Source organism: Ochlerotatus camptorhynchus, unplaced genomic scaffold (genome assembly GCF_037179485.1).
Source record: "Ochlerotatus camptorhynchus isolate MF236.1 unplaced genomic scaffold, CSIRO-AGI_Acam_v1.1 ptg000525l, whole genome shotgun sequence".
Lineage (NCBI taxonomy): Eukaryota > Metazoa > Arthropoda > Insecta > Diptera > Culicidae > Ochlerotatus > Ochlerotatus camptorhynchus.
The window spans coordinates 87,191-148,138 of NW_027041009.1; the positions used below are offsets into that span (position 1 = coordinate 87,191).

At 39.1% G+C, this 60,948-nt stretch overlaps 4 protein-coding genes across 6 annotated transcripts; 1 reads left to right on the forward strand and 3 right to left on the reverse strand.

Annotated features, from left to right (window-relative positions):
• Positions 1-16,575: 16,575 nt before the first annotated feature.
• Positions 16,576-20,061, reverse strand: eIF3c (eukaryotic translation initiation factor 3 subunit c). Its single transcript, XM_065236069.1, has 4 exons — positions 19,975-20,061; positions 19,588-19,712; positions 17,540-19,523; positions 16,576-17,467 (listed from the first exon to the last, which is right to left on the reverse strand). The coding sequence occupies exons 2-4, from the start codon at positions 19,681-19,683 to the stop codon at positions 16,827-16,829; spliced, it is 2,721 nt and encodes a 906-aa protein (XP_065092141.1). The 5' UTR covers positions 19,684-19,712; positions 19,975-20,061; the 3' UTR covers positions 16,576-16,826.
• Positions 20,062-27,429: 7,368 nt separating this feature from the next.
• On the reverse strand, positions 27,430-46,236 carry LOC135712965 (chromobox protein homolog 1-like). 3 transcript variants are annotated; one of them, XM_065236072.1, is made up of 5 exons: positions 46,092-46,236; positions 32,002-32,121; positions 31,812-31,938; positions 28,652-28,813; positions 27,430-28,212 (listed from the first exon to the last, which is right to left on the reverse strand). In XM_065236072.1, the coding sequence occupies exons 2-5, from the start codon at positions 32,098-32,100 to the stop codon at positions 28,028-28,030; spliced, it is 573 nt and encodes a 190-aa protein (XP_065092144.1). In that variant the 5' UTR covers positions 32,101-32,121; positions 46,092-46,236; the 3' UTR covers positions 27,430-28,027. The 3 variants fall into 3 exon arrangements, with proteins under 3 accessions (XP_065092144.1, XP_065092145.1, XP_065092146.1); XM_065236073.1 differs by having other exon boundaries at positions 32,002-32,134; XM_065236074.1 differs by having other exon boundaries at positions 28,652-28,795; positions 46,092-46,235.
• Positions 46,237-48,229: 1,993 nt separating this feature from the next.
• LOC135712963 (N-acetylglucosamine-6-sulfatase-like) lies at positions 48,230-50,363 on the reverse strand. Its single transcript, XM_065236070.1, has 7 exons — positions 50,129-50,363; positions 50,010-50,069; positions 49,603-49,941; positions 49,364-49,538; positions 48,797-49,308; positions 48,614-48,730; positions 48,230-48,552 (listed from the first exon to the last, which is right to left on the reverse strand). Exons 1-7 carry the CDS (start codon positions 50,249-50,251, stop codon positions 48,403-48,405), a joined length of 1,476 nt encoding a protein of 491 aa, XP_065092142.1. The 5' UTR covers positions 50,252-50,363; the 3' UTR covers positions 48,230-48,402.
• Positions 50,364-58,212: 7,849 nt separating this feature from the next.
• On the forward strand, positions 58,213-59,033 carry Hsc20 (iron-sulfur cluster co-chaperone protein HscB-like protein, mitochondrial). The gene is made up of 2 exons (XM_065236075.1): positions 58,213-58,469; positions 58,527-59,033. The coding sequence occupies exons 1-2, from the start codon at positions 58,290-58,292 to the stop codon at positions 59,025-59,027; spliced, it is 681 nt and encodes a 226-aa protein (XP_065092147.1). The 5' UTR covers positions 58,213-58,289; the 3' UTR covers positions 59,028-59,033.
• The last annotated feature ends 1,915 nt before the right edge of the window (positions 59,034-60,948 follow it).

Consider the following 60,948-nt stretch of genomic DNA (forward strand, 5'->3'; position numbering starts at 1 on the left):
TACGTAAACTTAAACATTCTGCGTCATACGGTTCGGATGGTATTCCTGCATGCATTCTTAAGAATTGCTCAAGTGTCTTATTGATGCCGCTAGTGAAATTGTTTAATATTTCATTACAGCGAATGACATTCCCATCCGCGTGGAAGACTTCGGTCATGATTCCTATTCACAAAAAGGGGGACAAGTGTGATATTTCCAATTACCGCGGGATAACGTCGTTGAATGCTTGCTCCAAACTCTTTGAGATAATCGTGAACGATGCCTTGTTCGAAGCTAGCAAGAATTACATCTCTAGTGCCCAGCATGGATTTTTTCCAAAAAGATCTGTGACAACGAACCTCACTCAATTCACTTCATTGTGCATTCGATCGATGGACGCTGGCATGCAAGTAGATGCTATATACACTGATTTCAAAGCTGCATTCGACCGAGTGAACCATGCTATTCTGCTTCGAAAACTCGAGAAATTTGGAGTATCCGTCGCCTTTGTTCGTTGGTTCGAATCATACCTGTCAGGACGGTCTATGAAAGTTAAATTAGGCTCCTCACATTCAACCGCCTTCCCGATTGTATCCGGAGTTCCACAAGGGAGCAACCTAGGCCCCCTATTGTTTTCGCTTTTCATTAATGATGCATCGTTTGTTTTACCATCTGGAAATCGTGTTTTCTACGCCGATGATGTTAAGATTTACATGGTAATCACATGCATCGAGGACTGTGCCTACCTGCAGAGTTTGTTGGAGTCATTTGAGGATTGGAGCAAACGGAACTTACTGGAACTGTGTGTAACGAAATGCAACACTATTTCGTTTTCCAGAAAACGTCATCCGATCATCTTCCATTATCGTCTTGCTGGTCATGATCTAGAACGGCTGAATCAGGTTAGAGACCTTGGTGTGATATTGGACTCTGAACTTAACCTCCGGACACATTATGCTGATGTGATTTCAAAAGCGAATAGGCAGCTTGGATTTATCTTTAAACTTGCCGATGGATTCCGTGACCCTCTGTGTCTGAAATCACTGTACTGCGCCTTGGTTCGCTCGATCCTTGAATCTGCTGTAATAGTTTGGTGTCCGTACAGCAGTATATGGGTTGACCGTATAGAATCGGTTCAAAGAAAATTTGTGCGCCTAGCTCTTCGTTATCTACCTTGGCGTGAACATCTAAATCTACCTCCCTACGAACATCGATGCATGCTGTTAGGAATTGAAACACTGGAGAAACGAAGGTCTGACATGCAAGCGGTTTTTGTCGCCAAAGTATTAATTAGTGAGGTGGATGCACCTGCCATTCTTGCCGATATCAACGTTTATGTACCTGAACGCCCCCTTCGTCGGCGTAACTTCCTGCATTTGGCATCCCGCAACAGTCGATACGGGCAACACGACCCAATACGGTTCATGGCCTCTCGCTTCAATGATGTATCTGAGCTTTTCGACTTTGAAGCTTCTGCAGCTACTTTTCAACGCCGCCTAAGTAATCGATTGTAAAGCTGTTATGTGCATGGATTGATTATGAGCAGGTGAGTGACTGTCCATCCCCTGATGACTGTATGAATTGTGCTACCTGTTTTCATTTATGTTTCCGGTTGCTTTCGACCCTTCCACGAGGACTTGACAATCAATGACGATGCTGCACTGTTGCTGACACACTTTTATGACACTGACCGCATTTTAACGTTTTTAATTTACACTGTAGTAATTATTGTATTTTGCATTGTTTTTGCTGTGAACTGTGTAATTGTTAATGTTTAGTTTCTGTTTCTATGTACTTAATTTAAGAAAAGAAACAGGGTTTTTATGCCAATTTGAGTTCACCATGACTCAATTTGGCTTTTCCCTGTCCAACTTCATTAAGACAACCTTGTCAGATGGAGGAATACAAATAAACAAATAAACAAATAAACCATGGTGGACAGTGAATTGGTGAGAACGTTGGGTGCCGATGGACCAGTGGAACCACTGCAGATGACTTGGACAAACGGCGTACACAGCAAAAAAAAAATGTAATATCGATCAACGTAATTCTAGCTGATGTATGAAATAATGATGTAATAGCAAAAAGCAGATACAATATTACATCAATGGATGTAATTTTGTTCGCAAAATCGATGTACATCGTACAATGTGATATTACACAACCGATGGATTGACCTGGTTGCAGCAGTTTCGATGTAATATTCAACAACTTTTTTTGCTGTGTACAGCGCACGGAGTATCAGTCGAAGAAAGTGGTGCTTGAGATATCTGCCAGAGACTCGTCGAGTAGGTACGATCTGCTGGAAGCTCATACGGTGCACAGGTTAAACCTCCCTGCACAGAAGCTGGATTCAGCGAAGTTGGTCCAGGAGTTTAAGCACCTTGAAGACATCGACATTCCCAGTTATGAGAGAACTACACCGAAGGTGCTGCTGGGGATCGATAATCTTCACTTGATCGCCCCGCTGGACTCACGAATCGGAGAATCTGGTAAACCAGTTGCCATTTTGTGCAAGCTCGGCTAGACGGCTTATGGTCCACAACCAAACGTCGTAGGAAAGGTGCATTTTCTGGGACACCATCGGTGCTCGTGTGAGGAGTGCAGCAAAGCGGATAAGGATCTGGACGAGGCGATGAAGAAACATTATCAACTTGAAGACGTCGGAGTGTCACCTATTCGTTTAGAATCGAAGGAAGATCGTAGAGCACGCGAGATTTTGGAGAAGACCACTCGAAGAGTGGGTAGCAGGTTCGAGACAGGATTACTCTGGAAAGAAGATGATGTTCGATTTCCGGAGAGTTTAGACATGGCCATGAAGCGGTTGCGATGTTTGGAGGCTCGGATGAACCGGAATCCTGGAGTGCAGGAATGTTTGCAGAAGCAGTTGGAAGAATATCTTGCCAAGGGCTACGCGCATCGTATCACCGAGCAGGAGTTAAAGGAGACGCCGAAGAGTAAAGCTTGGTACCTACCGCTGAACTACGTGGTACATCCGAAGAAACCTGGCAAGGTGCGGTTGGTCTGGGATGCGGCAGCGAGGGCTCATGGAGTGTCGCTTAACGATAAGCTGTTGAAGGGTCCAGACATGATAACGTTGCTACCAACTGTTATAAGTGGATTCCGCGAGAGAAACGTGGCGTTTGGAGGTGACATTAGGGAAATGTTTCATCAAGCATGGGTTCGTGCAGAAGACCGTCAGGCACAACGGTTCCTATTCGTGGGTCCGAACGGAGCGGTGGAAACGTACGTGATGGATGTGGTTATCTTTGGCTCGACCTGTTCGCCTTGCTCCGCACAGTACGTGAAAAACTTGAACGCGCGGGAACATGGCGAGCAGTATCCGGAGGCTGCCGAAGCTATCGTCCGAAAGCACTATGTCGACGACTATTTCGACAGTGCCGATACAGTAGAGGAAGCGGTGAGACTAGCGATGGATGTGCAACGTGTACACGCCAACGGTGGGTTCGAGATTCGGAACTGGGTTTCCAACTCACAGGAAGTGTTACGTCAGCTCGGACTCGGAGAGGAGAAGTCTGTGGTGAAACCACTAGAAGTAGACAAGCATTGCGCTACGGAGAGAGTCCTGGGAGTGCTGTGGGACCCGGAAGGTGATCACTTCGTTTTCTCATCGGAGATTCGCCAAGACCTTCAGCCTTACATTCGGGAAGGTGCTTGGTCAACAAAGAGGATTGTGTTACGGTGCATTGCCAGCATGTTCGATCCGAAGCAGTTCCTGGCTCCGCTGTTGATACACGGACGGATCATAATGCAGGATTTATGGCGTAGCGGCATAGGTTGGGACGAGAAGCTCACGGAAGCTCACTACAAGCGGTGGGTGCAGTGGACACAGCTATTCCATCTAATCGATGAGATTCGTGTTCCACGGTGTTACCTCGGTGGATTGGACTCGAAGGTCTATGAAACGGTGCAGTTACACGTTTTCACTGACGCTGGAGATGCGGCATATGGATGCGTGGCCTACTTCAGATTCGAGGACGGCGAAGTCGTTCACTGCGCATTCATCGAGGCCAAAGCGAATGTGGCGCCATTACAGTACACGCAGAAAAAAATATTTTAAAAGTAATAATATTTGACGTAAAATCAATAAAAATTTCATTTTGTTTTGGCTGCAAAAAGAAATCATTATTGTTTCAACAATCCAGTATTTTTGTTCCTCAAAACCCATGGATTGTTAAATCAAAAAGAAAATCTTTTCGAATTTACAAGAGCTTTCATGGTTTTGACGTAAGCTGTCAAATTTGGCAGCTGGGTCAACAATAAAAATATGTTTGTTTTTAAAAGAGATTTCTTGTTGATTCAATCATATTTATTTTATGAAGTCTGAAAATTCACGCAGTAGAAATAAAAATATGTTTATTGATTAAAAAATCCGGGGTGATTTGAGATTTGGGTGTAATTGCTTTTGAAACAAACACGTCAATCACTGATTTCTTTTGAATAAAAGCTCAATCTCACAAACAAACTATACCAAATGATAGAGGAATCATTCCTCTACCGCATAGTGTTAATACTTTTCGAGATTGAGCTTTTATTCGCGAGAAATCGGTGATTGACGTATTTGTTTACAAATGCAATTACGCCCAAATCTCAAATCACTCCGGAAATAATATGGCATTTTTTTATGTTTTGTTATCTTTTTCACTGATCATCCTTCGGAAGGGAAGTAAAGCCGTTGGTCCCCGGTTAATTAGTTGATGGGTCGATATGTACGGTCCAGGTGTGGGAGCTGCCTTCCTGGCGTCAGGAGCATTGGTACTCAGTACGGAAAACAAGATCCATGAAAAAAAAAATCAAGGAAAAAACAGAAAATTGATTATATTTAGCAACTGCAGCTTGAACTGCAGCATACTTAAATACTTAGCTCAAGTCTCAAGATTTTCGGAAATTTTGCACTTATTTCCCGAAATTCACAAGTTTTGTTATTGTTTACACTTTTGTCCGGGTGAAAACGAGGGAATGGTTGGTAGTTATTTTTGCATTCATGACCCGGGGAATGGACACAGCAAATAAATGCTAAATTAAAATGAACTGTTGTTGGATTAATAATAGAATATAGTTATTTTTACAATAGTTGCAGTTGAAAAGTGGCTTATTAAAACAAAAAGAATCCTACTTTGAATTTATATGAATAAGTATTATTGAAACAACAAAATGCAATATAATTTCAACCGGAATTGTTTGTTTAAATACAACTAAAGTTTTGTTTGGTTCAATGCAAACAATTTTCTGTCCGTGTACCTGTCTACACCACGGTTGGAGCTAGAAGCGGCTGTTCTCGGTGCGCGATTGACAAAGTCGATCTGCGATGCCCATTCCTTTCCGGTAGCGAAGCGGTTCCTGTGGTGTGACTCGGATACGGTAGTATCATGGGTGAAATCGGACCAACGAAGGTATAAGCCGTTCGTTGCCTATCGTATTGGCGAGATCCTCAGCATCACGAATCCAGAAGATTGGCGTTGGGTAGGAACGAAGGACAATCCAGCGGACGATTTGACGAAGTGGGGCAAAGGAACGGAGATCAAGTCGGGAAGCCGATGGTTCCATGGACCGGATTTTCTGTATCACGGAGTGGAAGAATGGCCGAAGCAAAAGCGTCCAAAGGTGGAAGTTGCCGAAGAGCTCCGGGCGAGCGTGCTGCTGCATCACATCGTGTTACCCGAGGGGTTTACGGAGAGGTTGCAGCATATTTCGCGTTGGACAGTAATGGTGCGGACCCTAGCAACAGTGTTCCGATTCGCGTCCAACTGCCGGCGACGCGTCAAGAAGCTGCCGATCGAAGCCGTTAGGAAAGGTGTCAAGCAAGGATCAACGTTCCCCGCCGTGGATGTGCCGTTGCGACAGGAGGAGTACCAGGCTGCAGAAACAGTTTTGTGGAAGGTAATTCAGGCACACGAGCTTGCCGACGAAGTGAGGACCCTGGTGAAGAACAAGGATTCGACAGTACATGAAATGTCACTAGAGAGGTCGAGTAAGCTGTATCGTCTTGCGCCGTTCCTGGATGAGGATGGTGTCGTGCGGATGGAAGGTCGTACAGAAGCGGTGGAATATGCGGCATTTGATGCGAGGTTTCCGATCATTCTGCCGAAGGACCAACAGAGAAACCGTTGTAAACGAAGTTCGGCAGCGATTCTACATTCCGTGTCTCCGAGCGCTAGTAGATCAAGTGATGCGAGCCTGTGTGTGGTGCAAGATTCAGAAGGCGAAGCCAATTGTTCCGAGAATGGCACCCTTACCAGGGCAGCGTTTGGCGGCGAGGGTCGATCCGTTTTCGTACGTCGGCATAGACTATTTTGGTCCACTGGAAGTGTCTATTGGCCGAAGGGAGGAAAAGCGATGGGTGGCACTTTTCACGTGCCTAACTGTCCGAGCGGTACATTTGGAGGTGGCGTACAACTTGACGACTGGGTCGTGCAAAATGGCGATCAGGAGGTTCGTAAAGCGGCGTGGCAGTCCGATCGAGATCCTTTCGGATAACGGCACGAACTTTGTCGGTGCCAGTCGAGATCTGCTGAAGGAAATAAATCTAGCATGTGCGGATACCTTTATCGGTGCGAGGACTCGTTGGACAACCCACCGGCTGCCCCACACATGGGAGGTGCGTGGGAGAGAATGGTGCGCTCGGTGAAAGAGGCGCTAAAAACGTTCACAGATGGTCGGAAGCTGACGGACGAGATCCTGCAGACGGCACTGATCGAGGCGGAGAACCTGATCAACTCTCGTCCACTCACCTACGTGTCCACCAACGTGAAGGAAGACAAGGAAGCGTTGACGCCGAACCACTTTTTGCGTGGTCGTTCATCGGTCGAGTGTCTGCCGTCGAGGAATCCCATTGACCTGGCCAACACGTTGCGTAGTAGCTACCATCGCGCACAGTTCTTGGCGGATGGATTCTGGGATCGTTGGCAGAGGGAATACCTGCCGATGTTAAACAAGAGGTCTAAGTGGTTCGTGGATCAGCGACAAGTAGCGGTTGGAGATTTGGTGTACGTGGCAGATGGAGAGAAGCGAAACGTCTGGGAGCGAGGCGTGGTGAAGAAGGTGTTCGTTGGGAGTGACGGAAGAGTCCGTTCAGACAAGCAGAGGCGAGAAGGTCAGACCGGTAGCGAAGCTAGCCGTTCTGGAGGTCACTTCGAAGGAGTAATCCCCGTACTGTTCCTGATGGAACCAGCCACAGGGTTTACGGGCGGGGGAATGTTGCCGTTGCAGTCAGGCCTAAAAGGGTTGCGGTAGCATAACTACCGTGAACGCGCCCCTTTGATGCGCCCGTTTTTGACGTTTCTTGCCGTCGCTGTAGCATTGAGGCGCATAGATGAATGTATTCACAAAGAGGTGCGATAGTGAGTGGGATAAGCTGAACACGGCCATCGCTTTCGCACTACTTTGTTTGTTTACCCCAGCAGCTGGCTTGGAAAGAGGAGAGTATAGACTCCATCTCGATAGATGTGTTTTTGTTGTTGCGAATTATGTTTTGTGCTGATTATTGTACCTAGTAAGTTGTGTAATTTGTAGTTTATTAGTTTATTTGTAGCTTTTTAAATATTGTGAAATCATAGATTGTTCGCCACTGTTGTACCGCGGGAAGCAGATATGTTTGCATTTAGTGTATTACTGTTCAATTACCGTAAGTTAAATATTATGTAAAGGTGACATGTTGTTCAGTGTCTTTTATTTAATTAATTGATAGGACCTCGCTAAGCCCGCCGAAGGTAGATTGGTATTGAGGAGTTGCAGGCGTTGAAAAACTAAATTGTAAGTTGTCGATTGTAAGTTTGTTTAATGTAAATAGTTTGTTAATTTTGAATATATTTTAGTTGAGTTTGTCCGTCAAAAGACCTACTTTTGAAAATCGTTTTTCATTCGTGCGAACAGCCTTCATAACACGATAGGTCCGAGGGGGGCGACTCTATCTACGTTGCAGGGAAAATCGTATGTTGCTGTGGTTAGCTGCGAGCACGCTGAGTAGATAGAAAGAAGATTGATGGCGATTCTGAAGATTTCCTGCAAAAAGATGATATGCGATGCAAGTAGATGCGAGATATGAAAGAAGATTTTTCGAAGATTGATTCGCTAGTGTGAGATTTGTTGAGCATCTAGAATTGAGATTTAGATGTGTCGCCCCCCTCGGATAGGTCACACATTGCTTCGACACTTGGCGTATCACGTTTCGCAATCCTGGTATGTAGAACCGTTGACGCATCTCGTTGTGAGCGGTCTCTCCGTTGCCGTCGCCGATGATAGTCCTCCACGAGAAGAAGGATCGCAGCGTGCTTCTTCGGTAACATGATCTGTCGAGACGGCTCCCGCCGCGGTGAGCCTACTATTAATTCGAACGACGTAACTCTCATCTACGAACGGTGACAGCCGGTATAGCGGGCTGGACTTCGGAATTGACCCTGGATTGCTGGGATTCGTATGGTTACGTTGCAAAATTGCGTACTCGTCAGAATACATTACCGCTTGTACCTGCCGCCAGAGCAAGTCTTCTGCATCACGCAGCTCCTTATACGCCAAGAGATCCGGTTTGGACACCTTTTCTCCTCTCAATCTGCGCACTGCACGTAGAACGTAGGCTGTTGTCCTCAGAAGTCGATTCCGGTTCGAGAATCTGGATACGGCGATCAACGGTTGGTAGATCCATGGAACAAGAATTCAGCTCACAGCTCGATGTCCGTTTCCTTCTGCTCCTGAGACGGTTCCTGTGGCCACTGCTCCTTTGGCTTATACAGAAACTTCGGTGCACTATACCAAGGGTTCTTCGAATCGAAGCTGGGTCCGTCTTTCCATTTCGTGGCCTCGTCAGCAATGTTCAGTTTGGAAGGCACGTGGTGCCACTCATCCACGCTAGTAGATGTGAGAATCTCTCCCAATCGAAAGGCCACTAATTGGTGATTCCATCGGCTATCGGATCGTAAACAACACAGGACGGTTGATTAATCTGACCAAAGGAAGCGTTTATTAACCTGGATATCCAGCGAAGTCAACACTGAGTCGAGCAGTCTTGTTCCGATCATCGCCGCTTGTAGCTCCAGACGTGGCACGAAAAGGGGTTTCAGCGGAGCGAATTGTGTTTTAGCCACCACCAGCGTGCATCGAGGAGAACCGTTGTCCACAAAGCGAAGATACACGACTGCTGCACAAGCCACTGCACTCGCATCTACGAATAGATGCACCTCGACGTTCTTGAGTGCCGAGCTGTTCACTCTCTTGAAGAAGCATCGCGGTACTGCCACCTCTTCCAAGCACTGCATGTACTGACACCAACACCACCACTTATCCTGCAATTCCTCCGGAATAGGTTCGTCCCAATTGGTACCGGATCTTCAGATCTGCTGCATTAAGATTTTCCCGTGCACAACAAAATGCGAAACCAGCCCCAGCGGGTCAAATAACGACATGATAGTGCGCAGAACCTGCCGTTTGGTTGGGACCGTTGAGCTGGTGATCAACGTTTTGATCTCTTCCTTGAGACTGCTCATATCGAAGGTGAAGAAATCCTCTTTTGGCCTCCAGACCAGACCCAGTATACGCTCCGAGTCTGCGATTTCTCTTTCCTTTGGTGTTCCGCATTCCCCAATGCTTGCCAGTACTTCGGCCGAATTGGAGCAGAAGTTTCGGATTTCAAACCCTGCTTGCGAGTGGATGTATTTCACCTCGTTGATCAATGCCACGGCTTCCTCCTACGTGTCCACACTATTCAAGCAGCCGTCAATGTAGTGGTTATCCATTATTGCATTCGCCGCCCTGGGAAATGTATTGGCAAATTCCTTCGCGTTCACGTTCTTCATGAACTACGCCAGACTAGGCGAGCAGGTCGCACCGAAAGTGGCGACATCCATTACGTAGATTTTTGGACTCGATCCTGGTTCGAGGCAGAATAGGGAACACTGTGATTGTTTGTCTTCGTCCCGGATGCGGAGCTGGTGAAACATCTCCTTTATGTCACCGACGATGACAATGTCCCTAGTACCATAGAGGTAACTCTAAGACAAGTAGGTCCCGAAGAAACGTGCTCAACTTTTTGGCTCACCTCTGGTACTATCTTCGGTCCCAAGCTTGTCGAATCACCCCTCGAAACATAGGAAAAACCCGAGGGGGACGACTCTATCTACGATGCAAAAAAGATTGTGTTTTGCTGTGGCTAGCTGCGCGCACGCTGAGTAGATAGAAAGAAGATTGATGACGATTCTGAAGATTTCCTGCAAAAAAATGATGAACGATGCAAGTAGATGCGACAAATGAAAGAAAATTGTTCGAAGATTGATTCGCTAGTGTGAGATTTGTTGACCATCTAAACTTGAGATTTAGATGTGTCGCCCCCCTCGGAAAAACCTATAACCCCTCATTTTATCTGTCAAACTTTCATAGCGAATCAAAACAAACATTGCGTAGTATTATTATTATTTATCTTTATTAGGGAGGCTTTCAGCCTTGGGCTGGTTCGCCTCCTCGTTGCGTAGTACTAGAATTTCGACTAGAATAGGGTACGTTAATCGTTTGCTTGGGACCAATAGGCTACTAAAGTGGTGAGCCAATTTAAAATCGTTAGTTTCGTATTGATTGTTGCTAGTAGTGCTACCAGTGCCACCAAAAGATCCGGACCCTTCATCAACGAATGATACTCCTCCAGCTCGAGCCTTCGCATCCCAGATCAGCCGTAACTTGGCCGGTTTCTTCGGGTTCTGGACAATACCCAGAAGTACATACCAGACCTTACTAGAATCCATAGACTGCAGCTCGTCTGCCGTGAAACGATGTGCATACCCCTTCCCTTCGTACTCTGCAATCTGCTACCTCACCTTCTCTTCGAGGATTGGTTCCTTTTGCAATCGCTTGTCCAGTGCGTTCAGCCGACGTAGCGCCATTGGGTAGCTAAGAGGGAAGCAGATGTGATCGTACTTCCATAAAAGTCCCGTCTCGAAAGCGCCATTCACCCTTCAGGTCGTAGGTTCCATTATCTTCCGAGCTCGCTTATTTTCTGCAGATTCCGGTTTTATGGTGACGCTGGACTCTTCGACTGTGAAGAATTGTTTCATCCATAGACGTAGTTCTCGATTATCGGGATCACCATCAAGGTACAGATTCAGTTGTTCCAGCACGCTTCGTTGTCTTTACCTTCTCGTACTCGCAACGAAGTTAGAAGTCGAACGTGTTGTAGTTCGATAGTGATCCCCAGCGCAGCTTCCATATAACCATAGAGGTAACTCTAAGACTAGTAGGTCTCAAAGAAAATCATTATTATTTTTGGCTCACTCAGTACCAGAACAACGGTCCCAAGCAGTCCCAAGCTATTTCACTCACCCGTGAATGTTCTCCATGAATCCACACACCCCTGATGTTATCTGTCAAACTTTCATAGCGAATCAAAACAAACATAGTGTAGTAATAGAATTTCAACTAGAATAGGGTACGTTAATCGTTTGCTTGGGACCAATAGGCTACTAAAGTGGTGAGCCAATTTAAAATCGTTAGTTTCGTATTGATTGTTGATATAACTGCGAACTGACAGACTGAAGGGTCGGTGCGGGTAGGTCTGCTGCAACTCTTCATACTGCATTGTTTGACTTGGAAGTTGAAGCTCTTGCATTGTCCGAACGTTGCTGAGTTTGAACTTCTCTCTAACTCCAGACATAACCACGGTCACACGTTGAGATCCTTCCTCCTCCCTCGAAATATTATCGGTCCAACTCAAACAAAAGTTGTCGGTTGGCCCCGTGATACTCAGCGCCGATGCAATGCTGGATTCGAGGAGAATAAACGACGAACCATCATCCAGAAAAGCATAGGTGTTGATTTGCTGACCATTGCCATGGATAGTTATGGGTAAATATCAAAACAAAGAATATGCGACCGAAGAGTGGAGATTTTGGTGCACAACGTTATTCGCAGACTGCAACGAGCTTCTTGCTTCCATTCTGTTTTGCGCATATGGGATTAGAGCTATTTGGGGGACAAACACTTATTGTAGGGTTATTTGAAGGCATAAATTGCTGGTGTCTTCTGAAAAGTTATTAACAAGATAGATGACCTCCTTTTAGGATAATGTTGCATCCGGAAAGTCAGAAGTCTGGTCCTCCGGAAGACCCGGAACATCCGTAAAAATGGTCAGTTCATGAAAATGATCCTAGAGCTCCGTGTTGTTTCAAAACCACTCATAAACGTCTTATTACAATTAATTCGGAGTTTTGACTGGAATTTGGCCTCTGCGGACTACAGGATGATCCACCGGAAGATCCGAAACATCCGTAAAATTGGTAAATTCATGAAACTGATCCTAGAGTTTCATGTTTTTTTTCGAAACCGCTCATAGAAATTTTTTCAGAATGAAATCGGAGTTGTGACCGGAATATGGACGCTGGGGACTACGGGATCAACAATCAATACGAAACTAACGATTTTATATTGGCTCACTACTTGACTAGCCTATTGGTCCCAAGCAAACGATTAACGTATCCCATTTTAGTCGAAATTTTAGTACTACGCAATGTTTGTTTTGATTCGCTATGAAAGTTTGACAGATAAAATGAGGGGTTATTGGTTTTTCCTATGTTTCGAGGGGTGAATCGATTAGCTTGGGACCGAAGATAGTACCAGAGCTGAGCCAAAAAGTTGAACTCGTTTATTCGGGACCTTCTGGTCTTAGAGTTACCTCTATGACGGGATGGTCCACTAGAAGATCCGAAGCATCCAAAAAGTGGTCAATTTATGAACCAAATCCTAGAGCTCTACGTTTTTTTCAAAACCACTCATCAGAATTAATTCAAAGTCGTGACCAGAATATAGACCCTGATGACCACGGTTCACCGGAAGATCCGGAACAGCTCTACTTTTTTAATTTTTTTATTTCAAAACTATTGATTGACATCTTATCAATATAAATTCGGAGTTGTGATCGGCAAATTGACCCTTGTGTCCACGAAATGGCCCTCCAGAGGGTCCAAATCATCTCTAGAAGAGATAAATTCACGAGGGCGACACATCTAAATCTCAAGTTTAGATGCTCAACAAATCTCACACTAGCGAATCAATCTTCGAAAAATCTTCTTTCATTTGTCGCATCTACTTGCACCGCGCATCATTAACCTTTTTGCAGTAAATCTTCAGAATAGTCATCAATCTTCTTTCTATCTACTCAGCGTGCGCGTAGCTAGCCACAGCAAAACACAACCTTTTCTGCATCGTAGATAGGGTCACTCCCTCGTAAATTCATGAAACTGATCCTACACTGCACTGATAAAATGTCAAAGATTGTTTTTATGTGTCCCGCACATTAATTTTTGCAATGTGATCAACAAATGATAACTATGTGTCGAACACACACTTATTATATGTACACATAAAAGCCATGTGTAACCACACATACTATTCATTTGATTCATAAATTTCATGTGTGCTTCTGGGTGGATTCTGTTTATGTCTGGTCACATGAAAATCATGTGGAATTTCACATGGAAATTCGTCAATAAAAATGTGTGGAATTTTATTAGTGTAGAGCTCTTCTGATTTTTCGAAATCACTCACAGATGTCTCATCAGAATAAAATGGGAGTTGTGACCGGAAAATGGACCCTTGAGACCACGAGATGGTTCACCATGGTTTCTAAAAAACCACGGTGCTCTATGATCAGTTTCATAAATTAACCACTTTTAAGGATGTTCCGGATCTTTTAGTGGACCATCCCGTGATCCCCAGTGTGAATTTGCTGGTCGTTCTCCCCGAGCTTATTGTGATAAGACGCCTATGAGTGGTTTCGAAAAACCCATGGAACTCTAGGATCAGCTCCATGAATTAACTACTTTTACAAATGTTCCGGAGCTTCCACAGGAGCAGACTTGTATCTTACCGGAAACTGACTCTTCCCAAAAGGTGGCCAACTATCTGCTTAACAACTTCTCCAAAGACATCATGAAGTTATCTCTTCGAATTGCCGTACAATCAGTGTTTGGTCCCAATTAGCTCAAATCCCATATGGCACGTGTATTCGTTAACCAAACCAATGCTATCTATCTGAATTTCACATAACATTCATGTGATCACATTAGTTCTTTATGATAAATCACTTAAATTTCATTTGACATTTTGTGGTGCAATTCCCAATTATGATATCACATGAAAGTTATGTGAAATTCTAATGGATATTTTCCATTGGATATGTGATTTATTCTTTGAGTGTAGGAATCTGGCAAGAACGAATCCGCACTATAGGAATCTTGACTGTATTTGCAAAAGGATATTAATGGCGGTAAGCTCTAACTCGACTTAACTTTTAATTCCAAGCCGGTTTGGGTCTGCTAAATGTTTGCTTAGAGACGTGTTGGTTAAATCTGATGTCGACCATCAAAGCTACCGGACATTCTTGCCGAGGATAATGCCGGTTGGAGCTTACCACCATAAACGAATACAGGAAGGAAATGAATTAGATAGCAGTAAAACTTGTATCTAGTGGTATTGTACCTTGAAATATAATTGCGCGTAATCGCCAAATAAGCGCACAGAGCATTTTATTCTGAGGCACTTATACAAAATCCACATGAGCTTGCGATGGTAACACAACCGCATGATACCCGCACATCCATACCGGAACCGGTAGTATATATCGTGTCTGTGGGGTTCTGCAAGTGGAAATGCTCCACACGAATAAAATCTGTCTCAGGATGACCGTGACCCAATGCAATTCCAGTACATCGCCTCCAATAGAACGCGACGATGATGAGCGTGGTTTCGAGGATACACTCAATGGTCGATAGGAACACTTCAGCTTAGCTTAGACTGAATGCACATATCAAATGGTTACTACACCGTGATTGATCAGAACTAGTGACTAACCTTCCAATCTCATTGTTCATGTTTCAGTGACTCCAAATTTAAAAGATCAATAACGGCGCCAGCCACGTCCTTGCAATCAGGTGGGAGTAGGGAACCCTAATAAAAGGGTACCATACACTAACGATATCATAGATGATACTACCATACTACATAAAGTTCGGATGTGTTGAATACGCGTCCGTGATCTTATCCACGTAATAAAATACGAACGCGAATCAAACTATTAAAACACTAATTAACTTTACAAAAGAAACATACTTCATCATGATAGAGCGAAATTCAAGAAGACAGTTCGTGCTGACGTGGCATCTGGCATGTCGCTCCACAAATATACGTATGCTGCCCATAAAAGCATATCTGTCCCATCTGTGCTTGATTTCCTATTCATATGGGACAGTTATGCTTTTATGGGCAGTATGGGTATGTCACAATAGAAGCACGCCACAGTGGAAATCCCGAGCCATAATTCAAACACTAATCCCAAATCAAAATGAAGCACATCTATATATCAATATCAACATGTGAAAAGGGCATACAAGCTTTTTGTAAACAAACATTCTTATGCCCTTTTCTCGCCACCCATATGACACCAACGCAAACCATCAACATCGCCGGATAGGGGAAGGTTTCCCCTTCCCGATGATGTTGTTAGTTTACGTGGGCGACCCTCGGTTGGCGAGAAGAGGACCTACAAAGGTTTGTTTACAAAAAGCTTGAATGCCCTTTTCACATGTGGCTCTTGATATATAAAAATTAATTTCTGTCTGTGTCTGTCTGTCTGACCCTTATAGACTCGGAAACTACTGAACCGATCTTCGTGAAAATTTGTATGCATGGATTTTTGGGGCCGAGAAAGGTTCTTATGATGTTTTGAGACCCCTCCCCTTCTGTAAGGGGGGGGGGCTCCCATACAAATGAAACAAAAATTTCTGCATTACTCGAGAACTAATCAAGTAAATGGAACCCTATTTGGCATGTGGAGGTCATAGGGGGTATCCCCTTAGATAAGAGGGGGGAGGGGGCTACGTACAATATATCATGCTTTTATTTTAATCGGCGCATACGCTCAAGCTAACATTGAATCCTGTGCAAGGCTGGGCACACTCAGATAGTATAAGATATTAAGTTACAATCTGAAATATTTCAATAGTATAATTCCCTTGCAAACCCAAATAAATCTATCTGCGTAAAAATAAATAAGAGTGATTTGCGGAAAAACCTGCCAGTATCGCACCCAACGTCAGTGCCTATACTGCCGTTATACGCATAAGAGTCCCACGGTGCATAAGGATTGCATAGAACATGGGACAGTTATGCGTATAACGGCAGTATACGTAAACGTACTACAACGCAGCTCTCAAACAAAGGAGTAACAAGTGTGATACTATCACTGCTAGACTAAATCTTTGGTTTTCTCATCCAGTGGATCATCAGAGAGGGGAAGCTTAGTAATCCCCATTGCCTGCCAATGGCGCCATTCAATCGCAACACCGGCCATAAACCTACTGTCTCCAACACTCTCCACTATAAAGCATGAAATTAAGCCCGCCGACCAGCAGCAAGGCGCAAAAACTAGCTAAGGGGAGGGGACATTATCAATGTATTACTAATTAAACTAATAACAAAACTGCACATGTTCGTGGATTGTCACTGACAATTTCCCTTGAAGATGTTTTGTGAATATCACCGTGTATGGTCGAGTCTCTAGAGTCAAGAGGTTGTGTCATCAGAAAGAAACTAAGACGACTCTTTCCCCTTTATCTCTGCATTGATACTCCCGACCTGAAAGCCATTCACTCAATCGAGACGAAAGCTTTCAGATCGGGAAACCAACACCTGTATATTTCTGTATTCATTATATAGCTGAATATTTATACTTTAGCAAAATTAGATTAGATTGCTATGTTTATGCAAATGTTGTCTTCAAATGTACGATCTTGTTTGTAATACCTTTTCCCCCTTTTTAACGTCGGGATGTGAACCCCGTTAATTTCAATCGTTTACTCAGCCTTCTCTTCGAATTCAACACGATGCTGTTTACGATGGTCGCGATTCTGGTTACGGTTGCCGCGATTTTCACGGTTATCCTGACGACGGTTGCTGCTCCAATTCTGGTTTTGATTTTGGTTGCGGTAGTTCTGGCGATCACGGTTGTAACCCTGGTTTCCACCACGTTGGAAGAAGTTGCCTTGCTTCATCTCGAAGACACGCTCGTTCGAATCAACCAAATTGGTGACCTTATCGGAGAGTTGCATCGACAGAGCTTGAAGACGTGAAGGCTCTGAACGATGTAACACGACTGTTTCAGTTGGATCGTCCAACGAGGCCATCAATTCTTCGTTAATTATCATTTTGCTGATCAACGAATGGACCTTGCTCTTGGGCAGTTCGAACATTTCCGCCAAGTAAGGGACACTAATCGAAGCATACACATTTGAATAGGTAAACAGATACGTACGCAACGATTCCTCCTTGATGAATTTCACCAACATTTCGCGGACACGATCGGCTTCGTAGAACAGATCCCAAACCTTAACATTCATTTTCTTGTTGACGATGAAGTTGGAACAAGCATTCCAATTTCCATGACGCATCGCCTTCGCGGCTGCAACCACATGTTCACGCATAGATTCGGGAGGGCCTGCAAAGAAAGGATGCATATTAAAAAATGAATCAAATCAAATACTACTAGAATTTTACGATTTCAGCTTACCGACTAGAGACTGCCTTTCCGAGGATCTCAACTGCTGGTAGAACGTCTTGCTAATCATACGACGACGGGCATCAAACTCATGCGCAGCCATGTAAGGAATCTCGAGGAGCATAGCGGAAACCAAATAAACACACTCAAGCAGCTCCAGATTAATGTGCATATGGAATGGCATCTGCCGTTGCTTTTCCACTTTCTCCTGTTCCAAGGAACGTTCGTTCTGACGTTGAGGAACCAGACCTTGTGCTAGCAATTCTTTTGGCTTTCCAGTCATCATCAGGTCTACCAGACACTGATGAGCGTCCTTAACGTTTCCGTGGCGGAATGCACACAGGCCCAAATTAGCCATGGTACGATTGTAAAGAATTTGAGTAGGAGGATCCGAATGGTGAATGGTTTCCTGCAAGTGGGACATCAGGACCAAGTCACGTGCTTGGAACCAGTTATCATGCAGAGCATGGTGGAAGATGTGCGAAAGGATAGCACGGGTTCGCAGACGATCAGTTTGATCCTTGGCATACACAAACCGACACAAACGATCCATCTCATCCACCGAAGTCAACGTGGTGGCAGGTAGTTGACCCTTTTTCTTCTTCAGCACATTCGGATCAAACTTGTAGTAAAGATGATCTATCTTGCGCAAGTAGACACGACATGTTTCCATATCATTATCCAACCGTTCGACATATGTAACCACTTGTTCAATTACGCTGCTTACGGTTACTTCATCCTTCAGACGATCTACATAGTCGTTACTGTGAGGATCACATTCCTTCAACAGTTTGGTAAATTCGTCATCCAGACGTTCCACAGCAGTAAGAATACATCCACGAATCTTGAAGGGGGCCGTTTCGTATTCTTCGTTTTCCTCCAAAATAGTTTCCGATAAAACGATTTCATCATTGGCCAGCAGCAACTTAATAAGTGCGTTGATTTCCTCCAGCAACTTGGACCAATGTTCCAACTTCATTGGCTCCGAAACCTTCGGATTGTAGTCGAAAATTGCCGAAACAATGTTGAAACGAATTTTAGCGGCAACTGCGTCTCCAAGATTGTGAGCATCGGCAATGGTACGTAATTCTCTCAAGAATTCAATTTGTAGTTTTCGGTCGGTTCTCTTTTTACCACGAGCAGCCATCACCTCATTTAGTTTGTTAATTACAACATTGACGTCAATCTCAGCATCTTTTGCAAACATCTTCGGCTGCTCGGCACTGGTCGATCGATTTCCATTAACAACTTCCCAACCTTCATCATCATCCTCAGGACGCTTCTTCTTGACTCTGTCCTTAGTATCCTTGAGCTTTTTCTTCTCCTTCTTGGCATCGCCATCGTCTCCGTCATCCTTTTCACTGCGCTTCAAGAAACGCTCTCGAATGCTTGTGTACTGGGTTTCCTCATCCGAAGAGCTTTCATCCGATTCAGATCCCATATCCCAATCAATGGAATCATCCGAGTCATCGTCATCCTTCTCTACCTTTGCGGTTTTCACCTCCTTTTTGAAAGAAACTGCCTTTGCCTTTGGAACAACATCCTCTTCGTCCTCTGACTCGGATTCATCCTTTTTCTCCTCTTCCTCCTCGTCATCGTCAGCGGCATCCGGAGACTCACGGAACTTTTTCAAGTCGCTGTCAAAGTCCTTAATGTATTTCCGGAACTTTTGACGCAACGTTCCGAGAGATTTGGAATTATTCTTGGATAGATTCTTGCGTCCATCCCTATCATCCCAAACCATATTGATGAAGTCCTCCAACTCGGCCAGCGCACGAATAATAAACCTTGGAGTGACTCCATTTTCAACCTTCGTTATCACTGGTAGAGCCTTCGCATAAGCCCTCGTCAAATCTTCAAAGCTGCTTAGCATACTAGCCATATCTTTGATCTTTTTGTAGTTACGAATGCTCTTGATTATGTTGGATAAATCTTCGTAACGCTTTTCCTTCGTCGATCGGACGACACGCTTGACATCTTCCTCCTCATCGCTGAACTGCAAGAGAAGTAAAATTATCATCATCCATTGGTATCAACAGTTTACCCGTCTCCCTACTCACAGTGAATTGCGGAACAGCCTGACGCTGAATTGGCTCACTATCGGACGAGCTTTCGGAATCGGAGTCCGAACCAGCACCGGCGAAGAATCGAGACATTTTTCAATTGTATTCCGTTTACTGCTCACCTAAGGATACAACAACGATTATCATTACGATAATTCCAAATACACTATAGTCAACAAGATATGTTTGAGGTTAAGGCATTTTTCGCCCCACACTCTGTATCTCCCCCATCATGGGAAAGTGACGGAAGCTGCCACGCAGTTGCCACCGGCAAGAAAAGCATTATTTGCTGATCCAATTGCAAATAAATCTGAATCACTTCACTTTCAAATAGTGCAAACCACTGAACTTAAGCTATTGAAACTACATTATCCGATAACTTACAAGTATTTCCTGATGAAATTCACAGAAATAATTCACACCGAATCAGTCATAGGAAAAACGATTTGACGTTTCTGAATAGAAAGGGGCGCATCGCGGCGATCGACGTTGGCATCCGATCTTCGCCCGACGAAACGAGAAACAGGTATAGTTGATGTTGGTGAAGTTGCCTCATTATTAGCGTGATGTCGGTAAAGCAGGATGATACACTGAAACAAACTATAGTCGCTATATTCATAGTCTGGCGGATAGAATCTCGGAAACCAATGGAGCTGTCAAATAGCGGAACCAATCGAGCAAATCACGACCAACAACAGAAAAGCGCACATGAGCTATTGCGAACAAACCTTCGGAAACCCTTTTCTCGGATTCTATAACATTCCCCAGAATGCACCATTCTCCAGAAAAGCATTCCCCACACGAAACGAAAATCAATTAACCACTTCATTCGAGCAGATAAAATGACGTTTACTACCACTCGAACTTTGAAATGAAACATTATTTTGAGATTTTTTCTTCTAGAACCTCGAAAAAAGTAGCCAACATTTGTGCGTTTCACAAAAAAATAGAAATTAGTTGGTCCAGTTTTGTGAAATCGCTGGTAGAAAGTCACGTCAAAACTGCTTGACAAAGTGGTCAATTATTTAATTCATGTGTTTCACTTATACATTTTTGCCAAAGCATCAGCCTTATACATTCCATAAGACAAACCACATAGGTCCTATTAGAATGCATAAAAGGTTTGTGTGACCGCTTATACATTTCATTTGACACATGATCTTTATTAACTTTTTGCAAGGCGTCTGCTTATTAGTTGACTTATACTTTTTATGAATAATCAGCAATGGAAATTTTCCAAAAGGTATAAGGAGATTTCTATCCGTGCAGCATATACCATTCCCCAGAATGTACCATTCCCCAGAAAAGATGATGAAATTAGTAATTTATCACTTTCTTTTGGTTATTTGATGTTATATTTCAGTTTTATATTACGGAACAGCTTAATATACATATTTCAATATATATTTTTCAAGTTTTCGAGCACTTCGTTCATCATTTAAAAAGTCAAAGGGTCTATTATGCAATCCAATTCAACCAGTCGGAAACTGTTAAACCTTATCGAAGAATTGTTCGACCTGAGTTGAAGAATTTCTCGTGATGGATTGAAAAATCGGTGCATGGAACGTTGAACTACTGATTACAAATTTATAACATTATTCCACACCTTATTATCCCAAATGGGCATTACCCCGAATCCCTTGCGAAAAACTATTGTTTATATATTGTCCTTATATATTAAAAGAAGGGAATATTCCCTTCTTTATCGTACATCCAAAGAATTAATTATTTCCTTTTGTTATATTTTCAATGAAGGGAATGTTCCCTTCTTTATCATATATAACGAATTAATTATGTTCTCTACACGAAACGAAAATCAATTATTTAATTCATGTGTTTCACTTATACATTTTTGCCAAAGCATCAGCCTTATACATTCCATAAGACAAACCACATAGGTCCTATTAGAATGCATAAAAGGTTTGTGTGACCGCTTATACATTTCATTTGACACATGATCTTTATTCACTTTTTGCAAGGCGTCTGCTTATTAGTTGACTTATACTTTTTATGAATAATCAGCAATGGAAATTTTCCAAAAGGTATAAGGAGATTTCTATCCGTGTAGCGACTATAAAACAAACTCCTTAGTCTGGAACATAGCATGTAATCACAGAAAAGAAAGGAAAATTCCCGCATAAATGCGAACCATTACCAAAATGGTAAAAAAATTATAATCCCTGCTAAACTTTAACTGAAATGGCTATGGAACCACCGTCAAACCGACATGACACTTAATTCTGACTTATGCCCGAAAATACTTCATTTAAAACAAACATATAAATTTTATATTCTTTACATATTACTTATTCAACGTAAATTGAAAGCATGTTTAAAACTAAAATAATGCCGGCGCCGGTGGTGTAGTGGTAAGTGTGACTGCTTTCTAACACCCCGATGGGTCTGGGTTCAATCCCAGCCGAGGTCGGTGGGATTTTTCTGAGGCATAAAAATCTCTGGTCACGTCTTCCTTCGGAAGGGAAGTAAAGCCGTTGGTCCCGGCCCATGTGTGTTGAATGGGTGCGATATCCTACGCAGGTGTGGAAGCTGCCGTCCTGCACATTCGATCGCCGTCAATGGATGGCAATCGATGTCCGTCGGTGATTGGCACTAGATTGCGGAACAGATACCGACGTTAAATAAAGGAAAGAAGAAGTAAAACTAAAATATTTATGTTTGAATTAAATTCAAAAGCATTTTTATTTCAACAATATAGGATGTGGGTAAACGGTTTTTAGCGTGTCATGCCTTTTTATTTCCTTCTTGTTACATTCGGAAACAGTTGCTCAACCTCAACAGAAAACCGGCCCGAAAGTGGCAAAACCGAAGACGGATCCGGAAACCAGCTCGACTAAACCGGCAGAGCCTGTGGGTATCAACTTCACTCCGTCGTTTCTGATGCCGATCGCTATAATCATCCTCCTCTACACGTGACATCGAAAGAACATTGAAAATCCTAAATGGATTCTGAATCCATTCCGGATCCTCTTCCGATACCGAACATAGAAAGAAACCGGTATGAGGACCAGTGGCAGAAACGACAAAATGACGTAATATCACAAATTTTAACCGGTTCCACAGAACTGAAACCCCCAGACACCCACCCCGACGGGTCCTCGCATCCCGGACCAGTACCCCAATACCCACAGGTCACCGTTAATCCCACAGCAGGATCTTTTTTTTTCATTTCTTTGCAAACCGTTTTATTTTGCTTTACCCTGCACTCAACTACTAACATAATTTCAAAATATGTATGTTTATTTTAAACATGAGAAGCATGTTTAAAATAAACATATTTATTATTGTTCGCATAGCTGTCAAACCAAACAAAAACCAATACGTTTATTTTCAACACGAATATTTTTGAAAAAAACGTAACATTATTTTTATTTTAAACATTGATTTCACATGACTTCAAACATGGAATACGTTTTAAATCAACCTAATTTATGATTGTGGCCAGAACAAACTGAGTTTACGTTTAAATTTACCTCAAATATTTTTGTTTCGACGATAGTTTTTTTCTTCGTGTAGCTTATTAAACGATAGTCATGAGAAAGTCGAATCTATCGTTCCGTTTTTGAGAACAACAAAAAGTGAGGGCATCTTTAGCGGTGGTCTGATCTAGATCCAAATTTATGTCACATTTGAAACAGCTAAAATTAAAAAAAAAATCAAGCCAAAATAGATCAAACTGTGTGCGTACGCACCGGTTGATCTATTTTTAGCCGTTCTATTTCAAACGTCAAAACCCGAGTCAACACCAACTCACTCCCTGATTTCGTGGTCAGCCATTTTTTAATCTCGTGCGCTTTCGTACACGGTTTTTATCCGGAAATTACCGATGCATCATATCTCGCAATGGCTGTCTCCGGGATTGATGTGCAAAAAGCCTTGAACTGCTCGTTATCCTGCTCCTCGTGGTTCCCAGTGAAATAATAATAAAAACCTGTATTTGTTGTCTGGCATGTTGTTGCGTGTTTCCCAAGTCAGAAACTGGACAATTTCTTGGGGGGTACCCGGAACATACCAGAATGTGGCCAATGTGGATCTGGACACTATATTTGACTTAAACTGATTTCGTTTATCAATTTCTGTGAAATTGTATTGTCAAATCACAGGGTTTGGACCTCGGTTTGGACCATATCATAAACTACTCACTTCCCTAGGGGTTCCTGAAAGATGCCTGGAAATAAGAAAGGTGGTCCTGGGCATATTATTTGAATTCCATTGATCTTGGTTTTGAAATCTAATGTGCTATGTGACGCATGATGGGTTTTGGATTAAATCAGAAACTGGCCATTTCCTTGGAGGTGCCCAGAACATATCCGATAGGGGTCAACATGATTCAACATATGCACTATATTGATATTTCTACATTGCTACTAGGGTAAATTATGGCTTCGGCACCCATTGACTGTTTTCGGCAACCGAAATTGAAACGTTAATTTCACTGTATTTTCCCATCAAAACTCTTCGTTGAATGTATTAAGCCGATTCCTCACATTTTAAGCTTCAATCTGATTACATTTTTACGACTGTGCAATCCTGTTATGCCATATTTTTCTTTAAATTAAATATACACACTACAAAATACGGCTGATTTCGAGTTGCCTATAATAGAACAGCCGGTTAACACGCAGTTCAAATGGAAAGGGTGCCGAAGAAAAAGAGACTGCCAACAATAGTCACACTCACCTGAGAAGTTTGGAGCGTTGTAAAAACATGTTCAACCCGTTTTGATCAATTCTGTCGATTGGAATTGGTAGAACAGCAAGCAGCAGATAAATGTCAACAAACAAACCTGTCATGTATGTGTGTGACGCTGAGAAATCGCTAATAGAAGTTCGGACGCTGCTTAGATTGACGAGAATACGTAAATTCCCCTATACAATTGATATTGCTTTTGAAATTTTATGTGATTTGATGTGTCTTTTTTCCTTTATTTAACGTCAGTCTCTGTTCCGCAATCTAGTGCCAATCACCGACGGACATCGATTGCCATCCATTGACGGCAATCGAATGTGCAGGAAGGCAGCGTAGGATATCGTACCCATTCACAACACACATGGGCCGGGACCAACGGTTTTACTTCCCTTCCGAAGGAAGACGTGACCAGAGATTTTTATGCCTCAGAAAAATCCCACCGAACTCGGCTGGGATTGAACCCAGACCCATCGGGGTGTTAGAAAGCAGTCACGCTTACCACTACACCACCGGCGCCGGCTTGATGTGTCACATGATGAGTTTTGGACCAAGTCAGAAACTGGCCACTTCCCTGGGAGTTTCCAGAACAAGCCCGCAAATTCCTGCAGAACAGAAGCGTCCGGATGTTTCCCTTGTGATCCTTTCGCAGCTGCGACGACAGGGCCGGCAGCAACAGCAGCATCGATAGTGCGATAGAGCTGGAACTACACCAATGTCAACAGCAGTCGATTGTTCCGCCCACGTTTCTTAGAAAATATAGGAACTAAACGGTTTGTTTTGCAGAAAAAACCCCAACAACGAAACAAAACATAACAAAATCTCGAGTGCGACAGCTGTCAAACTAGTTTAGAACAGTGCTTGCCTTGATCCAAATTCCGTTCAAAATAGATCGAGAATTGGGTTCTTTAAGGCTATTGAGGTAAATGCATATTCGTAATCTGCATTAAAAATGGAACCCAAACCCAAAATTTTATCAATTTTGGTAAACTGGAACTTTTTTAAATAAGTACGATTACATTTGCAAAAATCGCCTTATTAGTGCCCCTCGATGTCACTTTGTATGGAAGCGAGCTTTCAGTTTGTCAGTTTAGTTTCAAACAATGAAGTTATTGTTTTGCTTTAAATCTTGATCTAAAAATCGAGATGAAAGTGTGTGGTTTCGAAAAAAATATCGCTGTGCTCAGATTCAGATGATGTATAAAAAACGATACATTTTTCAAAATTAAAGAACCCAATTATACTGGTTTAAAAAAATTACATTTTAGAACTAATCTAAAACCAAATATAGACCACCAGTGCAAGGGCTCGGTCTGGGTCTGTTCCTAAATTTTAGACCAAACCAACCAATTGTATCGCCGCTAAAGATGCCCTGAGAGTGGGATGCAAATTCAAAAATACCCAAAATTAAGTAAAAAGAACTTAAATTTAGGGTATTTTTTTTCTCTGTGTATGGACGATTGTCACAACAAAACTGAAAACCCGAGCAAAACGGTGCTCTTTAGTGTTGACGTTTCGATTGGAACAACTTTTCAGTGCCAACATTTCAAAGGGGCGTAATTGATTTTGTAAACAATGACTTTAGCCGTCAATTTCTCGCGAATGAAATCTTACCTCTCCATAATTACAATGCTAGCTAGTAGAGGAAACATTCCTCTACCTGCTGGTGTCATTATTTTTTACGAGTGAACTTTTATTCGCGAGAAATCGACGGCTAAAGCCATTGCCAAATGCAATTACGCCCCTTTGAAATGTTGGCACTGTTTTGACAGACTCCATACTAGAGTCGGTGTATAATGAGTCACGCCAAGAGAAAAACAGTTTAACTCGCATCACGGTTTTCGAAAGATTCTCTTTCCTTTCACTTGGCAACAGAGGACTTCTACATCAACTTCAAATGACTTCTAGCCATAAATAAAAATAGCGGCTGTAGTAAATCATTATATCAGTGATTTTGTCAAATTATCTTAACAAAAAATAGTAGAAATTCTCATTACTGGTCATTACTAAACGTATCCCATGACAAGCTAATGCTCACTGCGTATTTATGATAATTTCTTCGATTATATTTTATATTTTATTGCAATACCTTTCGTGGACCTTTCATAGCATCGTAATGTTTGTTTACTTTGCTCGATAGGTAGCCGGTTTGACAGTTCAATAGGTAGACTTGGCTTCACTCTTGGCGTGACTCATTATACACCGACTCTACTCCATACTTTTACTGTACACGGTGTTTCGTGAAAACCCATTTATGGGTAAAAACATACCCATTTTCAAACCATGTATGCAGCTGTTAAAAAATGGGGGAATTTGGAAATCATAAAATGGGTAAAAAATACTTATTTAAAGAATCAGTTCACGATTGCATAATGGGTACATACTTACAATATTTATCCTGTTGTATTGTCATAGATTGTGTTATCATTTATATTTTCAGCCGGTGAATGCAACAGGAATTTAATTTGAAAACTACTGGTCGAATAAAAATTTATTATGCAAGCTTTGCACTTCCCGTTTTGCTTGTTTTTCTTTTCATTTACAGTAATTCTAAAAATAACCACAAATGAGCAGAAACCTACCCCCGAACAATTAATTTTGTCAGTTAAACAATTTTTGATTTGAAAATTTACGCTTATAAAACTACTAGTTAAAATCAAAACATCCACTTATGGATTGAAAAATAACCATTTAACGTAACAAATTTTTGGGTACTTTTAAATAAAAGATTTACATTTTTATTATTCCGCATTTCACACCAAATTGGACTAATAAGCGCATTTTCACTTATTAAAAAGTGTGATAAAATTGCAAGTTTACGTCTAATCGTCTTGGTGTGTTCGGTGCACTTATTCCTTATGATGCAAGCAATAAGTGCTCCGAAGACATCAACACGATTTGAAGTGCACTTTTATCAAACTTTTTGGATTTTTGGGACAGTCCAGTTTTAGACGCAATCAGCAATATTTATGCTACTTTATCAGTTGCAAAAAAAAAAATACTGTTATGTAAACGTCCATTTTGGTAAATTACTATTATACCAAACGACCATAAAGCCAAGTTATTTTATGTCAAACGACATTCCCCCATAGACACAAGAGGTTCTGATGTATTGATCTTTAGAAAAACGCACTGTTATTGATTTTTATTGATATTAGTATTTAAATGTTCATTTCCTTACATACAATTTAGGTTTGTATTCCTCATAGACAAACACAATGATTTCCGCCATTCTGGTTCCACAAATGTAGCTTTACTCATACAAGATTAAACGATTTGAGGGCAAGTGTTTCCATTCTGATACGAGTTAATTGTAATTGTTGCAAAAAAAATTATACACATTTCGCCGGCCATGTTCGATATTAAACAGTATTATATCAACCGCAAACTGTATGTTTTGATAATTCGACTTCGTATAAAATAACGCATTTATATCATAGAGATAAAAAAAACTACCTAAAATAACAAAATTTCTGGTCGCCTGGATGTAGGAATAATATTTGAAGAAAATAATCTGTCTAGCTCATTAATGTATAAATAAACATCGTTTTGCTGCAAGTCAAACTACTATTGAAAATCACTTGATTGGTGATCCTAGGTCACCTAAAAAGTGTGTCAAATGGTTCAAATGTTGGCTGCTTTGTGAAATTACAGAAAAACGGAGATACTTAAAATAGATTCACTTTACCGATACTCTTATCATTAAACTGCTTCTATAATATTTGATACTTGTTTAGGCGTAATCATCTTTCGAATCATTCTTCTTCTCAGACGTTTGCCATGTCAGGCGTGATTCGTAGAATTTGATTACAACTTGCGGACACTTGACATTTGCTTGCTTGGCTGGCACGAGATCAGCGTTGGCTGCATCTTTCCACTTCATCAAGAACATTAGTTGTCCGTTGTGATCAGTGGCACCTGGAGGTATATAATAGAGGTAATAGTTTTTTATTGCTTTTTTTAGTCACTTTAAGGTGATTCCTTGTAGAGTCCACAAATGGCCACCATTGTAGGCTATACTTGCAGTTCCACTTCGAGTTTTCAATTACACAAATCTCGGAAATTGGTACTTCATTTCACCAGGAATAGCTACTTCATGTATACTGCAGTGCAGCAAGCGTGGAGTAACAGTTTTAATAGTGTACGTGTCGTAGAAGGTGATATTTGTGCACTTGATGTTTCGAAGTGATTACGAGAATAAGGATCTCACAGCGAAACACCTTAACAACCTTGGGTCATTCGTGACTTGTCCGGGGATGAGGTTTGAACTCGTGACTTTGGCGTGAGAGGTATGAATGTTAACCACTACGCCAGAGTCGTCCCCATGTTTCTTTTTTTTTTTAATTGTAATCATTACCAAGAATTTCTTCTGGTTCTAGACCTCGATCGAATCCTATCTTTTTGTCTTCACCACCAGTCGACTTTCTTTTTGCTGCGGGTGCCTTGTCATCTGTAGATGCCGTCGACTTACGTCCTTTCTTGCTCGAGCCTTCCTCTTTCGCTGTATTTGGTAATAAACCTAGATCAGTAGTGGTATATATACAAAAGTTTTAATGTAGCGCATCGTAATTATGAAATGGTGATGAAAAGGTTCTTTGAAATAAAACTGTGTTCCTAACAATTATTTGGAAGATCTTTTAGAAGCCAATAGAACTTAGAATAAAAACTTTTTTTTTACCATATACACATTTAGCAGAGGTTCGACAGGTTTCTCAACAGAAAATCTAAACCAGTCGAGGTTTTCGTTTTATCATGATTGGTTGAAAGTGGTCACTGTATTAAACTTGGAATAGTAGTGAGATTTTTTTAAATATTTTTCATGAACATAATATGTAATGCATGGAAGATAATAGTAAAAACAAGTTATACCCTGTACAGACTATGGCTTATATCATGTAATATAGGCTGGCTTGCAATGAGCACTCATACATAGGATTTCCAGTGAAAACTAGATGTATGAGTGCTCATTGCAAGCCAGCCTATATTACATGATATAAGCCATAGTCTGTCCGGGGTATTACGGCGGTTTATTTTGTATGCAGAAAAAACATTGATTTTTACGAAATTAGAACCTTTTTCAAGAAACATATTTAGTACAAGTGGTAGCCATTTATTTTTAAATAACTTAATGACCTTAGGTGGCGCCATGCTGTCAGTTGTGGTGAGATTAAAACTGACCGCTTACACTAAATAATTGTAAACTACAGACGACATAGTAAACATAGACTTACGAATAGACATTTTGTGAAACTAGCATCACTGATATTTTTACTACCTGTGTAGCACTTACAAGCGTTCACACATAGAATGACTCGTTTTTTGATGCTCCTTTGGAATGATTATCTTTTTTAAACATAAAACCAGCTAAAATCGATTGTCCATTTCGTTTAAAATTACATGTTTATTCAAAAGAATGCTTATAAGTTATTTATTTATCGCATCTGGAAACATAAAACACAAAATCTCTAATTTTGTTGTTGTTAAAAAATGCTTAGTGATTTCAATATTTTCCACAATCGAAAAGTTTGACTGTTTGGCTCTGCCAGATAGGGTCTGGTAGGGCAAGAGTGCCATTTTAGTAATTGTACGTTCTATACATGCCAAATAGTGGATGTTTATAAGAGTTTGTACACCGTATTGCAAGTTTATAACATTACCTTTATAAATCAGCAATGTAATGCAAATTAAACCTCGTCAAAAGTTGTTTACGTTTTTTCGAAATGTCCTTCCTACGGGACAAACGGGCCATGCGTCTTAAATGGGGTGAAATCGATTAATGCTTGTTTATAATCATAGCATTTTGAGCTGCAACAGCTGGTATTGTTTACTTAATTTAACTATTGAATTGTACAATCTTATATTGAATAATATTGCAAATGAGCCTGGAAAAATAAACGCATTATATAAAAAAAGAAAATATATTTTCTTTGTTATTAGTTAAATAGTTTCGATTTTCGACACATCAGCACAACATTATTATTGCAACTTTTTATATTTCATCTTGGACAGAACTTTCTATAATGCTGCATAGGAAAGCCATTCATAGTTTCATGGGTGAGCTAGCATTGAAAATGTACTTTAACTAATTTCTTTTATTTTGTAGTGATCACAGTGGCAGCATACCCTTACTAAAAAAACTCTATACTGCACCCCTTTGATTAGTAAATTTTGCTTCTATGAGCCTCTATTTAAATCAGCACATAGACGTTCCTAGGTTATGGTGCCCATTTGGTCACTGTTGTTTTTGTGTTGATCCAAATAGTTTTGATAATATAGTTGCGCATTCCCGTTTTTAAAGATTGATTTTTGTCCAAGTCTTGTCTTCTTGTCTTCGGGGGGCATCCTATTCCTCCCACGAGATCAGCCTAAAAGTAATATTTCTCTTTATCTTCTTATTATGCTACCTTTCTAAATTAATCCGCAAGATTTATGTTGTCTTTGTCCGTCTTAAGTCTTTTCTGTCATAAAATGCTTCATTCTGAGATTAGTTTCTTATCTTAAGTATATTTTGTTTAAGGTCAGTACTTCCATGGGCCACCTAACTCTATCCAAACGCACCGGTGTTCCACACAGCCATAACGGAAGTATTCGCCCTTTTCGAAAATGAGGCGATACATAAATTATGTATGATACCAACTGCAATATAGGTATTATTGTTTACTCTTTCAATGATAATTATTGAATGAAAAACAATTAAGGTACGTCACGCAATTGAAAAGTGCACATTTTAGTCGTTTTCACTAAAATGTTTCGAGTAGGGATAGAATGTATATTATTTAATTTAATTAATATCGTCCAATTTAAGAATGAATTGCGGCAAAACCCACTGGTATCACACCTGATGTCAGTGCCTTTATATAAACGTCTACGACGTGGCTAAAAAAAAATAATGAAAAGAATGTGTGATACCATCTTTTCGGGTCAGTAGTCTTGGTCTAACATGCAGGTCTACAGTATGAGATTAAACTCTTCCACCTTCGGAGGTGCTTAAGAATGGCCAAATCATATTTTTATTACTTCATGCGTGAATTTAACAATTTACATAGCTGAACATGCTTAACGTTAATATCAGATTCAATATATCAGACTTAAAGTGGACATTTTATACAATAGATTATGAGATGAAAGTATAGAGTTCATAGTTCCATTATAGTACGGTAGTTTGGAAATTGTATATAGAAAGGAGAAGGCGAGCAAGGGACAATTAAGGATTAATAAGGAAGGTACGAATAGGGTTGATCCCCCCACAACCACTTGCAAAAATGATACTTTAAACATCCATCTTGAAGATTAATGAGAAAGATTTGGAGTTACAGTTATGTGAAATTATTGATAGAGGAAAGTCTGATGTACGGGTCATTACTGTATTCAAATACGTGTTTATACTTTTTTATCCAAAATTTTCCGGATCAACAAGATTCCGGATTTTATACCTTTGAAATATGTGTATGGAGGCTAATGTTGCCGAACAAAAAACGTAGAATTTTTTTAAATGGAGTTGCAGACGTTCAACTTACCTTCCTTCTCTTTCTTTTTTCTTGTTTCTTCAAAAGCTTGGACCAAATCAGGACAGTCTACATTCTCTTCTGGTTCCCAAGAATTTTCACTGGATGGATATCCCTTCCATTTGAGATAATACTCAACCTAACAGAAACAGAAAGTATTGTAAGAAACAGATACGTCGCGAAGATTTTTAAAATTATTCACCTTTCCATTCACAACTCGCCGGTCGACAACCTTTTCAACGGAGAATTCCCCGGCTTCTTCAACGGGTCCGTCGTTCTTTGCGGGTGTTTTCTTGCTCATGATTGTCACTGATAAAGTTTGCTGAAATTAAAACCTAAGAGTTTATATTTTGAATTACATTACTATTTCAATCAGTACATAGTGGATACACTTTTGTTTTGGACATACTTCAGCAAAAAAAAATCTAAATCTAATGCGGGTTTCACACAGGCTCAAATACTCTAAAACCTCCAAAAGTACGTACTTTCTGAAAGATGTCCAAAGTTTGCATTTGGAAAAATTAGGGGAAACTTGATCCTCATTTGATTATTTGCATTTTTTTGTAAGGGAGATGGGACTCAGGGACTTTTCATGAATGTTTTTCTCTCATCTCTCATAATTATACATATACATTCTTAAAAGTACGTTTTCTGAAAATTGCCAGGAAAGTCAGTAAGATTTAGTGGACCAAGGGGCACGCACTAGTCTTTCAATACTACGCAGCCTACTGACCAAATATTTAAAATCTTGTCATTACTGCTTTCATTACTTTAAATACACTCTAAATTTCATTAAATACTTTAAATACTGACAATATTTGATGCTTTAATTATTTTCAAATCATTTAAATTATTTGCCATTATATTAATTATTATTAATTGTATGTTGATTACTTTCAATGCCGCTAAAAGTATTTAAAATAAAATGATTACTGTTCTCAAAGTATTTAAATTACTATGATGTATTTTAAATATCACGCACTCATACCTGGTAGTGCGCGCCCCTCGTAGTGGACCCTTGATCCCAGTTTTTTAGAGTTTCTCAACTGTAGTCTTAATAGGCTATTATCTCAGTTAACCTCTCCATGTTATACACAATACTGACAGATGACTTGAGCTATCGTGCTCACCAGAGAGAAGCAAATAGCACACAAGGAATTTATGTTATAGCTTGGTCTTCTTGTCATGAAAATTTGTGCCATTGAAATCAACACAAAATAAGCGTAGCAAAATAGCCTGTTTTACTTTGCGCGTGTAATAATTGTTTGAGATTGTCCAGTGTGCAGTGAGAAAATGTACTTTTCTGTTTTGTATTTTATCATGCTACTAAATATTTTGACAAAAACCTTTGGTTAATGGTATCTTTGAATACGGATTTGAGTATATTCAATGAGGGAATTTAAAAAAAAACGATGTTCCATTGAATAAGATACAACAGTTTTTCATAAATTACTTTACGCAGGGTGTCAATACCACCTTGTGTATTCTTGTTCAACTGTAAGAAAAGCATCATCAAACTGCTTAGGTCCCAATGACGGCTCGTGACAGTTTGATTCTGGCTCCTTTTGACGTTCATATCAAGCTGAACATAGCATTAGGTCCTAAGTAACATTGATCGATTTTATTCGTCGACTTTCTCTTTCGTTAATAACTTGAGCACGTAACCGTTTCTTGTTGTTTGTCGTATTATATGCTAGAAAAAAATCTTTTTTTTTCGATCTGTGTGCTGAAAATACCTGGAAATACCTTTACATGGCCGTGGGGATGCAAAGAAAAAGTCGACGAAGAGAATCTGTCAATGTTACTTAGGACCTAATGTAATGTTCAGCTTGATATGCTTCTCGCTCCCCGGTGCTCACTACACGGCCATAATCGCCAAAAGTGCAGGAGCTCAGCGATGAGTAAATTTGTCTCATGGTTTCCTGTGGAAAACCTAAAAAATCTGCCGGAAAATGAGGAAATTGACGAAAATTGTATTCAGTCTCGCAGTAGTACCAATAGACTGAGTGAATCCAATCTTAACTTTTCTCAAATTCGGGAATTTTTCCCTGGAAAATCCTGGCAAAACATGAGGTAAATTTACTCATCGCTGAGTTCCTGCACTTTTGGCGATTATGAGTGAACTAAACTCAAATTTGTAAACCGTGTAAACCGTGAACGTGAATGGCATCAACTGGCTTGATCAACTCACTTGAATTGAAAAACCATTGAACCAGCCTCAACTTTTCAAGCCAATTGAATTCAACTGAGTTGATCATTTGACTTGCCTAGTCTAAACCCAGCTTAAGAGGGGAACCTGTTGGTGAATTTCGAAAAATCGCATTTTTGGCATCCTTATACCTTCTACAATGTAGCGTCAAATCGCCAATTCGTTGCAGAATGAATGTAAGTGACTGTTAGTCTTGTGTTAAACTCACTTAAAAATAACTGAAATCTCGAAACCACATATTTTACTTTGCGAGAGAGGGACAATTCGATCAATTTTTCTGATTCTTCTGTCCGCGATGTAAAAATGAATTATCTAATATCTAACATAGGATTTTTCGGATATTCTAACTTTTCGATATTTTACGCGCGATTTTTTTTTTTTTTTTTTTGAACGCCGATATTTTAATAATTTTACGAATTTCAAAAAAACCCTTTGTTAGATATCTTTATGAAGAACTCAGAACACTAATTTATTTTCTTCGATATTTCAGTGCGGAAAACGCTATCCCACAAGCGACAAAAACATCGCCTGCATCTGTGTGACTGCCAACAGCGGCAGATAATCTTCGAAAATAAAGCTGAAATGATGCTTAATAACATACTGAAAACCCGAACTGTTTCCATTTATTCTAATGTTCAAAAAGAAGTAACCAAAGATACCCTTTTTAGGGTATGATTTTCAGCGCAGAAGTCTACTTCGTTTTCGTTTTCAAGCAAACAACTGCAACACCAGGTCTCCAGTGAAAAAATATTGTCCATATGGCACCAGGGTAGATATATAAATTTTACATCACAGAATAATAACCACACGGGACAAATTAGTCCTGCTTTAAAATGCCATTAGTAAAGAAAGTAGCTAAATACAGGGGATAGTCAAAGTTACAGACAAATATGAATATTCCTCACTGCAAAACATCGTCGCTAAACATTACCGCCATCTGTCGAGTACACTGTGATGGGCAGTACGCTGAACAGATGGCGGTAGTGTGTAAACGTCAAACGCAAGGGAATTGACTATGCGCGTCACAGGAGGCGGTACTACCAACCGGTGAACACTCGTGTTTATTTCAGTTACCATGTGGACGTAATTTGTGATGAGCCCCGGTCCCTTTCAAATTGTATCATTATTTATGTACGGTCCATATATTTGAAATGACGTTTCACATTCATCTAGTGATGGCCGATTTTCATTCGAATAATCGATTAATCGATTAATGAACCGAAAAGTAAAATATTTGTAATCGGTTATATCATGCCGATATAAGCATTAACTTCTCCACAGGATCATCACCGATCGTTTCAAACATGTGCTGCACTCTCATTAGTGGAAATATGGCAGCACAGCGAACAAAAAAAATCGATTAGTTGTTAATCGAGTAATTAAAAAATGGGACACCTCTAATTTTGGTGTGTTTGTTTTGATAAAAATGAGCGCAACATTTCATCTCTGCCGAGGGGGCAGCAAAACCACAAAATTACCTTGAATACGGGGGGTATTCATTGGATGAAAGGGACCGTGAAAGAGGACACTAAAATAGAAAAAATTTCTTCCTACAGTTTCATCTTAGTATTCATCTTTGGTACTACCAACTACGATACTTTTAAATTGACCGTTAAATGCTTGTTCGATGAACCACTTGCGAGTTTTATGATTTGCTATACCTATCGACCCTTTTCCATGACCTACAGAATCTATATTTAGTCGCTAAGTTTCTTTATTGTTATCTATAGCCTTGCCCATTTTTACGATTGCTGAAGAGAATAAAATTGATTCCTGATTGAATTAAAGGAAAAGCACAGAAGTTGTACAGCGGTCAATGAATAATATGCCTTACAACCCTTTACCGAAAAATTATTGCAACTAAACCTAACTATTGAATGTTGTGTGTTCAGCTATGTATTTTTTAATCTTTAAATTTTTTTTTTTTTTGTTCCTTTTGGTTTGTTTTTTCCGTCGATCTTGTTTTCCGTGCTGAGCACCAATGCTACCTACGTGCCAGGAAGGCAGCTCCCACACCTGGACCCTACCTATCGACCCATCAACTCATGAACGGCTTTACTTCCCATCCGAAGGAAGGCGTGATCAGAGATGTTATGCCTCAGAACATCCCGGCGGCGCCGACTGGGATTGAACCCAGGCCTGCTGGGGTGAGGGTAATCACGCTTACCACTACACCACCGGCGCCGTTATTTAAATTTTTATGAAGTTTATAATTTTTGTTCTTGTAAAAACCCATCTACAACACTGGCAATTGAGTTGTCCCACAGCTGTCTACAGCAGCAGTCGATTTTTTATTTCGGTGTGAACCTGTTTTCGAGACTCGCTATTATATAGTTGCTCTTTGTTCGTTTGCTAGCAGTTCGGTGCCTTTTGTTGCTACCAGGGCGTCACAATATCAGCTTCAATCGACCAAACCGATGCGACGAAGAGACTGCTGGCTTTCTTTTTCTGTTAAAGTCGAACAGCTTCGCAGCATTCTAGAACCTCAGTCGGCGTGCACAAACAAATGTTCAATCGCTTGTCTCTCTTTCTCCCGTCGCTCCATTGGTCTTCCTTTCAAGCTTCGGTGAAACGAATGAGCGAAAGAGCGCTTGACTTTGATAGTTTTCTCTTTCATGAAACACATCAACAGAGGTTTCATGACGGAAAATGAAATAACACATTTAAAGCATTTTTCACGTGAAAACACGTGAAGATTACACGTAATATTTTTAATTTATCTTCCATCCATATATTCATCTAAAAAAAAATGATCAAAAACGGGACAATCGCAATTCTTCAATCGCAAAGGAAATATATTTTATGATGGCAACAAAGATAAATGTTTTCTGTGCAAGGCGGACGGACACCGGAAGCTTTCCTGCCCCAAGCGGAAGGCTCGGAAGGAACCGGAGAAGCAACTTAAGGAAAAAGGAAAGTAGCAAAGTGAAATAAAACAAAACAGCAGCAGTACGTATGCTGGTGTAGTGGTGGAAGGTGCGTCGCTAGTCATTAGCGACCAGGAAACGGACACGGGGTTGGAGATGTTGGATGAAAATAACGAAATGGACCTGACGACCCCGACGACCGACGAGAGTAGCGGAGAGCATGCAACGGGAAACGACGTTCAGAAGCTGCAACAGCGATCACGATTCGGGTTCAATGAAAATGAGGAACAAATTCGGGAAAGAAAAAAGTTGCGTGCACGGGAGAAGAGCGCTTTGTCGCCGCTTCGGTCGCCACCCAGAAAAATCCTATGATAAAATACATTTTGATATCTTTTTTTTTGTATTTTTATCAAAATTGGTATTCTATGTTACTCGGCTCCGCTAAGTTATGTTTATAACATTTGAGCCTGCTAAATAAACAAATGAAAAAAAAAATACTGGCAATAGTAATCACCGTAATTTGTTTGCCTCTGCTGTAACTTTTTAGTATGTGCATTAAAATTTCTGGAATATTGTCTGCTGGTGAAACAAATATCAAGGTTTGTTGTAACAATTTTGAGCGGATGAGTTTTTAAGAAGTTTGAGTACTTATAGTAAAACGATTCTTGATTACCTTTTTCAAGTTCATATTTCTTATAAAAAATAACTAAATGAAGTGTTGGTAGTCAAAACAACATTATTTAAATCTGTGCAAAAATCTATTCACCACGAAAAAAATTACATAAGTTTGACTTATATTCAATTTACAAGAAAATTGAGTAAGCCGCATTGGTTTTTTATTTCGCGGCCAAAAGCTCCATCTGCTCTGTTACAAAAAATACTAATACTACAGTGGTTGAAGAAGGTATTTTGAAAACCGGAAGTCCTCATCTATAGCATCGAAAATGATGTTATCCGTTGACTATACATTTTGATAGTTTTTTAAACGAGCTTTGGGACTTTGAACTTTTTTCGCTGTGGTTAGAAATTTTTAACCAATTGAATAATGTTTTGACTAGACGAGTTTAAAATTACAGCTCATTTGGATCTTTGTGCTCCAAGAATAGCAATTTGAAAAATGATAGTCAAAAAAAAAAACTTTTTACTAAATTTGTTCAAACTACGTACAATATCAGGCAATCAAGTTTTAAGTAAAAATAATACGCGATTTTTTTTATTATTGCGAGTACTGTACGTAGTTAATAGTGAATAGAGCTCTGTACGGGGGAGAAACGAAGACCTGCAGGCAATTGAACTGTCACAATCGAGCAGAAGACCTTTGAGTGGGTAGAAAAGATTTTTTACTAGATTGAAGTATAAAATAAAACGACAATATTTTAATTAAATAAAATGATCATGGATTAGGATTAGTACTAAAATTAGATATAGCAAGGAATTCTATTAAAACAGATGAAAATTAATTACGAATCATCTTTAACGTTTGACCTCAAATCTAAATTTTTACCAACAACAACAGTACCGAAAATCCGTTAGTTAAATCGCTAAAATCACAATTAATCGGCACTCTTTGAGAATTTTTTGAACTGGTACCCATACAGAGAAGCCCAATGGCGTTACGCACCAGTGTAGGGGTACCAGTTAAACAAATTCTAAATGAGCGCCGTTTAATTACGATTTTAGCTATTCAAACTAACGGAATTACACGATACTAACTGAGTTGATCAATTGACTTGTCTTGTCTAAAACCCAGCCCATACTAGCATAACATTTTTGTCAGAAATGATTTATACATTAGAATCGATTGTAAACTACAATTTTTTGCACTGTGCACTAAAAGTTACATTTTTTTTTTAAATATCGTGAAAAATACCAAAACAAAAATACTAACCCATCCATAATTTCATAATAGCCTATATGAAGAAATAAATTTTCAACGGCGTTTTTCTCACCTTGCTGTATGCTTGTATGAGCAGTTTAGGCCCTGAGTCAAAAATATATTCTAGCGTTCAGAAACATAAGGGCCTAAAGGCCCAAGCGCAATGCCAGCGGCAGTGGAAAAGCCCGATCTGAGTAAGCCTACTTGTCGAATTGAAAACTAGTTAGAACCAAATCGACTTCGGTTAGGAATCTTACGTAATTTGAGGCAACTCAAGCTGAACTTTGCATTAGGTCCTAAGTAACATTGATCGATTCTCTTCGTCGACTTTCTCTTTCGTTAATAACTTATTCACAGAACCGTTTCTTGATGTGTTTGTCGTATTGTATGCTAGATAAAAGCTTCTTTTATCCATTTATGTGCTGAAAATACCTGGGAATGTCTTTACATAACCGTGGGGATGCAAAGAGAAAGTCGACGAAGAGAATCTGTTAATGTTACATAGGACCTAATGCAATGTTCAGCTTGAACTGTCAATATTTCCGTTTCCTTTCCGCTTCCGGCCACACTGCGTTTGAGTCTTAACTGCGATGATAAATTCTCTTCATCGATTTTCTCTTTGAACTACTACAATAATTCAAGCTGAACATTGCATTAGGTCCTAAGTAACATTGACAGATTCGCTTCGTCGACTTTCTCTTTGTATCCCCACGGCCATGTATAGATATTTCCAAGTATTTTCAGCACACAGTTTTTTTTTTACATCTCCAATTTTCTGAAATGTTTCCAATGCTGTGCTGTAAAAGGCTGTATTGGCTGCTTTTTAACCTGAGCAGCAAAGTTAATCCAACTGATTTATTAACAAAAGAGAAAATCGACGAGGAGAACGCAAGATTTATTAATTTAAAAATAATTTCCCTCACGAAAGAGAAAGTCAGGGTTGTTACAAGATTTTCTAAATTTGATCCGCGAAATCTCAAAAGAAATCCGCGACTTCAAATACTAATCCGCGACAAAAAAAAACTGTTTTCATTGCCTAAAAATAGCATTTGTACACTACTACATGGCATTTCAAGCTTATTGCTTATATCATATTAGATTTGTGGCTTAGTGTTTTTTGAAGAACTTTCACATTTTAATTGAGAGCTTTTTATGCCTGTACCATCCTATGCCCAAGGAAGTAGAGAATTTTTCAAACCCGAAAAATTAATAGACCGGACGGGAATAGAACTCAGTCGCCTCCATCATGGACTTAGTTTGTAGCTGCGCCTTTACCGACTGAGCTAAAGGAGTATCGTTTGTAACATTCGAATTAAAAAAAAATAACAAAACACCCTTAAATTATGAGATTCTATTTAATAATACCGGCCTAGATTTGATGAAATATTATTTAAAAAAATTTAATGCATTTTCATTTGAAATGCAAGTTTTTTTGAAAATTAACCAGAGACGTATTTTGCTGTCCGCAATGTTGTAGTAATTTGGCTCTAGTTTTCTCAATTTTTGACCGATTCAAACCAAACACCCTGCACATAATCGAGAAATTAATCAGAGTTTCAACACAATTGTTGGTCCCGTCGCGGTTCTGTATTTACACGGATATTCCTTGGGGTCTGTCCAATGGTGAGACATTTTCATGATATTTCTTTTCTAATATGAACCTACCTCTTTTCGCTGTCAAATCATAACCGGATCGTGTATATGTGACTTTGTGGATCATGCGCGACTTATTACTATGTATACCGGAAATTATAGGTTTTCCAAATCGTTCAGGACATCAGTTGATTTGTTCTAATAGATCAACCAAGACTGCAATAATGTCTTTAGTATTGAAATATTTCCAAACAACGCACAGTGTCTATGTGGATCATGCATGATCTATTTCCGAGTAATCCAGATGTTCAAAATTCTTCAAATCGTCCTGGAGTTCAGTTAGTTTGATCTAGTAGATCAACCGAGATTAGGACAATGTCTTTAGTATTGAAATATTTCCAGACAGATGCACAGTGTCTATGTGGATCATGCATGAACTATTGTCCTGTATACCAGATGTTTTAAGTACTCCAAATCGTTCTGAGCCTCATAGCCTAGTCAGTAAAGGAACGGTATTACTAAGCCGGAGGCGGCGGGTTCGATTCCCAGTCCGGTCGAGGGAATCTTTCGGGCTGGAAATTTTCGCGACTTCCCTGGGCATAGAATATCATTGTGCTTGCCTTGCCACACAATATACAAATTCATGCATTGGTATTGGCATCGAAAGCTCTCAATTAATAACTTTGGGAGTGTATTTAGAACACTAAGTTGAGAGCACGCAATAAGTTAATATGCACTAATCAATAAGCTTGAAATGCTAATAAGAAGAAGAAATCGTTCTGGAGTTCAGATGATTTATTCTACAAGATCAACCATGACTGGGATGAAGTCTGTAGTATCAAAATATGTCCACAGATTCATAGTGTCTATATGGATAATGTTTCAGGAAAATTACGTATCAGTTAATAATATCACTATTAAAGAAATTTTTATGACTCTTGAAAGTCTCGATGCCGGCAAAGGACCTGGTCCTGATGAAATACCTCCATTTTTATTGGAAAAAAAAAATAGCAACTAGTTTTGTTAAACCATTGTTTTGGCTTTACAATTTATCTCTCAAAACAGGTGATTTTCCAAAAATTTGGAAGAAATCATTTTTAGTCCCAATATTTAACTCTGGCAAACGGTCATACATTAAAAACTATAGAGGTATTGCAATTATGTCATGCATTCCTAAAATGTTTGAAGCAATTGTTAACCAGAAAATATTTAAACAGGTTAAGCATCGCATTTCAAATAATCAACATGGTTTTTTAAAGGTCGGTCAACGTCTACTAATCTGTTGGAATTTGTAAACTTTTCTATTGAAGCAATGGATAGAGGTAATACTGTTGAAACCTTATACACTGACTTAAGTAAGGCCTTTGACAGAGTAGACAATCCCTTACTTCTTTTTAAATTAAAACGTTTAGGTATGACAAGTACACTTTTAAAATGGATTGGATCATACTTGACAGAAAGAATACAGATGGTCCACTTTAAAGGAAAAATGTCCTTCGCCAGTTAATGTTACCTCGGGAGTTCCACAGGGATCTCATTTAGGTCCTTTATTATTTATTTTATATGTGGATGATGTGAAGTTTGTGTTGAATCGCTTAAATGTGCTCATATATGCTGACGATATGAAACTGTAACTGTACATGGAAATCTTTAACAATAATGATTTGCTACATTTTAAAAATGAAATTAATAGTTGAAGATGCTAATTTCAAATAACAGACTGTAGTGGTAATTTTTATACGATAGATGGAGTAGATGAAAGCATAGAATTGATAGTTCCGTTAGAGTACGGCAGTGTGAAGATTGTATATAGATATTAGAATAGCGAGCTAGGACAACTTTTAAGGAAGGTACAAATCGGTTTTTTTGACGTAGGACTACGTCTTTGATTTCTATATGGGGGTACACTTTGTGAAAACCGAAAATGGAACATGTAACAAATTAAGAAAGATTTTGAACGTTAATAACTCAGCTGCCCCTGGTCCAATTTCAATAATTTTATCACCAATCGATCAGAAATATGGCTACGCATCGATAACAATGCTTCCGAATGTTGATTTTCAACAAGAAACTATTGAAAAACTGGTGAATGTCCAGCATTGTTCAAAAGCGTCGAATTAACTAACAAATCCACCAATTACCTACATGCATATGCTGCATCCCCAGCACAGTCGTCAGAGAGTAGTAAGTAGACGAAACAAGTTGAAGTGGCATTCGCCTCCAAACCTCGGGCGCGTGCGAATAGGGAGGATGGAATTGCGTAATATTTTGCACAATCATCGCCATATTCAGAACCACACGCTCCCAACGACCACACCACTGTGTGGTGGTGTTCGGTCGTCGAAATTAGTAGCAGCAGTAGCAGTCCTTTAGGCGTGTGGCGTTGAAAATTGTTCTCCAGTAACAACGAAAGGCTGCCTGCAAGCAGCGAGCTGCAGAGCACACATAAGCAACCATCAAAGGAGGAAGAAGCTGCACCGCTATGCTATGGATAGAAATCAGTAGCTCTTCGTGAGTCGCCGCATCTATGTCAAGCGTGTCACCCTCGCTCCAAACGACATACAGCTCGACAGCCTCATCCGTGTTGAACACCCAGCTCAGTATTACTCAACCATCACTATAAAACGGTCCTTTTCAGGGCCACCAAAAATTTGTTAAAGAGTATTATTTGGACATTTGTCAAGATCATCAGTTCCCCCTAGCAGCTAGCTATCAAGGCTCAACCTGGTCTCTATAGAAGGTTTGGAATTGTAGGCCCGAATGTGTTGGTGAGATTATTCATCATCCGTCCACTTTCCAGAACACGCCGGTAGGCAGTGTTAAAAATCCATATAGAATTTGAGAGAAGTGAAAATAATTCGCTTTGGGTGTATATTCAGTCCCCAGAAAGCCAATAAAATCAAATTTGTGAGAAAATTAGCTCTCACGAGTTCAATCTCTCGAAGTCCCTCTTTTTTTACATATTCTGCACAAACGATACATTCCGCCCCGCCCCATTCATATAATCGGGAAGAAAATCCTGTGAGGGCTGAATTGAATACACTTTAATACCAAAATGCACAAAACTTAAAAATTCATAAATAACAAAAAAATCAAAATACACCTTTTAAAGTCGGGTAGATGAATCGAAAATACTCAAGTTGACAGTTCCTTGGATTCTCTTCATCAACTTTCTCTTTGAAATAAATACTACAAATTTGATACGCTTACAAATAAAAAACGGAAAGAGTTAAGATAATTGATGATTGATCAATTAAAAGAACTAAATGTTCACATTTGTTCCGTCCACTAGCGGTCCTACGTCAAGCTTCCGTTCGTGCCTCTAGGCACAGACCCTTCTACTTTTTTATATCTATATACAATCTTCACACTGCCGTACTCTAACGGAACTATCAACTCTATGCTTTCATCTACCCCATCTATCGTATAAAAATTACCACTACAGTCTGTTATTTGAAATTAGCATCTTCAACTATGTAAATCGTTGACTTCACGTAGAAGTAATACTAAAAACATATAGTCAAAGTATGAAATTAATGTTTTCTACAATTTCCATGTTAATGATATTATCTCACAAAGCGTAAATTCAGAAAAAAATATTAGCAAGATTAAATTTTTACGTACCATCACGCATGTTAAGAACTCGAAATGTATTTCAACTGTCACCTCACAGAACGAATTATGGTAAAAATTGATCAATTAAAAGAATGATGAGAGTGTATAATAATTATTGTGAGCATATAGATCTAACGATGTCTAAAGATACAGTAAGGAGAACACTAACTGCTAGGATTTCATCTCGTTAAGTTTAAAACAATTTTAATTTTTTAGATATTTGTATATGCAGTCTACATTTACTGACAATTTCAAATAAAACGTATGTTTTAAAATAGCATGTAAGGAAACAGCACTATTGAAAAACGGTCTACACTGATTGACGACAAATAAATAATTATGTCCACGCATACCAGATGATCTAGGTTCTCCAAATCGTCCTGCAGTTCATATGATTTGTTTTACTAGATCAACAAAGACTAGGATAATATCTGTAGTATCGAAATATCGATTTGGAAATCCTAGAACAATTGGCATACGCGGAAATAGGTTGGCATGATCCACATAGACACTGCAAATTTGTTTTGGCATATTAAATACGAAATTTTCGATACTACAGATATTGAATTAGTCTTGGGTGATCTAGTAGAAAAATAATCTGATCTCCAGAATGATTTCAGAACCTATAACATCTTGTATACGTAGCAATAGGTCGGGTACAATCCACATAGACACTTTGAATCTGTTTGGACATATTTCGATACTACAGACATTATTGGAGTCTTGATAGAACAAATCAACTGAACTCAAGGACGATTTCGAGAACCTAGAATATCCGGTATACATGGCAATTACTCGCATATATACGATTCGTTTGTGATTTGACAACCAAAAATGCTAAGTTCATATTGGAAAAAAGGAAAATGTCTCACATTGGACAGACCTCAGGGAATTGCCGTGTAAATCCGGTGTGACTTATGGAATTGAGATCATTTTTCGATTATTTACAGGGTGTTTGGTTTAAACCGGTAAAAAATTGAGAGCCAAATGAACAACAAAATTGATGACAGCAAAATAATCCGGGACGGAAAGGTTACAATGAATTCCACAATTTTTGTGACAGCACATCAGTCCCTTCGCGATTTTCGCAACATCATTTAATGTTTCCGCGATTTTCGCGACTGAAAGTTCAAATCAGCGAAAATCGCGAAATCCGCGCCTGTTGTAACAGCCCTGGAAAGTTGATGAAGAAAATCGATCAATGTTACTTAGGCGAAATCCATTGTCCGGCTTCAGTAGAGAGTCCCGGTGGGATGTATAATATAGTAAAAGAAAAAGAATTATCATCAGCTCTTCCTTATCGAACCCTTTTTACGAGGATAATTCGACAGTGAGCATGCATAAGGACGTAAACGTGATGATCGATTCCCTTCGTCGATTTTCTCTTTTGTTAATAACTCGCTAGAATTAACGTTTCTCGGTGCGTTTGCTGTTGCTTTTGATAGCCAATACAACCTGTTACAACTCTGCATTGAACAAATTCTAGAAAATTGTTTCGCTTAGCTGTAGTAATGCAAAGAGAAAGTTGATGAAGAGAATCGATCATCACGTATACGCCCTTATGTATGCTCACTGTCGAATTCATGAATAACAAAGAAAAACGAACAGTGTCTTCATAGTATAGAATTGGCAGCACTGATTTAGGGCATGAGATCGACGGGAAGAATACATCCTCCAGATCCAGAATCAAACATGGAACAGTTTCACTACTTTACTTTTTGAATAGATAGCTCATAACGCAAAACGTTAAATTAAATGGATTGAAACAATGTACATATTACATATGTAGGCAATCTCGATTCGCCAACACGTAAACATCTTCTGGACGCATTATAGCGTCGCAATCGAAAAATGCATTCCGCGCTTAGTTTTTAAAGCTAGCCAATAGGTATGCCAATAATCCGCCGCATCGTACAAATTCTAGACCTTTTTGATTAGAAAATCCTGAAAAAGCAGTTATCGCATAAAAAGCGTACTCTTTGCTTATTTCCCTCCATTGAAAACGCCAAGAGGTTAGAAGGAAGCAGAACAACAAAAAGACGAGCTTTGAAAAATGCGAATTTGACAATAATTCCACCAAACCAAGCGCCACAGCGTAATTTCTGAAACGAAAAATATCATAATAACCCTACCTTCTGAGATTAATTCCAAGTGCACCGGCTGCCGGACTAAGCACTGTATCTTGTGATTACTGATTTACAAACTCAAAGTTAGGATTTTATCAGGAATCTATGAATATCGGAACTGTTCACTTTTTGATGCTTCTACCGCACGGGGCTAGCTAGTTGTCTTTTTTTTTCTTTTCTTCTCCAGCATCGACTGACAGCGGTTGCGGCGCGGCACTACATTCAGCTCAGTGTACACTCTATGCGGCGGAAAAATGCTATAAAAGTATACACTCAAAAAATATTGAAATCTAAATAGTATAAAAGTTACGCTAAATCGCAACTCTCCGTACCGACGCAAAGGTCGGTATAAAGGGGGAGAATGCAAACTTAGTATAAAAATGGTTTATGCGTTCCATAGTATAAAATGGAAATATACTTACAATGCATAGATACGGTTTATTCGAGAGAATGTATTTTTCGCTTCTTTATTTTACCATTGTAGTTCTTCACGTTTTGTATTTAATAACCCGTGATAGCATGCGTGGTGGGATTCTCGGCATTTGGAACCCAATGAGGAAAATTAATACCTTTTTGAACTCTATTACACCTACATGGCTGACTGGTTGATGGTTATAACAAAACAATATTGAATTCATGTATGAAAAGATTTACAGAAATTTCAATACACCACATACTAGAGTGTGTTTGCCTGTCGTTGATAAGCTCATCAACAGCAGCCGTGGACCCGAGGATTAGCAACCAACAACGAAATCAGTACACCCCAGATGGCCTGGGATCGAAACTAGAAATTATGCAGATAAAAAATCACAAATAAAATCAGCAGTTGTGTATCGATATTTTAATTTTACAACAGAAATTGATATTTTGATCTGGCAACACAATCGATATTTTAACATTGGTAACGATTGGTAGCAATATTTTGAGACAGATCTTTATAAACGATTCACGATTAGACTTTTAGCATCTTTACAATTCAGTGCCAACATTTCAAAGGGGCGTAATTGCATTTGTAAACAATGGCTTTAGCCATCGATTTCTCGCGAATAAAAGCTCACTCATGAAAAATAATGACACCAGTAGGTAGAGGAATGTTTCCTCTACCAGCTAGCATTGTTATTTTGAAGAGGTAAGATTTCATTCGCGAGAAATTGATGGCTAATGTCATTGTTTACAAAAGCAATTCGGCCCCTTTGAAATGTTGGCACTGAATTATTCATGAAATGGTGACGATCGCTATCGATTTTTCTTATGAATGGCTTTGAAGATCGATGTATAGAAAATTAAACAAAATTAACAAAATGGTTGGTCGGGATAGCGTAGTACATATTAGAATTTTGACTAGAATGGGGTCTGCTAATAGATGAACTTGGGACCAATAGGCTAGTCAAGTAGTGATCTATATCTTAAAACCGTTAGTTTCCCCGAAACAAAAAAAAAATAGATTCCTAATTTAAGTTAAAATGAGGACTACCCTAATCGTATTTTTTTGCAAAAGTAAAGCCCAATTAATTATAAACAACTTGTACGAAAACACTAAACACCTAAAATGAATAGAAACGGAGTAAACAAAAATTTCTCGATAAAATTGGAACCAGAGTGAATTTGTTTTGGGATTGTCATACGAGTTCAATCATATACAACAAGATTAAAATCGATGTTAACGGTATTGGTCTAGCGAGCTTTGAACGTAGCTGTTGATATATCTGAGCCAACTTTCCCTATAGTGTAAATACCTTCCCGGATCTGTTGAACTTTATTTTCAATCGTTTAATGATCCTGACTGTGGAGCCCCGGTAATCTGACCGTTCTTCATATGAACACTTTTTAGTTTGAACCTCGTTAATCTGCGCGCCGTGCAATCTAAAAATTGCTCCAACGTCATCTAGCAAAATGGAGCGATACGAAACGGAACGCAGAATCAAAACAAACAGCAAATAAGACTGCCATGCCGTTCTTCTGTTGGTCGTAGGGTTACTAGAAAATCAAATTAAAATGAACCCCGAATATGCACGAAGTATCGTTTAGATGAATGGAGGTCCACGGTATAAAATAAATATTATACTTTTATACTGTCTTTTCATGTGAAGTGTGTAAAGAATATCGCGACTATTCCCCATTTTGTGTAAAGCATATTCGCTTTTTTTTTTTTATTTGTCGACGCCATTTCACAATAACTTAATTATATTTAGCATTTTTTTGTATCGAAAAATTCTTGCCTATATTTTATTGTTGACATGAAAGTTTTGTGAGCTCGGAATAAACATATGGGAGCTGGTTGGTTTCAGGTTTTTGGTGTGTACATTATTTATGACCCTTAATAAATACGCCGGCAAGTCTCGCCAGTGCATTCCGTTAGGTTTGTGATTGCGAGATCATATTTCGCGCGTATTGATGGCAGCATTTCATAAGCGATATTTTCCATTTGGTACATGTCGTTGGACAAATCATACGCCTCTGCAAAATGCTGCAAAAATCAATTTTTGATTAACAAAACAATAAAATTGCTGTATTGGGTATTAAAATACCTCATTATCTTTGAATTGGCAGTAAATCAAATCCAAATCTTTGGCAAAGTGCCTTACACAATTGTAAGTATTGTTCCATGAATCCTGGCAGTGGCATGCTGCATCAATAGTGCAAAGCTATCAAAAGTAATTTCAAATGTATTATAACGAGATGATTAGGGACAGCATTTTCCGCAAACTTACTGCTAATTTGTCCTTTTTCTGCCATGGACAATCGGGATTGTGAGTCTCCAAATTACCCTCTCCCCAGTATTCGATCAATATCTGTCTTTCTTCTATATCCGTATGGGTGAGCTTCTCCATAACGGAAGTGCCATCCATGTTAGGTGGAACTTTTAGCCCGGCCAGTTCCAAAACAGTTGGTGCAATATCTATGAGCGCAACGGGAGACGAAACAAGCGTTTTCGGTGGTATCTTAGGTCCTGCCATGAGAAACGGAACTCTTATGTCGGTTTCATATGGTTGACGTTTATCGTAAGGTAGTCCAAATTGTCCCATGTGGTATCCGTTATCTGATGTGTAAATAAAATATGTATTTTCCAGGATTCCTCGCTTTTCAAGAAGCTGTACGATGGCCGCTACCATTTCGTCTACCGCCGTAAGTGATTGCCAGCGTTTACGATAGATTATGTCTATGCTAGCCAGGATATCTTCTGGCAGTGGCGACGGAGGCATTGTAACCAACCAGTGTTTTTCTAAAAGAGAGAGTAGTAAGTTTGCATATGTACACAAATAGGGCATATGATTTACCTAGTGGTCCACAAGGCAGGTTGTAATTTTTAGTCTTCAGTGCGTTCACGTTAGGAAACAAGTGTTCGTGCCTCTCGGCTGCAGTATATGGGGCATGTGGTGCAGGCGGAGCAACCATTGCAAAAAATGGGTTTCCTAATTCGATGCTTGATATGAAATCTAGAGTCCGATTTTTCTGGTATAGGTAAATGACCGCTACAATTACCAAAATTAATCATGTTTGTTATTTAAGTACTCACCAGAACATCGGTTAAATAGTCATCAGTAAACGATATGACCTGACCATTTTCATTCAGAGTGTAGTTGTAATACTTGGAATTTCCATGCAACCCATGCCATCTACTCCAACCTGGTGGAACATCTTTGGAATAGTATTCATTGAGATATTTTCCAGCGTAGAAGGTTTGATATCCGGCATTTCGTAGCAATACCGGGAGAGCTTCTGGTTCAACTTTTTCACGCCAATGAGTTCCATAGCATCCACCGCTTTGGGAATTATTAAAAGTCTTAACATTGTGTGCGTATTGTCCTGCTAGTAGGGAACTTCTCGAAGGACAACAAATGGGAGATAAGGTAAACTGAAGCAAAGAATAATGAAATGGTAACGTAAGTGCAGCTGTTTAATTGTTGTCGCATAGATACTTACTGCATTTACAAAGGTTGTGCCACGGTTTGCCACAAGTTGTTGGGTCTTAATCATTGGATTCTGTAAAGTTCGTCATTCCAGTCAGTGGTGAAACGGATATCAATAGAATGAATACAAACCAGTCCTTTCAGTACGACATCCTGGTCATCAGTAAGAACCAGAACAATGTTGGGAGCTTCGTCATAGCTTCGAGTACCGCAAACAAGTAAAAATAAGAGTGATATTCTTAGGAGAGATTCCATTTTGTTTTGCTTTCAGTCACTGTGCATGCACAATTTTATTTCATTTTACACCGGTTAACGTCTAAAGAGTACTTATTAACGTAATAAAGGTAGCTGTTAGGTACTATTCTTTCTGAACAGATTAATGTGGAATTGCGGGCATCAGTTCTAGCCCTTGACACTCTTTCGCAATGCGCACTCCAAGTAAGAACAGAGAAGCACTCTTCACAAGAGCCCTGGAAGTGAATGACAAGTATATATTTAATATTCATCGAAAATTATTACGTACTACATTGCATTCTGACAGCTGTGTAAGCGAAACCGTATATAAGTAAAATCCTTACCATTTATAGTCGTCGTAATAGACGTTCTTGAAGAAAGCCAACAAGCTGTTATTTTTTTGCACCATTTTTTGTAAAAACTGCTTGTATTATTCAATTTTCAGACAAAATTTCGAGGATTATTTCACGATCGAAGTCGATGGAAAACGATGGAGAACGAGGAGAAACGTCACTGTTCTGTCACCATCACCCAACGTGCTCTACACGGTAACTCGCAACAACTAAAATTTAGTCGAACATACGCATTTCAGCGGGAAGTATGGCTACTCAAAAGTTAGTAGGCGCACTTTTACTCACTTTTGAGTAAACGATGTTTTCGCACAGAGATTAATTTAACTGGAGCTGAAGACGACTCAAAACCGTTTCCGAATGCAATTCTTAAGGCCGGCGCACAATGCATACGTTTTCGGGTTTTTTTTGACAGATAATGTATGGGCTAACTGTCAAAAACCCTGAAAACGTATCTATTGTGCGCCGGCCTTCACTTATCTTAATACATTTTGGCCGGTTTTATACAATAATTTCGCCGTTTCTTAGGCTTTGGCGAATTTTTTTAACTTTTGGTTAAATTTGACAGATAGAAAGTTATCGATGAACCCTGCTATCCCTGATAGCCCATGCATTATCTGTCAAAAAAAACCCGAAAACGTATGCATTGTGCGCCGGCCTTTACTCAGTTTGACATTTCCCGTTTACTCAGATTTTGACAACTTAATGCATCAGACGTAATTCTCGCGTCACTTTTCAAATATACCAATGTATCCACCATTTTGAGAAAATCGAAGTTGAAGTTCGACAGATTATTTTTTTAACTGTTTAGAAACAATACATTTTGAAATACTATTTTTAATGTTGTCAGTGAATAATAACGTTGAAAATTCAGTAGAAACGGTAAAATCACAATTTTGATTTGAATTTCAAGCTACAATATAGCAACAACCTGAGTGGTGTGGAGAAACACGAAATGGTTGTCAAAAAGAATCCAACTGGTGCTGTCAAAAAAAAATCCAACGATCTAGAGCTGCTAAAAGTGATACTTTTCTCATACAATCCCCGTCGGCAGAGAAAGTATTGTGGTCAATGTTGAAAATATTGTCATTTCGGCATTTTTTTACTAGTATTCTTCAACAAAAAACTTGCTCAAATACTCGGATGTAAATAATGTAACGAACGAACGAACCTGCACGAACTGCTGAAGGAAGAATGCAAACAAACTTTATAAGAGTCATGTGGGTAGGTGCACTCCCAACACCATGTACACGTTATTTATGGAGCAAAGGGTGAACTTTCGACAGCATGTATATGCAAATTGTGAGCAGTGCATTAGCAAAACAATTTGTGATATCGGAAAATTTTCAAGTTGTTTCCTGCTGACTTGCAAAACAATAACGGCTGTGTTCGCAGTACCCAGGCAACAACTAGCAATACTCAGAGGGAGAGATGGGCGGAGAAAACAAAATGCAATTCGGCAGCAGGGATTTGTATCTAAATTATCTTGCAACTCTTGCTAAAAATTAGCATTTCACATGACTTTTACTTTTGATTCGATTTACGTGCAAATTAAAAATTGATTGCATCGCAATATTTTGCACATTTTTTGGTGCCATTAATTAACCAACTAAGATCAATTAATCAATAGAGTTAGAATATTGCTTTTGATTCCTAAAACAAGTTGAATTTGAGAAGCACACGAAACATAAAGGTGATTGAATTTCTGTTCGATTGCAATACTCTCAAATTTAATCTACACACTAATGGCGGTAAGCTCCAACTCGGATTAACTTTTAATACCGTCCCTGTTTGGATGATCTGCGAAGTGTTTGCATAGCATCGTGTTGAATAACTCTGATGTCGACATCAAGCAGCCGGACAATCTTGATCGGGATTTAATCCGAGGATAATACCGATTGGAGCTTACCGCCATAAGATTTTTTTACAGTATACCGTAATTTTTTACCGAATATGGAACAGCTGAACATTCGGTAATCTATTCGGTATTTTTTTAAATTTACAATCCGTTCGGTAAATTTTGTTCCCTTTGTGAGCTGTCAAAATGTACGGACCAGGACTGTAAATTTTGCTGAATGATCGGTGAAGTTTGCAATATAGCGTTCGGTATAATTTTTACCGAATGGCTGTACTTAATTTGCCTGAATTAATCATTAATAACATGATTTTTATTGATTAATTTGACTAATCATTTATTTATTATCTATAATCATACATTTTCATCGTGCGTCCGTATATAAAGTAATAAGCTGACCGTGGTTAGCGACCCAGTAGCGAACCGTGCACAAATTCGCTTTTTGCTGTTGGGGACGAGGTTTGTGTGTGAGATTTGGCCATTTAATGTCCATGTCGTCTGAAAGCAATTGACCCAGAAATGAAAATGCATTATATAATTTATACTTTCGATGTAAATTGGACGGATTATAGGAAAAAAGTAACGTACTTACTATTCACTAAGGATAGCTAAAGAACACTCAACTTCAAAATGACAGCAAAGCTTTACAGTGTGAAGTTTGCAAATCTGTTCTGTATTTTTTACAAAAGTCTGGTACATTACTGCTGTTTGTTTTTGTAGAAGATTATATATAGATTATTATACAGCACATTCGTCACAATGTTTACAGTATTGCGGAATTGTGGCAATTTACAATTTAGATCAGTAATTTTGATTTACAGTTTTCGGTAGATTTATATAAATTACGGAAATTCAGCAGTTTTGATTGCGGAAAATTGGTAAATCAATACTTTTTACAAAGATTTCGGTAAAATTTATATTTTACAGAACGAATCCAGCAAATAGGTACCGATCAAGATTTAAGAAATTTGGTGTGTAGTAAGAATAAGAAATGCTCGGAAAAATTCTAATGGAAATGGTCGTTTGGCTCAGATTTTGACAGTTCATTTGGCTCAAAACATTCTCTCCGCTCATCTCTCCTTCTAGTATTTCTAGTTTTGACTAGTCAAGTTGTCCATCAGACATGTTACATTGGACGATTTTTCTCAATGACATAATTAATTAGTGTTATAGTACGTTCAGACTACAGAGTTATAACATGTTATAGCGCTATCTTGATGGTCGTTTCTGTGTTGCAATTATTTGACAACCGTTTTAACATGTTATAACTCTCCAGTCTGGACAGCGTTTTACATTGGACGATTTGTTCTACATGATACTAGATTCCTTTTCACAGATGTCATAGTAGAGTACCTAACTTTAGATTGGCCCCGCCTTTAGAAAATGAGCACCAATCATGTTAGGCAGTCCGAATGACCGAAGGAACAAACATGAACCCATCATTTCAAACTGTACATTGGACAATTTTTTACCTATGAAAGTAAATTTGGATGGATGTTTTTGTATCACATACAATGATAGATATTGGGCTAGACCCCAGAATTGAGTTCTTTAAGGGTATTGAGGTAAATGCATATTCGTAATCTGCATTAAAAATGGAACCCAAACCCAAAATTTCATCAATTTTGGTACACTGGAACTATTTTAAATAAGTACGATTACATTTGCAAAATTCACCTTATTAGCGCCCCTCGGTGTCACTTTGTATGGGAGCGAGCTGTCAGTTTGTCAGTTTAGTGTCAAACAGTGAAGTTATTATTTTGCTTTAAATCTTGATTTAAATATCGAGATGGAAGTGCGTGGGTTCGAATAAAATATCGCTGTGCTCAGAAAACGAAGCTCTTTCAAATGATATATAAAAACCGATATTTTTTTCAAAATAAAAGAACCCAATTGAGGGAAAAGTACTTATTTTTGGGTAGTTTTTCATCTCCGTGAGGATTTTTTTCTTTCCGTGTAATTAAAATATTATGACAAATCAGGGGAAACACGTCAGAAGGGTCTAACTCAAAACGTAAACAATGAATTGGATCGTCGTTTCTTACACGGAGAAACGAAACAACTCAAAATTAAGTCTTTTGTACTCATCTTGACACCTAACAGCAACCAGACAAAATTGAGTTATTTGCGAAGTATCCAATTTTTAGTATTTTGAATCAAATGTAAGTGTTTCGTTAAGAGTGAATATTGGGTAAAAAATACTTAAAACCAGGTCCTTATTTTTAAAATTTATTTGTAAAAAATGTTTTAATTGATCTTCTTCCAAATAATGTATGATAATTGAGCATTAGATAAACAGAACAGTAGTTTTATTTATTCTAAAGTGGTACACAGGTAAACATTTTTATAAACAAGGAGAGGTTACAATTTTTTAGCTGGTATTGGTCAGCTTCTAGCTATGCAAAGATTTCCGGGTCATTGCCAGAGGAGATCCGGCATGTTGAATTAACCGGGGGATTACGCTGGAGGTAAGTTCGAAGCGAACCCCGCATAAGCACGAACCATAAATTGACCTTACCTAAAATGGTTAAAACATTTTATAATCCCTGCTAAACTTCAACTGAAATGGTTATGGAACTTTACATGAACGTTTAATGATAAAGTTTTAACCTTAAGTATTATAATTTTTTGGAAGTGTACCTTACAAATAATGGGTTGTTAAGAACCATTACCATTCAAAATTCTTGTTTTCTCCATACATTTTCGGAAAGAAAACTATACTAAAACCTTTTAACTTATGGTTTGAAAACATTAATGGTAATGGTTATGGTAACCAGTAAGGTCCATGAATGGTTTTGTAACATCGATCAACTTTATGTGGAATATATCGCGAATTGGTTGCCTGTAAATTACTGATTACCAATTCACGATATATTTCACGTAAAGTTGAGCGATAATACAAAACCATTAATGGACCTTACTGACTACCATAACCATAACCATTAATGTTCTCAAACCATAAGTAAAAACGTTCTAATATAGTTCTCTTTCCGAAAATGTATGGAGAAAACAAGAATTTGCAATGGTAATGGTTCTTAACAACCCATTATTTGTAAGGTCCGCTTCCAAAAAACCATAATACATAAGGTTAAAACTTTATCACACAAACGTTCATGTAAAGTTCCATAACCATTTCAGTTGAAGTTTAGCAAGGATTATAAACAATTTATAACCGTTATCGGTAAGGTCATGTGATGGTTCGCGTTTATGCGGGACTCCTTGGTTCCACTCTCGGCTGTCAAGACGTCAGGTGGTTTACTTAGATGTATCATAATGAAATTAGGTAGGTATGAGAAAAAAATACAAAAACCAATCAACTTGCAAAGCAGAGTCAAAAAACTAAAAGCTTTACCCTCACTTTTCCACTGCTCTCAGATACTGGGTTAATGGTGCACTTCACTAAAGACAGATCATCAGCAGATGGAGGCCATTGCGCTCGTAAAAGACCGAGGGGCGATTCACTTGTGTATTTTCGATTCAGGCCAACGTATTGATGAACGTATTGAAGTATTTTTTTATCGAATAAACGTGTATTTTGTGTAATAATGTATTTTTTGTATTTTTTGAACATATGTATTTTTTTGTGTATTAGAAAAATAAAAGTGTATTTTTATGCATTAATGTATTGAAAATCAGATATAAGTGTATTCTGTCATTTCAGTGTTTATGTTTACCACTCGAACCGAGGATCAAACGGATCAAACTCACAATGTTGACGTTTTGTTTGACAAATGCACAACACACGTGAACTTTAAAATACCCACTGATGAGTAGAATTTCACCCATTTTAAAGAAAAGAGGCTTAACTAATTAACTACGTAGACAGTTTTTTTGGGTTTCCTCACCCCCCCCCCCCCCCCCCCTTATAAACCTGCGTAGACAAATGTCCAGACAAAATTTTTAAAATTTGTATGGGCCGCGAATAATTGCCATCCCCCCCTTAATTGTCTACGTATATTATGAACAGCCCCTTACCTCGCTCATTACGCATTAATAAGCATCTGTTACATTACGCTACATCTGTTACATTACGCATTAATGAATTATCGTTACTTATTTGTGGCTCACAACTACTCAAAATGTTTTTTTTATTTAATAAATGATTTAAGGCACTTTTCTTAAAAATGGGCGAAATTCTACTCATTAATGCATTGTTTTGTGATTCAAGCTCGGATTAAAACACAATATGTATAATAAATTTACGCATTTTGTTCGAATTCAGCATTTTGATTGTACATATTTTCGATTTTTTCGTGCAAATGACGAATTATCGTGTATTTTTATTATTCGTCGAATATTTTAGTATTTTTTTCCGAATTTTGTATTTTGTTGCATTTTTTTTGAATAATGAGGAGTAATGATGAATTTTTGTGTATTTTTTTCATTAACGTATTTTCGATTCATTCTCGAGAGCAGTGAATTGCCCCTCGTAAAAGACTGTATTGTCTGAGGTCTTGTCCGACCTAGAGTCGGTGTATAATGAGTCACGCCAAGAGTGAAGCCAAGTCTACCTATTGAACTGTCAAATCGGCTACCTATCGTGCAAAGTAAATAAACATTACGATGCTATGAAAGGTCCACGAAAGGTATTGCAATGAAATATAAAATAAAATTGAAGAAATCATCATAAACACGCAGCGAGCATTAAATGGTCATGGGATACGTTTGGTTTTGATCAGTAATGAGAATTTCTACTATTTTTTGATAAGATAATTTGACAAAATCACTGATATTATGATTCACTACAGCCGTTATTTTTGGTTCTCGCTAGAAGTCATTTAAAGTTGATGTAGAAGTCCTCTGTTGCCAAGTGAAAAGAAAGGGAATCCTTCGGAAACCGTGATGCGAGTTCAACTGTTTTTCTCTTGGCGTGACTCATTATACACCGACTCTAGTCCGACCTAATAATGCAGGGATGACGAATGACACTCCCCAGGTTCCAGACATTTTTGGTCTGTATGGAGATCTAGAATAGAACTATAGTTTAGTTTATGACCTTCATTAGTGTACCTATTACTTAATTCCGTACAGTTTGAGACACTAAATTCACTAATTTAACATGTTTTCACTTAAATAACTGCAGCTTTTGGTAAACGACAAAGCTGAAATTAACATGGCGCACATTACGATTTTTCATCCAAAATGAAGTGCAAACGTAACACTTGATTTTGGATACTTTCGTAGCATGGAAAGCAAATCAACTCAATATCGAGATAAAAAGTTCGCAAATAAAGAACTCTCTCAAGACTACTGTTTGAGTACAATTAACGAAAAGTAAGTGATCAGACAAACAGACATAACACATTGAATATGCCTCGCTGTAAAACATCGTCGCAAAAACATTACCGCCATCTGTTGAATACACTGTGGTGGGTAGTACGCTGAACAGATGGCGGTAGTGTGTAAACGTCAAATGCAAGGGAATTAACTATGCGCACCACAGGTGGCGATACTACCAACTACGATACTTTTAAATTGACCGTTAAATGCTTGTTCGATGAACAACTTGCGAGTGTTATGTCTGTTTGTCTGTGCTACGAGATTGAGTTTAAAGTACTCATAAATGAGAACAAAATTTCACTCAAAACAGTAGTGTTGGCGGACTACTTATTTTTAAGTACTTTTTATCTCGATTTTGAGTTGTTTCGTCTTTCCGTGTATACCCTTCTGACATGTTTCTCCTAAAATGAATAGCCTGTGGTTACTGGGTGAAGCTGGGTAAAGCTTCGTGTTTTGAGTGATAAGAAAATCAGCTGTTTTTATTATTTCATTGGTGCTGTTGTGCAATTTGTAGTCATTTCGTTGCATCTTATCGGTTATCCACCAGAGAAAGTGTGTTTCTATCGAAATTGATATGATTCGTTCAGCAATAATGCGCCATTTGTCTTTCGTGATGCATTCTCGAAATAACGCATCCAATAGCAAAACATTTTGTTCAAGTGTAAAAGTTTGCTGGAGCTGCGCAAAACCATTGGTGAAGGAAAATAATTTTTTCTGTGCTTCTTGTGGATCGCTCCAACAGATTGAGGATGTGGTAAGACATTTTCTATTGCACAGCTTTCTTCAGTTCAGTACCATAATTTGTTTCTAGGATTACTTCAAACTACTAGATGTATCCAGTGAATTCAACCTGGACTTGACAAAGTTGACATCGAACTTTCGACGGTTACAAAGCGTGCTTCATCCCGACAAGTTCAGCCAAATGTCAAGCGTGGAGAAAAATAACTCTCTTGAGTGGAGCTCCCTAGTAAACAAGGCCTACAAAACACTAAACACGCCTTTGCAACGAGGCAGATATATACTCAAGCAAAATGGAATTCAAATAGCAGAAGAAAACACTTCTGTTGATTCTGAGTTTCTCATGGACATGATGGATAGGAACGAGGCGGTGGTAGAGGCTTCAAATTATGAAGATTTAGACGAAATCGCCCAAACCCTGAAGGTTGATATCGATGAGCTATACAAGAAATTGAACGAAAGTTTTCTGGAGAAAAATTTGGAAGAAGCCAAGGAAAATTTGATTCGATTGAAGTATCTGTTGAATATTGAAAATGTTGTTAAGGAAAAGTTGTTAAAATATAGCTTAAAGTAGTGTCCACCATGACTATTTCTTATTGTTCTTGGAAATGTAAGCTTGCTCGACCATACTCTAAACTAGAGCTTCCATCTCCTCATCTTAACTTTTGCCCTTCCTTTTTATTTCTGGCCAATGCAACACAAATATCGAGATTACAGCGCTTGCAGAATAAAATAATGCGTTTAATTTTGAGATGTAATAGATTCACTTCCTCAACTTTGATGTTAGACGCCTTATACAATGGTTGTCGGTGAAGCAAAGAATTGTATATTTGACTATGGTGTTCATTTTTAAAGTAGTTAACGGTTTGCTGCCTCGATATTTGTGTGATTGAATTGAAAGCGGAAGTGAATTTCATACATATAATACTAGAAACGCGGTTGAAATAAGAACACCACATTTCTTGACTTGTGCTTCACAAAATTCATAATATTATAAAGGAATAAATGTTTTCAATTCGATGCCTAGACACATCAAACGTTTAGCAACACTTACAGAATTTAAAAAAAACACTGCATTTCACACGTTAAAACTGTCTTTTGAACAGTTATCCAGTGATTTTTTTTATGAATTGACAAATTATGTATCTTGACGAAGTTATCTCTAACGGATTATTTTATATGGATAGCTGTCATAACGACTTTTTAATAATTATTGTAGCACTGCAAAAACTATTTCTGTTCGCCACGAGGGTGATGATGGATTTTTAATATTTGATTTAATAGTAGATTAATTAAAAAAAAGTAGTCTACAAAGGTTTGAGCCTCGCGCGCGTATTACGGATATAGAGGACTGAATTTAACATTTGATAAAAAAAAACAATACAATTTTGAAGCTTATTTGAAAGATACCTTGAGTTAGTAGTACGGTTGCTACTCTGTTACTGCCAGATCAGCTGTAATTACACAGAGAACCAATAGATGATGCTTGGGACTAGCAATCATCCTCAATGTGTAAAAACTGGTGATCTTAAATTAGGCAATACCAGCGCCGGCCGCGTCCGAACACAGGTCAAGAAAGGAATGGGAAGGATTGTGTTGACATGACACTCGCTTTGATGGAAGCCGAGAACACCTCTGCACTTCCACGAGGAATCACTGGGATGTTGGATAAGAGGGTTGGGTTTGCAGCAGGGTTCGTTTTGGTAAACGATAAGCTGAATTGATGTCCTAACGATCATATAACGCGAAGGAGCTTGGGACTAAACCCACGGTCTTCTGCTCAGTAAGCAAAAACGTTTGCCACTAGGCAGACGAGCACCTTTTTAATCACCGAGTTGCTGTTATTACCATGTAGTCATATTAACAAATAAAACGATTGACGAATCTTGAATGTGGATGGGCCTGAGATTAGACTCATGATGTTCTGCTCAGTAAGCAAAAACGGTTGCTCTAAGGCCACCGAGCCCCTCATATCACATAATACCGTTGCTCAAATTTGTGTATCCATTCAAACCCGAAACCAACGACAACAACGAGTTTCGCAAAATACACGATACACAAGCGATTTTACCATAAATCTCTTTGATATGCAAGGACCTGGGACCGCGTTTTTCTGCTCAGTAAGCAGGCCACTGTAACCGACGATCTTTCAAATCCGAAAACTAAAAACTACGAAAAAGTACTTAGGCCTTCATTAAGTTCCACTTTCACGCGACGTTCAATGACAGGGTCCTATCCAGGATTACATCTGAAAAATCCAAATCTGGCCAACGCCCACCCTAAACCTAAACCTGTTCTAATCCACCTGAAATGACTAACGAATGGAAGACTTTGACTACCCAGCCATGCAATAGTCTCATTCCGTGCCTTATGGCAACTTGATGATTCTATTGCGCTCATCTTTTGGCACCACCCAGGGGAGACTTGGTCCTGTACCCAATGCTTAACTTATCTCCATTCCACTCAGTTACTCGCAATTTCTTGTGATATAGTGG

Bases quoted from the DNA above. Each gene is read 5' to 3' on its own strand.
- LOC135712965 (XM_065236072.1), bottom strand. From the start codon at position 32,100: ATGAGCAAGAAAACACCCGCAAAGAACGACGGACCCGTTGAAGAAGCC. The intron at 28,814-31,811 runs GTAAGTTGAACG...CTACTGATCTAG, and splicing joins AAAAAAGAAAGAGAAGGAAG to GTTTATTACCAAATACAGCG. The intron at 28,213-28,651 runs GTAATGATTACA...ATATACCTCCAG, and splicing joins AGAACCAGAAGAAATTCTTG to GTGCCACTGATCACAACGGA.
- LOC135712963 (XM_065236070.1), bottom strand. From the start codon at position 50,251: ATGGAATCTCTCCTAAGAATATCACTCTTATTTTTACTTGTTTGCGGT. The intron at 49,942-50,009 runs GTAAGTATCTAT...TCTTTGCTTCAG, and splicing joins GCACAACCTTTGTAAATGCA to TTTACCTTATCTCCCATTTG. The intron at 48,731-48,796 runs GTAAGTTTGCGG...TACTTTTGATAG, and splicing joins AGAAAAAGGACAAATTAGCA to CTTTGCACTATTGATGCAGC.
- Hsc20 (XM_065236075.1), top strand. From the start codon at position 58,290: ATGATTCGTTCAGCAATAATGCGCCATTTGTCTTTCGTGATGCATTCT. The intron at 58,470-58,526 runs GTAAGACATTTT...ATTTGTTTCTAG, and splicing joins TCCAACAGATTGAGGATGTG to GATTACTTCAAACTACTAGA.
- eIF3c (XM_065236069.1), bottom strand. From the start codon at position 19,683: ATGTCTCGATTCTTCGCCGGTGCTGGTTCGGACTCCGATTCCGAAAGC. The intron at 19,524-19,587 runs GTGAGTAGGGAG...CTTCTCTTGCAG, and splicing joins AGGCTGTTCCGCAATTCACT to TTCAGCGATGAGGAGGAAGA. The intron at 17,468-17,539 runs GTAAGCTGAAAT...CTTTCTTTGCAG, and splicing joins GGAAAGGCAGTCTCTAGTCG to GCCCTCCCGAATCTATGCGT.